The sequence below is a fragment of the Mytilus galloprovincialis genome, chromosome 10 (assembly GCF_965363235.1).
Source record: "Mytilus galloprovincialis chromosome 10, xbMytGall1.hap1.1, whole genome shotgun sequence".
In the NCBI taxonomy this organism is placed as follows: domain Eukaryota; kingdom Metazoa; phylum Mollusca; class Bivalvia; order Mytilida; family Mytilidae; genus Mytilus; species Mytilus galloprovincialis.
This window is the reverse complement of record NC_134847.1, coordinates 9,067,931-9,140,019: the sequence shown is the minus strand read 5'-3', so window position 1 is coordinate 9,140,019 and position 72,089 is coordinate 9,067,931. Positions and strand designations below refer to the sequence as shown.

At 32.0% G+C, this 72,089-nt stretch overlaps 2 protein-coding genes and 2 long non-coding RNA genes across 6 annotated transcripts; 3 read left to right on the top strand and 1 right to left on the bottom strand.

Moving 5' to 3' along the window:
* Window positions 1-13,143: 13,143 nt before the first annotated feature.
* On the top strand, window positions 13,144-14,174 carry LOC143048957 (uncharacterized). The gene is made up of 2 exons (XR_012969961.1): window positions 13,144-13,274; window positions 13,639-14,174. It is a non-coding gene; the product is annotated as an uncharacterized LOC143048957 (long non-coding RNA).
* Window positions 14,175-23,124: 8,950 nt separating this feature from the next.
* LOC143048956 (uncharacterized) lies at window positions 23,125-28,241 on the top strand. The gene is made up of 2 exons (XR_012969960.1): window positions 23,125-23,202; window positions 27,850-28,241. It is a non-coding gene; the product is annotated as an uncharacterized LOC143048956 (long non-coding RNA).
* A 9,019-nt stretch (window positions 28,242-37,260) lies between these two features.
* Window positions 37,261-42,076, bottom strand: LOC143049783 (putative inhibitor of apoptosis). Of its 3 annotated transcripts, XR_012970313.1 has the most exons (7): window positions 42,046-42,076; window positions 40,946-41,654; window positions 39,636-39,826; window positions 39,018-39,186; window positions 38,440-38,682; window positions 37,696-38,139; window positions 37,261-37,662 (listed from the first exon to the last, which is right to left on the bottom strand). XR_012970313.1 is itself a non-coding variant. In XM_076223514.1 (6 exons), exons 1-6 carry the CDS (start codon window positions 42,046-42,048, stop codon window positions 37,952-37,954), a joined length of 1,503 nt encoding a protein of 500 aa, XP_076079629.1. In that variant the 5' UTR covers window positions 42,049-42,076; the 3' UTR covers window positions 37,261-37,951. The 3 variants fall into 3 exon arrangements, 2 of the variants coding, with proteins under 2 accessions (XP_076079629.1, XP_076079630.1); XM_076223514.1 differs by having other exon boundaries at window positions 37,261-38,139; XM_076223515.1 differs by having other exon boundaries at window positions 37,261-38,139; window positions 39,018-39,183.
* Window positions 42,077-58,137: 16,061 nt separating this feature from the next.
* On the top strand, window positions 58,138-71,126 carry LOC143049775 (uncharacterized). The gene is made up of 3 exons (XM_076223505.1): window positions 58,138-59,038; window positions 68,420-68,560; window positions 69,197-71,126. The coding sequence occupies exons 1-3, from the start codon at window positions 58,807-58,809 to the stop codon at window positions 69,583-69,585; spliced, it is 762 nt and encodes a 253-aa protein (XP_076079620.1). The 5' UTR covers window positions 58,138-58,806; the 3' UTR covers window positions 69,586-71,126.
* The last annotated feature ends 963 nt before the right edge of the window (window positions 71,127-72,089 follow it).

Below are 72,089 nucleotides of genomic sequence, written 5' to 3'. Positions count from 1 at the left end.
TCCGCGGAGGTAGGTGTAGTTGTTCCGTCGCTTCTCTTACGTTTTGGGTCCATTGGTGTGTGTAGTTCCTGTACGCACGGTTTCGGAGAATGAAAGAAATCGTCATATAATCCGAAATATAATGACCCTTGCGGCCAAATAGTTTCACCCAGGTCCAATAGTTGGAAATTTTTGACCGGTTCAATAGTTTAAAGATTGTAATTTGCAAAATAATGAAAATATTGTGTTATTATTTTTATAGAAAATGATAACTGTGGTATGATAATTGATCCCATCTTTCAACATTGAACTATTGAAGAACCTCGCGCTTTGTGTTAGAAGTTATGTAACATATTTGGAAATGGTATTCTTAGTTTAATGAAATATTCACATTATTAATTTAATATGATAGAATACAGATATGATTATGTTCGGTTGATTGCAATTCAAAAGTCACATTATGGATATTTTGTAGCATCTTGAAATACAATTATAACACTATATAGAAAATCACATGGAAATAGTCAAATACCGTTTTTGTCCGTCAAAAAGTAAGGAAACTTTCAATTTAACTTGCATTGCAAATGTAGATATGTATGAGCTCTTTTGCAAATGCGCTTGGTTAACTTACATAAAACTACGCAAAACGTTCCTTAAACTTGTAATTTTGAAATTCAACAATAAAATCACATTCAAAATAATCACAATTAAATTATCTATAACAGGTGATGTGTCTATAAAATCTTTACCTTGGTATCTTTATAAGGTTTGTTCCTTGTAATTCCGTCAATGTTGGTTTTCTATGAGTATTCTTTATATAAAATAATCGTTACCTTCCGGCAACTCATGCAACTAATACGATGCAGTTTCTGTCATCTTTTTACTTTACACGTTTATACTTTTTTGCCTCGATATAACGAAGGGTCACCTATGGTTTATAAGTGGTGATCATCACTGCACAACACCTTAAATATCATTCAAAGAATTGTTGTATAATCAATACCATTTGTGGAAGATGGGTTAATAGTTATCAAAGGTACCAGGATTATAATTTAATACGCCAGACGTGCGTTTCATCTACATTAGACTCATCAGTGACGTTCAGATCAAAATAGTTATAAAGCCAAACAAGTACAGAGTTGAAGAACATTGAAGACCCAAAATTCCAAAAAGTTGTGCCAAATCAGGCTAAGGTAATATATTCCTGTGATAAGAAAATCCTTAGTTTTTCGAATATTTCAAAGTTTTGTAACAGGAAATTTATAAAATGACCATATAGTTGATATTCATGTCAACACCCAAATATGGTGCACTATCCAAGTACCATTTGTTAACCGGAATCCGGTTATTCATGGTAAATTCATTCACCATATTTTTAGGAATTGTTTTGGGTGCATGTAGTAATCCATGTGTACGGTCTATATATTCGTTCCTAAATATTTTCCCACAGTTTGTTGAAGTTGCTATGTGATCAAAAAATGGTCCTGGTGAACCTTTTCTGGTTGTATTGCATAGTTGGCCACAGTCTATACGAATGGCATCGAAAGGGTCTAACGGTTTCCTAGGGTCCGGAATATATCGCATGGAGGTATTTCGTTTGTTATTATACATATTTATGAGAAATTTTTTTGAATTGGCTTTTGGCTGCACAGAGTATTTAGGGATGACAGTACATGAAATAACAATAACAAATATCAAAACACCAAACGGTTTCCTGTGCTTCATATACTCCATGTTCTACAAAAGACAATAAATGAATTAGCAAACAATGTAACCAGTAGCTATTGTGTCATTGTATCAGAAAATAAGTAGAAAGCATCTTTTCAATCCAGTATGAAATCAATGTACTGTTTTTATGGTTTTGTGACACCGGCTTGTCTCAAAACAAAATATAGTATGTACCACTGAAGAGAGACGAAATACACACCCCCCCCCCCCAAAAAAAAAAAAATCGTTCAAACTCATCAGTCGAAAATTAGTAAACAACATGGTAAAAAAAAAGAAAATAACCAAAAAACAAACAACAGTATACAAAACACAACTTAGAAAACATAAGACAGAGCAAAACGGAACCAGCTAAAACCCGGAATCGATTTCATGTGCATTGTACGGGTAAGCAGAGCTCCACATGTAGCACTCCAATCTCCGGCGCAGAGTCCATATCCGTTCCATGCATGCTCCGCAATACTGTACTTAATATGAGTGTAGTGTTACAAAGTATTGAACGGAACGGATATGTGATCTCTGCGCCGGAGATTGGTAGCACCCGTGATGTTCTTAAAAGTACAAACCTGGTGACGAATGAAATTCAGTAGGTCACATTCAGTGAAAATGAGAACAGAATTGTGGTTATGAAGATCGGAACATATCCGTCTTCATCATTGAAATAGATATTTTATTACGATCAACTTACTCGTGATGGCGCCCGTAAAATGTTTAAGGTATTATTAACTTGACCACATTGAAGTCGTGATTTAGTAGCTTGCTTGTACGTAGCAATTGTCTATGAAGGAAATAATGGCATGGAAAGAAAGCCCTGGAATATCGTATTAACTGTGAGACTAATGCTCCGTATACCGAAGCTACAGGAATGATGTTACATAGAAAAGGAAAATTCACAAATGGTGTTATCTTTTTTTATATTTAATATAGAAACACAAGTTGGTGTTTTCTTTTTGTTTTTTAACATTGTTATGTGATTCACCGAGGTTGTGTTTGCCTTTTGGGTTTGTCATCTTAATCGTTGTATGATTGTCATAATTTGAAACAGTTCCATTTGTTACAAATGTGTGACTGTCATAAATTTATAACTTCAAAATCGAAATATTTTTTGTTAACAATTACCAAACCGTTTATATAGGATAAAGAACTCATATTTGAATGGGCCAATTTCGTTGCATTTTTTTCAAAATCTTTGATTTAAGTGATCATTACATTTAGGGGAATCTTCCCTTCTTTCCAATGTTGAACGATTACCAAAATATGATGTCATATTACGCGAAGTATTTGGCAAATCAAATTCTTATAGCTCAGAACTAGTATTGATGTTACTGGGGGAATTTATGATTAAGGACCTACGGAACAACACCTTTTTCTAGTTTATCCTGGATAATGACGACCACGAAGACTTAAAGATGAACTTTAATAGTACAGGGATACAGGCAATCCCCTATTCCTAGTGAATGACGTTCTAATGGCGTGCATAATGTCGATCTTTTCCGGTGAAGGACATAACCCGAAAGTAGTCTATTAGTATCAATATTATAGAGAAAAAAGACTTATCGTCAAATTACTTAACCCAAACTCTGAATCCCCAATCTCGAATATGTTAAATGAACACATCGTATTTATTTATTAAACACATAAATTAAGTTTGTAGATTATTTACTACTTAAAAGCTAATTTGTCTTATTATGGACACATAGAAGAAGTTATTTATTGATACTGACGATATAAATATCAGTTTTTTCATAAGACAACAAAATATAATAGATTAGCAAAAGTAACATTCGGAAAAACACCACATGTATTTTAATATTATTTACCTTGAATTCATTTACTTCCAATAAAGTTTTGAAAACGTGTCTTCACAAACCGATTTAAAAAACAAACCACCTAAGGATATAGCGAGTACAAAATAACATTCAAAAGTACTAATATAGGTTTTCCGATTTGCTACGTATCAAGTACGGTTGGTACGTATCTCAACGGTTAGTGCTGTTTTGGAGATATAAACAAATGCATACGATCATTTTATAACTAATGACATTGTATTCTTTGAATACTGTATACTGTTATCTAAAACTTTCTTAAACAGTTTGTACTTCTAACTTCTAATAGTAAAATGTCGCATACGTATGTATTACTATTTTTGTGAAAATGCAGGAAAATATATGGAAGGTATAAATAACGATTTAGAACTACTTACAATATTAAATTATTTTAATGAATGCAAAAATGTGATACTGATTATGTAATTATAAAAGTTTGTGGCTTATACGTTTTGTTGTTTGTTTGTTGATCTCCACCTGCTCGCCTGTTCCCTTTTATCCTTATTTTAATCACACTCCCTATATAAATATCACAGCTTACAAAAAAAAGTAAAATCACAAAATACTGAACTCAGAGGAAAATCAAATCGAAAAGTACATAATCACATGGCAAAATCAAATAACAAAACACATAAAAAACGAATGGACAAGAACTGTCATATTCCTGATTTGGTACAGGCATTTTCAAATGTAGAAAATGGTGGATTAAACCTGGTTTTAAAGCGCTAAACCTCTCACTTTGTTGACAGTCTCATCAAGTTCCGTTATGATGCGTGAACAGACATAAGAAACATAGTCAAAATATGGGTACAGCAGTCATCATCGTGTAACAATTTTAAAAGGAACAATTTCACAGAACACAAAACCATCTATCTACATTCATTGTTTCGCGTGTCTGATGTCAGAAAATTGTATGCGTCACATATTTTTGTCGATCAATGTTTATTCAAACAATTTTAAAATTTCACATGGGCAATGTCAGCATACAGGGTTTAAAAATCAAAAGTATGTAAGGATCGATGTCAGAAATATAGACCGAGATTTAAAATAGTCCAAAAGTTCTATAGAATTTATAAGAATTCACAAATAGTTCATTCCACTACCATGACTACGCGTTTGAATAATTTTGACGTTTGTGGTTCAACGTATTTTCCAATTCATGATAGAAATGTATCATAATGACATAATATAGAACAATAACATACTGACAGGATCTTTTAAAGTACAGTGTCACGTTATAAGAACCAAAGAAACAAAAAAAGTCGCATATACAAAACACACCAAAAAAATGAGAGATAATACGAACACATTGACGGGATGTGAAGTACCGAACCACGTTAAATGGATATCACATAAAACAATTGAACAGTAAAAGAAATATTAATAATAGAACGGTAATTATAGAACAAACACAAATGAAAGAACAATATAACACGTTTTTAAGATGATAAACAACATCAGTACGCAGAATATATACATCAAGACCATCATGTATTATTTGTGAAGTTGAAACGATATATTTATCAACAAGGTCTTGGTACCCTCCGATGAACTTTTCAAATACACATATATCAAAAATTGATATCAATTACTGTCATTTTTACCTGGAAAGAAAGTTTCATCTGTGGAATCCTTGTAACAAACAGATGTTGCCTTTATCGTTATAATTATTACATTTTCAATGAGGTCAATTTTGAATGTTCAAATAGCTTTTATTCTGTCATGTTTTCATAAATCCTACCTAAAAAAGCCTAACTATTCAATCTATACTGCTATATCAATATAACTATTAAATATAAGATAAACAATATGAATGTGCTTCATATTTATCTTCTTAATACCTGTGCAATTTCAAGAAAAATAAATCTTAATTACAAACCGTTCGTGCAACGGTTACTTGCAGCAGTTGGTTGAGAGCATAATCGAGTACACACAATATGGTTTGATATGAATAGTGAAAATATCTATGTGAAATTTGTACCAAGTTGTAAATAAAAATCATTCAAATACTTTAGGTAATGATTTATAAAACATACGTTGACCATTATGGTATATATGCCTTATTTTAAAAAGTTCAATGACGGCTCCCAGTTCGTACTTAGGTTGGTACGGTAGCAAATCGGAAAACCTCTATTGTGGGACAACACATGCTTCTAACATACTGAAGTAAAACTTAATAATGTTGATCAATTTATATTATCTAGTTGCTCGTATGTATATGTATACTATTACAAACAAGGATTATGAAACAAGCAACACAATGTTTCAAATAAGACGTGTCAGAAAAGGAAATTTAAGTCTGCGCTATTGTTAAACAAAAATAGCGATACTTAATTGAATTGTAGACTCTCTCAAATGAAAAATATCCTTGCATAATAAGGTTTATCTTTGTGGTGCTTAGAAACACAAGTTCAGGGATTGCAGCCCAACAACAGGTTGTCTGATTCATCTGAAAATATTTTTACCCCATGCCAGATTTGCTCTAAATGCTTTGGTTTCAGAGATATGAGCCAAAATCTGCATTTTACCACTAAGAACTATTTTTAACCATGTCGGCTATCTTGGTTAGCAGGCGGGGTCATCATACATATTTTAAAAACTAGGTTCCCTAATGATGATTGTGACGAAGTCTCGGTAGTTTCAGAGGATAATGGAGGAGAAGATTTTTGTTTTTAAAATATGAACTCAATATAGCTACAACAGCTGAGAAAATATTAGCACTTCAAATATGATTTTTTGACGAAACTGTGGATCAAGTTCAGTGTTTTAAACATATTATAGTAGTACAGTTTCGAAAAGATAAGTGAGTGAACATCTTTCTTAAATCTTACGAGTGATAAAAACTCCCCGAATCTATATGCTATTTAACGTTTGATTATATGCTTTTCAAATAACAAAAACAGTTCCCATGATAACCAAATGTGCTCTTCTTTGGCTGATTTTTTATTTATTCGTATGAGGCAAACATCAAACATAAGTACCGATCTTATTATATCTGCATATATGCATATTGGATTTCAGGTAGTTGTGTTTGTAGCCCGGATTTGTTTTCTTGTCATTTGTTCATGACTTATGAACAGCGGTATACTACTCTTGCCTTTATTTTATTATCCATAGCAATTGTGTTCAATGTTCTAATTACCGGACGTTATATAATGTTAAGTGTATATTTCATTATTTGTTGAATGGTATTCATTCATTGTTGGATAGTTGTCTCATTGGCAATTAATTATATATCTTTATTTTCATAACTGCTAATTATCCGATGGATAACATCTGTTGAAGAGTCGTCACTGGTTCAGACCTACTTATAATAAAATTGTTTCTGTGACTGGATCGTACAAAAATTTGTAGGATCCTTTACGATAGATAATTCAGCTGATATGTAACAATTAACTCATCATAGATACCAGGATTAAATTTTGTATTTACGCCAGACGCTCGTTTCTTCTACAGAGGATTCATTCCATCTTTATGCCTTATATATCATTTACTGTGTTAGGACGCTAGATTAACCCTGACGAGTAAAGGTAACACCCGGGCACCGAAAGCTTTATTTTTGTAGAGCCTAAATGGTCAAGTTGTCTAGCGCGTTGGATACAGTGCAAGGCATTTGTCAATCTCCGGCGCAGAGCTCACATCCGTTCCGTACTTACTTCGTATCACTACAATTAATATGTATTATGTATTAGCTCTCCAAGGAAGTAAGAAGATGAGGTATTATTGCACAATTTGTCTGAATAAATCAAATGACGTAGAAAGTAAAACTGTAGGTCACCTTAATGTCATAAACATTGAAAAAACCCAATATTGAATATTGAGCAATTAAAAAAGCCCATGAATTAAAATGAAATACAATTCGAACGGAAATACCAACGGTAAGATTTGTGTACAAAACAGCTGCAAAACAATGAACGAAAACAATATAAAACACAGCAACATACCACTACATTACAGGCTAAAAAACGACGCAACAAATAGTTGCGGGCTTGACAATGTTTGCGATTGTCATAATCGACTCTGGTTTCACCTCAAAACGAGAAAGGCAGTACTTATTACACGGCCGACACTCGGTTAACCGAGAGATTGGTCGGTTAATCTATATTGAGTATGCGGTTATATGGGCGATTGGTCTGTTAATCGGGTTGGTTATACGTCTGTTAAGTGGCATATTGTAAGAACCAAATCAAAAAAAGAAAAGTGTCTGACAAAATGATATCTATCATAGAACATTTTCCACCTGTAAAAACATTTCATAGTCTGTGCAGTTTTCAGTAAAACTAAAAGGCGTCGCTCAAGTATGTAGTATTTATGCTTATACGCATAGGCATAGCAATTTTTGTAATAAAAGAAGAAACAAACAATTTTAGATATCATCTAAAGGACACAAAATAGTACTTTGGTTCTAAAAAATAAATTGACATTAGTAAATATTTCAGAATTGTAATATAACGTGAATAATACCATGTTTTAGTGAAAATTATTGGAATAAAGTCTGTTAATGGGTTGGACAATTGAAATTGTGTCAGTTAAGAGTTATTTAGCCACGACAATAGTTTTGCTACCTTTCCCGTTGAAAAAGTTAAAAATGAGATCTTCTTGAGTAAAAAAAATGACAATACGGTGCAACAGTATCCTTCTAGTAAAAGCATTTTTATTTTGACTGTCTTTGCATTTTATTGAAGGGTGTGTCACTTCAATATTATAAGTTACATGGTTCGATACTGACCCCTTACGGATCCATAGAGGGTTAGTAAAATCCATAGGGGGTGAGGCCGGAGGCATAAGTGCAGAGGAGAACTGCATGTAAACTTCTAGATTTAATATTGCTGTTCGAACAGGGTCAATATGGAGAAAAAAACCAGGGCCAATACAGAAAAAAGCATGAAACAAACTTTATTGGCCCTGTATTGATTACGTTTTTTTTAAAACAGGGCCAATACAGAAAAAAGCGGAAAAAAGCCGTATTGGCCCTGTGTTGATAACGGTTTTTAATTTTCTTTTATTAACCAACATAGTACATTAATGCCAAAAATGACTGTTTATTATAAACCCTAACTGGGCTTAAAACAGAGAAACTGGGCATTAATACAGGGCCATTTAAGAAAAACAGGGCCATTACAGAAAAACTGGGCAATTACAGAAAAAAGAGGGCCATTACAGAAAAACAGGGCCATTACAGAAAAAAGAGGGCCATTACAGAAAAACAGGACCATTACAGAAAAACAAATTTATCAAATATAATAACTTTAACATGGCCGCCGATTTTCAAATATAGGGATCACTGTTTATCCTGTTTTTCAACACATAACTTCTGTCAACATAATATCTTGGATATTTGGTATATTATAAGCTTTATGATGATGAAGTACAAGCATTTTTTTTCCAAACTAAACTGTCATTAAAAGAGTAGAGTACATCATTCAAGTTGGCAGCAACACATACACTTTTTTTCAGTTGGTTAATAAATGTATTAAGAAATTGGTGTTTTTATAATGGCCCTGTTATATGTCCTAGGTCCGTAATAATGGCCTCAGCGTTACCTCGGGCCATAACAGACTTCCTAGACCATTATTACAGACCTTGGACATATAACAGGGCCATTATAAAACACCATTTCATTAATACTATAACAATCATTTAATAAAAGTGTTATGAACTGGCTGTTTCTGTATTAGCACTGGTGCTAATAAAGAAACAGCCAGTTAATAACACTATATTATTCTTAAACAATTATATTTTTTTCTCTCTTTTTTTTAGCAATGCATCACTCTCTACTGTACTTATCTATTATTCTATATTCTGCGTCTCCATCCAGATTCTCGTGTATACCATGAGGGTCCGGATTGGGGGTGTTGTTTATTTCTGTATTCTTTAAATTGTTATGTCACTTTTCTCTACATTTTATTTATCTTACTCATTTTTCTTTCTCTATTCTTTATATTTTAGCATCCCAATATATTTTACTTACTGATGTTTAGTTACATTACGACGTTTATCTCTGATTTATAAAATGCACTGGTTACCAATGTAGATGACAAATTGGTGTCATTCATGACAATTAAACAGAATCCACATGATATATGCGACCATTTTTAGATGAAATCAATATTACTTTCATATTACACTTTTTGAAACCATTTTTATCAATTTTCAATTTCCATTGTCTAATTTGTTCATTGTTCATGTGTTGTTTCCGTATATTTTATGTTTCATTGCTCATGTTTGGTTTCCGTATATTTTAGCCGCTCGTCTTGAGCCTACCAATTTGTTCCGATAACACCCCATATTGCAATAAAATTATACTTGTATTACCATTCGTAACTTTTAACAGACCGGGTTTTATACATCCGACCCATTAACAGACCAAGTTTTAAAAAAATATTGATTTATGTCACCAAAATACAGATTTTCGTGTAGATTTTTCACACAATGATATCAATATGGTTAACAAACATAATGCCGGTCTTTTTTCGATGTTCAAAATATTGTATGCAAGTAAACTCAACCAACGTGTAATTTTGTGTACATTTTGTGTGTGTAAAATGTGTATAAATTTATTGATGAGTAACCCGCCTTTTCATTTTATAGATCGTGCAACCGAACTAGAAAAGTAATAATTACACCACTGGGTTCAGTACATTGAATTGTTTTGTTAGACATGAATTACTTTTATGATAAACATATAGTTAAAAAGTTATACAATGAAACATGCTGAACTTTCAATGATTTTCTCGATAACACCTGATTAACAGACTTTAGCCAACCCGGTTAACAGACCAACCGCCGATATAGCCGCATACTCAATATAGATTAACCGACCAATCTCTCGGTTAGCCGAGGGTCGGTCGTGTATTAAAGTAAGGGCCAATACTGGTGACGACTAAGTTTTGCATATTTTGAATGTGTTTTAATTTTACGATTGTATTATTATTTATGTAAGCAAAATGGGATGTTTGGTCCAGTCCTTACACATTTGTGCCAGTACAAGTTCATGCTATCTGAAACATACAAATATATGTTGTTCTATGTTAGTATCAAATCGTTCGCATGGTGCCTACAGATAATGATGTTCCGTGTGGTCGTTTGTACTGTATAATATTTATAACTCGTTTTATGTATTATTAATGCATTTGTCACAATTAATCATAGTGTTTAATATTAACATTATATATGTATGAACTGTCAAAAATAAGTATGGGAACATGTCGCTACGTATATGTTGTGTCCCTTTACATGAAAACATTAGCAAACAAAAAAAGTATATTATATTTCAGGGATTTACAACATCATCCCCAGGTTTAAAAAATCATACAAGTATAAAGGAGATTAATCTAGTAAAAACATGACTTAAAAATAGCATAGTTTATGAAAAATCCCTGAAGGGAAGGTATGCAAAATTGAAAAAAAATATTAGTTGATTGACAATACCACAACTTTCCATCAAAGACAAAATGACATAGAGTTCAATTAAAAATGGCTGCTAAAACGCATTCGTGTTACTTTATATTGTGATTTCTTTCAAACTAGTCCTTAAAAAAATTGTTTAAATGATAAATGATAATTCCAAATCTGACGGTATCAAATTTAGCTTACCCAGCATGACGGGCCCATCACTTTGGTTCTGTTGTTCCTTCGTCTGCCTATTGTTGTCCATCGTTAGTGAATTCTTCTATAACATTAGATTACCTTGGCACAAAAACGTAGGTGTCAATCTTTAGTTTTTGGCTAATATATCAAAATATTTAACAGTTTAAAGAAATAAGGGAAACATTGGTCAATAAACTTTGTTTAATACGAACATGCTGTTTTGGGCTTGCTGAAGTCCGTTTACGGGTTGGCATTTTCTTGCTGTGTTGTGGACATATTGGTAGCCTTCGGCTGCTTTTTACTAATCGGTCGGGTTTTTGTCTCTTTGACATATTCTTCATTTTCATTCTCAATTTTAGATAGATTTTAAAAAGATTTGTCGATCTCTTTTAAATTTTTTTTTTTTAAAATGTTTTGGCAGTTATTGGATATTGTTTTTAAAAATCTAGGGACTAGGTTTAAAGTGTAAATCACTAAAAAAAATACTCAACATGGCAAGATCTATCTACCCTAAAACAAATTGAATATCTAGAGACCCTATGTAGATGTTCGTGCTTAAAAAGTAAGTTTTTCAATGATTTATAGTATTATCTTTAAAATGTTATGAGCTAGGTTAAAAATGTAAATTGGAATAATGATTTGCACGAGATGTATGTACCTATAAAAAGAAAACTCCCAATTACTGGTTTTGAGGTAATTGCTCTTGAAATGTATATTTGTACTGCTCATCGTGTATTGGCAGTTATCTTGAATATAATAAAAGTAAGGGGAAGTTACAAATTAAAAAAATGATCAGCACAACAAGATGTATCTACTCTATTTATTTTAGTTTTAGTCTTTAGTTTTGTATGTTGTATGTTGTGTCTTGTGAATTATTATTTCTCTATTTGTCTTTGTCTTTTTTATCCTAATTCTTGATCATATAGTTTAAATCCCGTTAAGTATCTTTCGTTCCTCTTCTTGTCAATCTATTTGGGAGTTTTTGCGACTGAAATATCAGAGTGTTTCTATTTTCGTAGCTTTTGACTTAAGCGGTAAAGCTAGGTTAAAAATGAATTTTACAAAAATGTTCTACATTGCAAGATCTATCTACACTGAAAATTTATGAAAATCAAATGACTTTCATTAGGATTGTTTTGTCTGAGATGTCAATTTTTAATATAATTTTTGCAGTTTGTGTTGTTTTTCTTGTCTTTCTGAAACTTGATAGAATTATTCAGTGATTCTTTCTGTAATTGTTTTTATATCCTATTACAAATTATTCACGCGATTTCCATCTTTAAACATAGATGATTTAGATTTTTTTCATCACTTTTATGTTTTACTTGCCCATCAAACAAGTATATTACAGCTTTACTTCACCGATGTTGACTGTCACTTATGGCAATCAGAACCAGTGGTTCATGCTGTTTGTCATTTTCGTGTGTCAGTGGTTTTGCGATAACGAATATTACATCCAAGCTTCTTTGTTCTACAATCTGAGCAGGATCACCCTTACCAGATCACCGTAGCCTGAATTTCTTTGTTTTGAATGCTTTTCTTTGTTTTTTTGGCGGGAATTCCTAATCCACAATAAAACTTTTTTTTACAGAAAAGACTAACTATCTCAAGACCATTTGCCAATCAACCCAAGACTAAAACCCAAATACCAGGGCGATTGAATACATACCCATTCGGACTTGGAGTGTCACTGTAAGATCACCATCTGGCCTCCGGTCAACGGAATAATTTACACTGTCACACTGCGTCCTCATGAGATAACTTTTATGTAATTTACCTTAATATGCTTTTCAGTATGGACAAATGGATATTTTTAGAAATTTGGATTTTTTCTCACTGGTTTTCCCAACATTTGGATCAATTGGAAACAGAACACTCACAACAGGTATCGGAACCAATAATAAACACTTTTAAAATGTCATTTAAAGGACTAAGAACAGAAAAAAAATAAACTTCAACTTCAATTTAATAAATCAATATGTTAACAGGAAATCCAACTTTTTGTTAATATTTAATTCTCTTTCAGTAAGAAAACTTACATTGGTTATAAAAATAGAAAATGATAAGACTGTAGATATAAATAGGATGATTAAGGACGTTTCACAAGCTACTCGGACTGCAAAGTGTGGCCAGGTTCGATAAATATAAGTAACGGTGAGTTCATAAGAGTTTTTATAATGTTGTTTCTAATTGCTGATCCTCGTATTAATATTAACTTATTTTTACTTTCTCGAGAAAAAAAAAGGCCTTAACTGTTTGAATTATCAACGTTGACTTAATTGTCAGATTTGTCCATTTTTGTACGCGTCTTTGTTAAACTAATTTTAATGTTGAATAAACACAACAAACTAGTTAGTAAATGATGACGGATTAAATTATAACGACGGACCACGAAAGACACGATCTGGCTACAGTAGATTTCATATACCGTATATTAGATCAGATGATTAGGTTAGCTAATAAAATCTCGATTATCTTTTTTTTTGTGTACTCTGTGACTTTTTTTATATCTTTTCAGATCTCTTGAAATTACTTGACTAACAACACTTTTACCAAAACGATGAGTGGTGCAGTAGCAATAGCCGCTGGAACTGAGGTAGCAAAAATAGGAACTGCCTATACCGCCATTGGATATTTTTTTGGAGGTTTCGTAACTGGTGTTACGGTTGGCATTGCACTTGGAGTGGCACTTGCACATCGGGTAGTCCGACAAACATTAAAGGAGATAAGGGATGACATACGGGAGACCCTCCAGCCACAGACCCACCAGCCACGCCCAGCATAACTATTCAAGACACTATGTGAATGTTATGTAGTACTTTGTAACGCTATACATGTGTTCAGTTTTATCAATTTAATTTAAATAGTTATAATGAACAGGTTATCTGATTCTAGTTACGCTTATTAAACTTTTGTTAACTGAATCTTTTTTTAATATATGTTTACCATTTCAATAATACTTTCATTAAGATAACTGACTGAATGTGCATGTAATTCATATTTTATGTTGTTATGTGTAAGGGTTAGTTTAAACAAAAAAGTATCTACTTATAATAGGTTTGTCATTACACAACACACATCTCAAGACATTCAAAATGCAATCTAAAGCAATATACAAAAAATATATATTCAAAGGACAGGTAAAAAAGTATATTTGTGGCGTATTTCTGAAAAAATTATAATAGAACATTTCCTTGACATTTATTTGGTATATATGAAAAAAAACTTATTAATTCATTGACAGTTTTATAATAATATAGCCAGTGTACTTTTTAACCTTTCAAATCAAATTTAAGACACAGTAACATATTGATTATTCTGGTTTTGAATGCGTATATAGACAGATACATGAAATTTTCAAGAACATGGTGTTATCGCTGGGTGATCAGTCGTTAGAACAATATGTCTGTCAACTGCATGAAAAAGCTTATATATTGAAACAGCATGACCACGAGTTAGAAAAGAAATGTATAAACAGATTGCTGGAACAATTGTCTTTTTTGTGAACCTGTCGATTCACAATATGCCTTATGCAAAAATGTAGGAAGCCTGTGCTATAAATATAGATATCATGGAGACTCTATAGATGCTTTTTAAACGTGCACCGCAGAAATTAAAAAAAAATGAGTTATGATTCCAACCACAGCAAGGTTATTTGAGATTTTAAGAATCAGGTTGCCATTCTCACTGACTTAGTTCTGGGTAAGCACGGAGACGTTCAGAATGAGCCACACCGATCTGATATTCATGAAATAAAGGACAAAATAGAACAGTTGAGTGTTTTAATAATTGATATGAATAAAAGCAACAATAGTTTATCAATGTTCAACATGTTCAATAGTCATAAATCTTTAAGCGAAAAAAAATCCGGGTTTCAAACTAAATAGAATGAATCACATTAACATTAAGAGGACAGCAACGGAACAACAGAAAAACTGAACTCCAAAAGAAAAAATACATATAACATAACGGTAGATAACAGCAGTCATATTCCTTACTTGATACAGGATAAGAATAGTGAGTTCAACCTGGTTTTATAGCTAGTCAAACCTCCCGCTCATCCACACGAATGACAGACAGGGCGATACCAAGCAAAGAAAAACAAATCTGAAAGTAGAAAAACAAATTATTCAAATACGTCTCATTTTGACATGTTCAAAGATCTTGTAACTTTAACGGTTTTTGGTCTACTTAAATCTTCCAAACAATGCCAACTTTGTTATCAGAATTGCATCATTCCCCATTATGTACAAAACTGGAGAGTTATGCACAGGGACACAGTACCAGCCTGGTGGTTGGCCACAATATTCCGGGTTAACTCAGTATACTAGTATTAGTGCCGATTTTGATGAAAATGCAACAAAGGATAAATTGCTGCACATTACTGTTTTATTCGGCGAACGTAGAATTAGTTGTTACAGAGAGCTCTGTCAATGTCATTTCTAAATCTTTTTATGATTCGATATCTGATCGTCATAAACTTAATGTTGGACAATTAAGCGAAAAGGATATTCGATTAGCAAACAACAATAAAACCTGCATTACCGGAATCCAAACTTCAAGCCACAATAATTCATCCGAAAAATGAAATTATCAAATCATATATGATTACAAAATAATATCATCCTTTGATTCTCGTCACTGAATTAGTACAAGGAAATATAACTGTTTTAGATTTTAGTGGTTTTAGTTGTAGTCATTAAATTGTTTCTGTTAAAACAGTTACATTTTTTAAGAGGGTAGACCTTGAGCCACTTATAAAATATTTGACCTAAGAGAAGTTGTCATATAACGTTGCAGTAGGATATGCAAGACATTTTCCATTTGCCAATTGTCAATTTTTACTTGTTATTCCTGTTAATCGTAAAGTTCCGATAAAATTATTGAATGCCATCAATATGAAAATAACGATTCCAAAATGCAAACATATTTTAGAATTTTTAACAATTTCGAATGCATGAGTACGCCTATGTTTGAATGCAAGTGCATTTGTGGTTTAAGAAGAAAACAGAATACTTTAAATATGTGATCCCAAACTTAATACAGGAAGTGATGTAATCTTTTGCTGAAGTAGTACCAAATTATAAAACGTCGACATATTTGTCTTCTAGATTTTTCAGATGGGCATATCCGCCGAATCGTAACGATTTACCGCTTTCAACACATGTTTTGCAATGTTCACCTTTTAAGGGAAAAACGATGGCGGTATAGAAAGCACTAAACACATATAAGCAATTGAATGAGAAGATGTTGTGTGGTTTAACATTTAGAACTTTTCTGTGCTTTTTAGAAAACGTACTGATAATCTCTGAAACCTTCGAAAAGCATTTAGACCATATCAAAGGAAATCGATTTCGATACACAGGACTACAACTAGGACAAAAAAGATACCATTTTGCAAGCGTGACATGAGATTTATAAACATGGAATAAGACCCCCAAAAGATCGAGTGAAGGCTATTGTCGATATACTGGCAACCCATAATAACAAAACAGCTTAGGCACACAGTTGGATTATTTTACTGGTTCAAAAAGTTTATACCAAATGTCAGTAGAATAATCAGTCCAGTGGCCAAAATCCGGGAGAAAATGCAAGAGTTCAATGGAAAATTGTACAATATACAGCATTTTTTAAATCTTAAAAATCATATTGGTAAAACTGACAAGCTCCGCTTGAATCATTTCGAATTATCGTTTATATGGATGTTGATACTTCATCAAAAGCAGTGGGTACATGCTTTATCAAATGTACCCTATTAAAAGAAAAATCAAATTTCATATTTTATCAAATCTTTATCACGGTGCCAGAAGTCGTATGAACCTACGCATTTAGAGTTGTTGGGAATGGTAACTAGCATACATCCTGTGGGGACTATTTATACATAATATATCGTGGAGTGCGACCATCAAGCTCTCTCACCATTGTTCGTGTAGCAATTCAAAGTAGCTATTTATAAGTATTGGCTTGCCATTCTCCAGCAATTTACATTTAAAATTACATATCAGCCTGCTGAACAATTGCAAATAAACGATGAACTCTCAAGATGTGAAAATCCCTAAAATATTCCAATCGAAAGCCAAGCAGAGGACAATCTGTTGTCCGTCTTGATAATATCACATGCACGTTGTCGTAAAGGGTATAGCCATGGCAGCCAACATACATTTTGATTCATATATTGTAAACTGACGAGCCTAACCCACGAAATGATCAATAAGATGCAAATTCGAACGAGTCGGACTCTTATGTACACAATCGCCTAAAAATTAAAAAAAATATTACACATTATCAGAACATGCAGAACATTGAACAACTTGTTGATAATTTGAGGGATTTTGCAGTTGGAGTAAATACCTCCAACATCAAAAAAGTTACAACGGAAATATTGTAATCTAACAATAAATATTGCATATTAAGAAGATGATGCGTCCCGTCAAACTTTGAACGACAAAATTATTTTATTTCTACCTGTGCGACGTCAAACGTGCGATTTTATTTCCAAGTTAATATTAATCTAACCTTGTGTCTGTCAGGGTACGGATTTGGTTCCAGTACCCTAATATTTTAATCCTTTATGGGTGGATTCAATATGTATAAATAAAATCGTATAATAAACAAGCAAAATGAGGTTGTTAAATTTGATGTTTGCCTTTTTGTGCTTCTTTGTTACATTTGTTTGTTTTGTAGTAATTACATTGATAACATAATGCTGACTGCTGTCCCCTTTATTTTTACATTTTTACCTACTAGTATTTGTTTTGTTCACGCATCGTTGCCAATATACGGGAATTTGATCCAACTGTCATATAAGTAAAAGGTTTATCTAGCTATTAAACCAGGTTCAATCCACCATTTTCTACATAAGAAAATGTCAGTGCCAAGTCAGGTATATGACAGTTGTTAACCATTCGTTTGATATGTATGAACTTTTGATTTTGTTATTTGATTAGGGACTTTCCTTTTTTTGAAAGATTGGATCTTGTTCTAAATCTTTCCTCGGCACTGAGCTCCCTAGCAACAAGCACAGGTTAGCTACCAAATCTATGAAATGTATACACACTAAAATATAGTTCCCTATAATTCTCGGGTCTGTGCACATATGCACATATAAACTGTGAAAAATTTTGGTACATTTTTGGAGCAGTTTATTTCGAAATGTTTATCTTTAAGGTATAATGGTGTGTAGGCTTTTTAACATGTTTATTAGGTGATTGAGTAGTGATACTAGCATGATTGACAACTGTCATGATCACCAAATACATCAGAGACCAGGTGGGTACTTACAAACAATGTCCCACCTCCTTAAATGCAAATCATATTGACCACATAACTAATCATTGTAATGGATTCGAAAAAAGGAATCTCGCCGGTTTTTTTTTACTATGATAGTGTGTTTTTATTTAAGTTGACGATACGTGTTGTATCACCATAGAAAATCAAAATCGGAAAATAAAACAAAGATCAGACCTAACCAACTTATTTCGAAAATCCTAATAATTGCTCATGACTCTCCTTTCGGTACACAAATTGGAATTCAGAATACTCGATACTTTTTAATAGTGCATTTTTATCTTGCAACAGTGACGTTAAGATAGCAATTTAAAAATGAAAGAGAAAAGTAGCGTATCCTACGCCTAGTGAACCATTTCAAGTATGGCAAATTGACATTTTTGGAACACTTGTTCTTGATATAATGCCAGTACATACGTGCTTAAAGCAGTTGGTGCTTTTTTTGCTGTGTCTACACGAAATAAACAATTTTTCCTGAAATTTTATTCCTAGTCCAAAGGTAAGCAAATTCATGATCAAAATATTCTTTTTTTTTTTAAATTATCTACGAATAACGACCAAATTTGTCCGCTTTCGCCTTCTTTCGTTGTTGATTTCAAAGACATTTCGAATGGTGTAAAAACCTATGTTGGAAATGTAAATGTCCATTTGATCTTTATTCGAAAGCATGTACAATTGAATACCATTGTCGCTCAACCGAAAATGGTAGAGAGTGGCAAATATGATTGTAACCTGCATTTAACATGTTTAAGATAATAGAATGAGCCAAACAAATAAAAGGCGACAGTTCTTAGTTAGAACAAGAGTGCACACTCGCCTTCTTTACTTATTATTGATATTATGTTGATGGTCCTAAATATACACGCTTTATTACAACTGTCAGATAAACTCAACATTAACCAAGAAAACTAAACATTGATCAATGAACCATGAAAATGAGGTCAAGATCAAATGAACCATGTCAGTCTGACATGTAGAGCTAATAATTATTCCATACAACAAATATAGTTGACTTATTGCTTATAAATTGATAAAAACAGACCAAAACAGAAATACTTAACACTTTGCAATGATCTGTGTTAATTAGGTCAAGGTGAAATAAAATCTGTGCGACTGACATATAGATCATGAAATATTCCATACACCAGACAAAGTTGACCTATTGCATATAGTATTAGAAAAATATATCAAAACTCAAAAACTTTGACCACAGAACAATGAAAAGGTGGTTAAGCTCACATGTCACCTGCCAGCTAGACATGTACACCTTACAATCATTCCATACACCAAATATAGTAGACCTTTTGCATATAGTATAAGAAAAAAAGACCAAAACACAAAAATTTAACTATAACCATTGAACCATGACAATGAGATCAAGGTCTGATGACACCTGCCAGCTGACATGTACACCTTACAGTCCTTAGTTCCATGCACCGAATATACTAGACATATTGCTTATAGTGTCTGATATATGGACTTGTCCACCAAAACTTAACCTCGTTCACTGATCCAGGAAAATGCGGTCGAGGTCAAGTGAAAACTGTATGCCGGCATGAGGACCCTGCAAGGTACGCACATACCAAAACTAGTTATCCTATTACTTATGATAAGAGAGAATTTAACATTTTAAAAAATCTAAATTTTTTTCAAGTAATTTAATACTGAACCATGAAAATGAGGTCAGGACATTGAACATGTGACTGACGGAAAGTTCGTAACATGAGGCATCAATATACAAAGTATGAAGCATTCAGGTCTTTCACCTTCTTAAATATAATGCTTTTGAAAAGTAAACTAACGCCACCGCCGACGTAGCCGCCGCGGCCGGATCACTATCCCTATGTCGAGCTTTCTGCAACAAAAGTTACAGGCTCGACAAAAACTCTGAACACACATTTTAGTTCGACCTTCTGTATTTCACTTTTTTCCAAGATATTCTTAAATAAACAGGATTTACAAACGCGCGTCTGGCGTATAAAATTATAATCCTGGTACTTTTGATAACTATTTACACCACTGGGTCGATGCCACTGCTGGTGGACGTTTCGTCCCCGAGGGTATCACCAGCCCAGTAGTCAGCACTTCGGTGTTGACATGAATATCAATTATATGGTCCTTTTTACAAATTTTCTGTTTACAAAACTTTCAATTTTTCGAAAAACTAAGGTTTTTCTTACCCCAGGAGTAGATAACCTTAGCCGTATTTGGCACAACTTTTTGGAATTTTGGATCCTCAATGCTCTTCAACTTTGCATTTATTTGGCTTTTTAACTATTTTGATCTGAGCGTCACTGATGAGTCTTATGTAGACGAAACGCGCGTCTGGCGTATAAAATTATAATCCTGGTACTTTTGATAACTATTTACAACATGTTCTCATTTCTTGTGATATTGTTATGTATCTTACAAACTTTGAATTTGATTATTATGTGATTATTTACCTAAAACTTGACGATAAATTACATTTTTGTATTGCACAACGTACCGTGAATTAATAGTAATGTGACCTTATTTATAGATGGGTTTTTTTAAGCAAACAAATAAGCACAGTAAAAATATATAATATAGTTTGGTGTGAATGACCGACTGAAAAGATACATACATGCTAAACATATGAGTGTTGGTTGGACGCCAATGTATGTAACAAACCACACAACAATCAATTATTCTCTAATGAGTAGTTCTTATGCTTCGGTATTGATTGTATGCCTCATCTACGATAGTACAGTGCGTTATACATCGTGTATAAATTACGTCGGCGGTGGCGTTAGCTTACTTCTCAAAAGCATTATATTTTAGAAGGTGAAAGACCTGAATGATTCATACTTTGTATATTGATGCCTCATGCATTGTGTTTAAATGCAATATCAGTATTTAGTTCTATTTTAATCTTTAATCAATCCTAATTCTATCTTACTTTTGAGATATAGTTTTTCATATGTGACGTAATTTTTCTGCTGTTTCAGAAATTTCATATGTTCAAATTTTTAATGCCTTTTCACCATCGTATGTCACGTAATTTTTAATGCCCTTTCACCGTCGTATGTGACGTCATTTTCATAATTTACTGCGTTGAGGCCTGGACTGAGTCGGGTGTGTCTATTCTGTGTTGGTCATTCATTATGTATTCGTGTTTGTTTTATGTAACGAGTTAATACTTCAGTTTCATTATGTATATCTGTTATATTCATTTGATAAAATTTACTGTTTGCAATAGCATTAATTGTTCTAAATAATTAGGATGTTCTTATCCCAAGCATACAAACTTATCCGTATTTGACACAACCTTTTTCAACTTTTGATCTTCAGTGCTGTACAACTTTGTACTTTTTTTCGCTTTCGATCTTTTATATCTGGGCGTCACTGGTGAGTCTTGTATGGACGAGGCGCGTTTTTGGCGTAATAAATTTTAAACCTGATGCTTTTTGTTATTCATTAATCATGTGTTTCTTTGTCTAATACGTTTTCCTATTTATTTGTATTGTAGTCCTGTAATATTATGTTGTCATTTCTATGTTATATTTAACATTGCCATTTAAGTGCGAGGTTTGGCATGCCACAAAACCAGGTTCAACCCACCATTTTTTCCTTTAAAAATGTCCTGTACCAAATCAGGAATATGGCCATTGTTATATTATAGTTCGTTTCTGTGTGTGTTACAATTTAACGTTGCGTCGTTTGTTTTCTCTTATTTTTTAGTGTAAATTGACATTGCGATAAGACGTGTCACGGTACTTGTCTATCCCAAATTCATGTATTTGGTTTTGATGTTATTTTTGTTATTCTCGTGGGATTTTGTCTGATGCTTGGTCCGTTTCTGTGTGTGTTAGTTACATTGTAGTGTTGTGTCGTTGTTCTCCTCTTATATTTATGCGTTTCCGTCAGTTTTAGTTTGTTACCCCGATTTTGTTTTTTGTCCATGGATTTATGAGTTTGAACAGCGGTATACTACTGTTGCCTTTATTGATGACCAAATTAATATATCAAGAAAAAGATAACTCCAGTTGCTTTGGTAAAGATATTTTATTAAATAAACAAATAGGTCATCAATTTAGTCTTTTTGAAAATTAATTTCATTTCGTCTACCTACTGGAAATGATTGTAAGCAGATTCCAAAGGAAGTTTTATCGCAATGCAAGTTTTTGGTTATATGCTTATCAGTTTTTTCAGGTTTTCTTTTTGTTTGCTAACTTGAATCTTGTCGGTTTCCTTTCTAATTGATAATTTGGTTATTTCTTTTTTTTTATTATGACCCCAAAAGCGCCCTGTCATTTCTTCCTCATTTTATGCAACGTGAGAAGTGCAATAATTAAAATGGAATATTTATATAAATTAAAAAAAATTGGTTACTTAGGTTCAACAGCCGATCATCGACTACCGGTTCAAATATCCAATCTTCATCCAGGGCCCCAAGGTATAAATGTCCATTATCATCAGGCGTTAATTTCTAACGTTAGCGTCAAGTGAGCCTAGATAACTATCGTTTAGTTCCTTTTCTTTAGCAACCGTCATATTTAATAGTTATCAAAGTATCAGGATTATAATTTGATACGCCTGAGGCACTTTTTGTCTACATAAGACTCATCAGTGACGCTCAGATCAAAATAGTTATATAAAGTCAAACAAGTATTACTAAACCAAAAATATTCACCTTCATTTGTCGTGTAGTTCCCCAATTCTACCCTCAACAAGCTTATCAGCTAAATTTTGGTAAGTCTCATCGATTTTTAATCATTCGTCACTACATGTATGTCTTTTGTATTGGTAGACGGTTAATATTGAAGCAGGAATCGTAAGTAACAAATATCTAATAATTTGTTGTATGTTTGTACATTTTTAAAGACAAATAAGGTTACATTTTGTATAGGAGTATTATTCACTTTGAAGGTAATAACATTGGGCCATCAGTGGAAGATGATATCCGATAAAGCAAGAAGAAAGTAGATATAGGAAAATGTGTGATGAGTGCCAAGGAGAGAACTCTCAATCCAAGTAATAATTTATAAAAGTAAACCATTACAGGTCAGGTACGGCCTTCAACACGGAGCATGGGCTCACACCGAACAGCAAACTATAAAGGGTCCGAAACATTACTTGTGTAAAATATTTGCAGCAGGATTAAACGTTTTAATGGTACCAAACTTCTCCCTTTTCTGAAACATTAGTATAACATGACAACATATAAAACACATTTTAAAATATCAATTGGAAGGCTTAACTCAATGAAAAAATTAACACACAATGAACGAATAAACTTTATCTTTGATACCTGAATGCAAATACATAGTAAAAAATTATAAGGATAAATAATTAAGGTCAAGAGTAAAAAAACATGTTTAAACAAAGTTAAGTATTTAGATACAAAACAAAGGTAACAAAGAAACAGGCCGGTAACAACCGTTGCCGGATAGTCAGGTCAAGGTCCGAGGCGATAGCCGATGACCTTGGCCTGACTACAAGTGCAGGAAAACTATACGGCAGGTTGTTTCCGGTCTGTTTTTTGTTACTTTTGTTTTGTATCTGACTTGTACGACGTTTCAAGAAAATAGTAGCACAATTTGCAGGACTGAACATTTAATGGTCATAAAGCAGAAACTGTAAGTTATAGTTTAAACATTTTTTTACATATCCTTTTGGCCGAGATTATTTCCTAGAACAAAAAGTAAGAAACTCATAATTTGATTAAAAAAAGAACCTTTTCAAGTAGAAGATGAGTTTTGTACATATTTGAGACTTTTAAAATGCAAGTGAGTCATAAAAAAGTAATATATCAAAAAAAGATTTCAGTGAAAAGTTCGAAATTTATGGGGGAAACGAAAAGGAGGGAAAGGGGGGGGGGCTAAATTATTTTAATTAAACAGGCTTGATCTTTATTTTTATGAAAAAATGCAGAATGTACCATTCCCCCCCTTATTCCACCTGTAAAAAAATCGTAAAAATCGCACGTTTGCTATCAAATACATGAATGTAATATTCAGTGGCGGATTCAGGGAAAGGCGGGAGAGGGGGTCCAGGAGATTGGACAATTAATGTATTTGAATGGTGAAATACAGTTTGATCCCCACCCTTTTGTCCGAGGTACGAAACCCCCTTTTTAAAATGGCCCATGAATTATATGATTTCAACTTATATATACATTCAATAACAATATAAATGTTTCAAAACAATGAATTGATGTGATTTTCTTCACGATTACGGCATGTACGGATTAGCTGCCTATTTGGACATGCATTATACGAGGGACCAATCGTGCATTGGTGAGTTGATAGGGATTTTATCTTTTGATAAGATTTGATTTTTATTTACATATTTCTTGTCTATTATATTGAAATATAAACGTCGGTATCATAATTTCTTTACTTTTAACATTGTCCAAAATACTATTCATGTCTATATATTGAAGAAAATACATCGATCACCCCGCTTTTTTTTTAAAGTTAAATGGCTTATCCCTTAGTGTACTGGTATGAATAGTATTTTACTGAAATTGTTAAAAAAAATTGATGCAAACGTACATATATTTTTTTTAAAGACAGGAAATATGTCGGTGAACCAAAAAAGTTGAAATCTAATCGAAATTTAAAGTGCCCATGAACTCACTGGTCATGCACGAGTGGTTCTATTCATTAAAAGTGTCTGTGTAACAAATAAATATAGTCCGTGAATCATATAAAAAGAGTCCGTGTAACACCCGTTAATGTACTGTTTCTACAGCTCTGCGGGGGGCAAAGTCGTGCAAAGTATAATACCACTGTGAAATGTTAAACAATATTTAGAAAATTATCACTTTTGAAAAAACCTGACTCACATTTTACACAGGTAAATGAAATAATTTTGTTGTTAAGAAGCATGTTTTTTCGATAGCGGACCCAACAATGTTTTTTAGATGGATTGGGGCGAATCGGAGGTTTTTTTTATTAATTTTGGTTATTTGCTTAATAACCAAAGACTCATTCAATAGTTATTGTTAGAAAAAAACTTGGCAATATTTTGATGTCCGAATGTTATTTTAAGTGTCATTTGGTTAACTTATATCACACTATGTTTATATTAATATTGAATAAATAGGTAAAACAAAGTCACTACTGGTGGCACGGTAGTATTTCCAAGCTCATAGAGGTAATGATAATCTTTTAAGAATTTTTATCAATTTTCTAACATTCTCCAAAACTCTACACACACAATTAACTAAAGTAAATTCATCATTATATACAGAAATTGATTTGAATATGTATCATGACCGTTAACATTTTTCTATCTCTATTAACTGAAGGCTACAAGTGGTTTTATATCTTTTATCATGCAGTGAATAAAAAATGTAACAAAATCTCAATAATTCATATTCTTCTAAACCTAATTAATCATTCCTTAATTAGTTTGGGAAAGTACTGTAGTAGATAATAATTACATTATAAGTATGTTTCATTGTAAACTTTTTTCTTTCTATATCGAAAAATTTACACTTCATTACATAATGCAATACATTCTAAGATCTTTTAAGTCACATGGATTGTTCGTCCGACTATTCTTTTATCTCCCTGATTTTGTTTCCTTTTACCACTTTCTATTGGTAATATGTGGTTAATTTCATAAGTTTCATAAGTTTCATAAATGATATCGAATATGTTCCTTATGTCGTAACTGCAATCCCCTTCCCTTTCATGAATGTGAACTACCGAATAAGACTATTAACCGGATTTGATATTTCATAAGCAAAACTACGGGTGCCACATGTGGAACAGGATCTTTTTACCTTTCCGGAGCACCTGAGATCACCCCTAGTTTATGGTGGGGTTCGTATTGTTTATTCTTTAGTTTCTATGTTGTGTCATGTGTACTATTGTTTGTCTGTTTGTCTTTTTCATTTTTAGCCATGGCGTTGTCAGTTTATTGTCGATTTATGAGTATCTTTCGTCCCTCTTTTAAGATAAACCAGTTTCATTAAGAAAAGATTTAATACATTTCATCCAATACAATTAGTTCCATGAGATAATCAAAACATTTAATTGTATCTTAATGTTGATGATTTCCTGGGTTTGCTAAATTCTACTTTACTCAGTAAGAAATCATGCAACTTTGGTATCTGACCTAATATGACAACGTTCTAATTCTTCATATATATTACAACTCAACTCGATTTGTATACATGTATTAAGTGGTACTAGTTGTATGTACTTAGAAACAAGTACATAAACACAACTAACAAGCATCAAGTTGTCTAGAACAAACGTTTACACAAACAAGAAAACCAAATTGTCATAAAGATACTGACACAATATAGTTTTAAAGATACTTTCTACACGCAATACTAGCCTACAGACAAATATTGTGGCTCAACAAACGACCTTTTTAAGTGTCCCTATTTTCTTCAAAATGTAGAATACTACTTTGTGAGTTGTATGTATGTTAAAGGGGCACTAGCTGTCAAATTTATGGTCACCGATTTGACTCAAATTCTCATATTTTATTTATAACAATGTAACACATTTATCCAAACTATCAAAAGTCTAAATTAAACAGTTTAAAGAGCATGGGGTAGATAATATATAGGTTCGTTTCGTGTGTATTTTAGTCCAGACGCCATCTAATTAACTATCGATTTGACCTCAGATGACCATATAAGCGATGTAAACATAAAAAAAGATATGAATAGATTAAACCAACACGTGGAATTGGATTTGTATAGGTCTATTTGATTTTATTTTATAGATTAAAAATATATGTTTCTCATTGTTTTCAACCATATAAGAATTATTTTATGTGCATCAATTAGTAATCAAATGATTTACCGTAGTTTCACTTTCATTGTTGACATTCTTTTTCTTTAAATAACCAGTACACGTACAATGCATGCGTTGTCAATCTCTAACTAGGGGTTAAATTGAAGTTCACATGAATACGGATTTAAAGAGGTCGACTCATTCACTTGCAAGTGAAGAACTAATTATCAATGTTTCTTCGCGTAATTTGACAAAATTGAACCTTTTTGGCTGCAAAAAGCGAATTGTTATTTTACTATTTGACTTTCATTATTGATTGAACAGAAAAAAATCAAACTTTAGATTTTTTATATATCTCGTAGCTAGTGCCCCTTTAAATGAACTCAATGATACTGAAATATGTTTTTGTTTATTCTATAAATTATGTTTTAATATGCCTGTCCCTTAACTGAAATGCAACTATTTCATGCAGATTTGCGGCAGACTTTAAAGTAGACTAAGTCGTCGCCAAATTCAAAAGCAAAATGAAAAAAGAACCAATTGTTACAACAAAAAAGCACAGTTACTGGAAAAAACTGGCCATTTACATGACGAGTTTGAGGTTTATTCCGATCCAAGTTTGAATCCAAGCACAGTAATGGTTTAATTTACTATTGAATGTTATTCTATTAAATTTAATATATAAGTATTTAGTTTAAATATTTAATTGAAAATTGCAGATCTTTTGAAAAATGTCGCCAATTACAAGAATCTTCATGGAGTTTCTTAAATTTGTTGCCACTGGAGCTGCTGGAACAGCATTATATCATTTTGGTATTTTTTCATTTGGAATGGTGATCGGTTTTATTATCGGGGTTGCGCTTTCTATTCCGGCAGTAAGAAAATCATTAAGAGACATTAAAACAGATTTGTTTGGATAAGTTAAACAGAAATGGAAGAACGATAGACAATTAAAAACTAGTCTGCATTTAAAAATATAGAAATATTATATAATAAGAAAAATAAAGCGAATTATTCATATTCAAGTTGTAATGGACAATTATTTAAAATCTTACATTATCTATGTTATATAAACTTAATCAATTATTCAATAAATTAGAATCAAATTATATATCTATATGGAACTATGTATCATTTATTTTATCAACACCTCCTCTTAAGAACGATGTTTTTTTCTTTTGAGAATTAACTCAAATGATACCAAGTTTCAATGAAATCTGCTTTAAGGTTTAAAGTAATGGACCTGTTGAAATGTGTAAGTCATCATTTATCCTGATTGTTGCAAACCAAATTAAATTTTTCCACAGAATCATCTCTTATTGGTCAATTTATTTGTTTGTCAGCCAGTTAGGATTCTCCTTCGTCACAATCATTTCCCCATTATTTAAAAAGTTCAAGGAAGGGCAGCCTGAACATTTTGGAGATTGAATACTTATAATCATAGATTACACACACACACACACACACAAATTAGTTTTTTTCTTCAAAATATGCATTTTTTAGATCCACTTTTATGAGTCTGTCTTCAAGAAATTTTGGTAAAACATTATTGTTTTAAATTGCCTACTCTGCTGTTAGAAGGGTATTTCACTAGACCCATGTGTTTCATTCATAAGGACTGCAAATTTATAATATTATAAAATCAACCTGTAGCCTAAATATATTTTAAAATAAAATTGAGAATGGAAATGGGGAATGTGTCAAAGAGACAACAACCCGCCCAAATAAAAAACAACAGCAGAGGGTCACCAACAGGTCTTCAATGTAGCGAGAAATTCCCGCACCCGGAGGCGTCCTTCAGCTGGCCCCTAAACAAATATATACTAGTTCAGTGATAATGAACGCCATACTAATTTCCAAATTGTACACAAGAAACTAAAATTAAAATAATACAAGACTAACAAAGGCCAGAGGCTCCTGACTTGGGACAGGCGCAAAAATGCGGCGGGGTATGATTCTAAAGCAAGATGATGTATCAAATATACATTTTCAAAACAGAATAGTCAACGCAAACACGCCCGAACATTCAAAGTGCTATCATCTTTCTTTCGATGAAATCATTGCCCTTTTATTTTTTTCCCCGAAAAAAAACTTTCACCTGGAAATGCAAATTAATGGTTTACAAATAGCAATCTTTCTGTGAAATTATTTTCGGTAGAATTTATAATAAGCTTATGTACAAAAGCGATCTAGGTGTATCTGCACCTACCTCAATAAACTGATTTATGAAAATTAAATTGATGCAATTGTTCTCTGCGCAGTTTATTCAATGGGACCTATAAAATTCAAGAGAAAAAAAGTAAAATCACATAAATACTGAGCTCCGAGGAAAATTCAATCGTAAAGTCCCTAATGAAATGGCAAAATCAAATGACAAAACACATCAAACGAAAGGACAACAACTGTCATATTACTGACTTTGTACAGGCATTTTCAAATTTAGAAAATGGTGGATTGAACCTGGTTTTATAGCTAGCTAAACCTCTCACTTAAATGACAGTCGCATCAAATTCCGCCACTCATTGGTAAGTATATGCTTTTTCTAAAAAGAAAATTGGAAATTTCAAAAAGAATTCTGGTCAGAAGTAAACTTTTCATGACTAATTTATGATTTATATTGAACTGATAGAATATATATTTTTGATAAATTAGAATAAATACAACATAACATGCAACTTTACGACAAAAGAGATGATTTCAGCTTTCCATTTGTGAACTTTCGATTTCTAAGTAGCAACATTCCAGCAGCACCTGCATACGGTGTATATATCTCCCAATTGATAGATATTCCCGTGCTTGCATTTCCTTGATGGAGGGTTGTTGTTCACAAGGAAGCTATTAAATCAAGAGTTCCAAATGGTGAAGTTGAAATCATCTCTTCGTAGATTTTACGGACGCCATCACGAGTTGGTTGACCGTTCACAAATGACATCAAATATGTTCCTTATGTCCTAACTACACTCCCCTTCCCTTTCATGAATGTGACCTACCGAATTAGACTATTTACCGGATTTGTTATCTCAAAAGCAACAGGACGGGTGCCACATCCTGCTCCTTACCCTTCCGGAGCACCTGAGATCACCCCTAGTTTTTGGTGGGGTTCGTGTTGTTTATTCTTTAGTTTTCTATGTTGTGTCATGTGTACTATTGTTTGTCTGTTTGTCTTTTTCATTTTAGCCATGGCGTTGTCAGTTTATTTTCGATTTATGAGTTTGACTGTCCCTTTAGTATCTTTTGTCCCTCTTTTACAGCTTGAAATTTACTCAAAACTATTATATTCCAACAATGTTGTCGATTTTACCAACTAGAAGTTCCCTAATTTTTATATGAATGAAGATAGCACCTGTCCTTTTAGTTTATCTAACAACTAATTATCGAATAAAGCCGTATGATTGAAAGGACGTACATACACATGTTTATGTGTCTATTCTGTCACAATGGTCGTTCAGTGCTTCAAAACATCTTACCCGAATTTGTATTGCCAATATTTGTAGAGAACAGTGGCAAATGTACAGGTTACCTGTGTTTAAGTTTATTAATAAAAAGGTGACAAACAAACAAAAGGCGAACAGGTTTTAGGAGAAAACCCCTTACACACGTAAATAATCTAATTCGGTATGTCACATTCATGAAAAGGGAAGGTTATTGTAGTTACTACGTAAGAAACATATCCGATATCATCTGTGGAACGGTTATTTCATAATTGTCAACCAACTCGTAATGGCGTCCGTAAAGTTTACGAAGGGGTGATTTCAAATTTACCATTAACTGTTTTTCATAGATATTCCTACATTTACAGAACTTACACCATGCATTCTTTTAATGCAAAACAAATGTCACATAGTGTGGTGTGAATAACCGACAGAAAAGATAAATACCTACAAAATACATAAATAATTAGGCCGTTAGTTTTCTCGTTTGAATTGTTTTACATTGTCATTTCGGGGTCTTTTATAGCTGACTATGCGGTATGGGCTTTGCTCATTGTTGAAGGCCAGACTGTAACCTATAGTTGTAAATTTCTGTGTCATTTTGGTCTCTTGTGGAGAGTTGTCTCATTTGCAATCATACTACATCTTGTTTTTTTTTTATAAAAACATTTGAATAAAAGGGTTGCGGTTACCCGTCAATGTTCAACAAACACACAACAATCAATCACATTCTAACGAATAGTGATTGATCTTCAATACTAGTGTTATGCTTCACCTACGATAGCTGAGGGCATAATTCATGGTTTATAGTCCAGCTTCAATTGTAGATGGTGTTATGCTGTAGGGTCTGCTCTTGTTGTACAGTTGGTTAAAATTTCGTTTTTAAGGAGCGGGCATTGAATGTCGACACGCATACTTATTATGATTCAGTTGTCTTTAAATTAACTTTTTGTTTGTGATTCCGTGTCAGTTTATTTTTATCAGGTCGAGACCACAATATTTCGGACTTCAGAATATATTTGCAATGTAATTTCCTAAAAATACAAAATATTAACATGTCCCTGGGGGATTAACCAATTCTCACAATGAACCACAATACTATCGTCTAAAGACACGTATAACTTAGATGAAAAAGGTCATTTAGCTTGACATTGCACAAGGTCATGTTTTTCTCTGACTGTTAATGACGACTTTACAATAAATCCATTGGATGTTAGATGTGTACTGATTGATATTTAAGTCTTTGATACATGATGTTTTGGCATTACAAGAACAAGCAGACACTCCGTACCAATTACTTACACCACTTGGTCGGAGCAATATGAAAGGGAAAGGGAATGATGATCCAACGTACTCTGCAAGAATATGTTATCATGGGTATTGCAGTCCGCAATATGTACCACGTCCACGATAGCCAGACGATAATACACAACAGCAGTCATGATTTTTTGGATTAGTTGCTAACATTGAAACCTATAGCATTATCTCAACATGCTCAAACATTAAATTGTCTGTTTTTTTATGTTTTTTTTCACTTACAGCTTTATAGAGGGGGGCAAGGGGGTCCCAATAACAGCAAAACAGCAAATTGATTTGGCTCATAACAGATAACAAGGAATTAAAATGGACAAAAACAGATAACAGTAAATGAAATATTAAAATAATTCGGTCTTTGACAAATCAGTATTTCTTATTACGGATATAATCCTTTGTAATGCATTCCATTTTCTATGATTATGTTTTTAGTATTAATTTATGTATCTAGAATGTGTTTTACTCAATATATTATAATATTTTTTATACGCTCGTTTACGGAACGTATTATGGTATACTGTTGTCCGTCTGTTGTCAACATGTCGGACATTACCTCAAAAACTCTTTAACCAATTTGCATTAAACTTTGGAAACTTGTTTATATCTATTGACGTGAGCCCCCTTTTTTTTCTTTTTTTTTTATAAATTTTAGATTTTAAGTTTCTGGGTTATGGGTTTTTATTCAATAAAATCGGTGGGTTTTTTTTCTTCAGTTTTCTGATAATATCTCAAAAATGCCTTCACAAAGCAAGGAATTTTGGTGAATTGTTTATATCTATATGAGGTCACTTTCAATTTTTATAAATTTTAGATTTTACGTTTCCGAGTTAACGGGTTTTATTAATTAAAAATGACGGATTTTCCAGTTTTCAGACATTAACACAAAAATGTTTTCAGCAGTTCTCATGAAACTTTGCTGAAATGTTTATATCTATTGTTGTAAACTCCCTTTCGATTTTTATTAATTTTAGATTTTATGTTATTGAGTTAAGGGATTTTATTCATTAGAAAAAGGTGGTATTTTCTAGCTTTCAAAAATAACTCAAAAATGCTTTCAGCAGTTCTCATGAAACGTTGGTGTATTGTTTATATATATTGACTGAAGCTTCCTTTGTTGCTAATAAAGGAAATGACCTAAAAGAGTTTGAATATTATAACTTTTTCTAAATGACCATTTAATGAGGTGTGTAAATTTTTCTTAATAAGACTATTAGGCAAAGTGGTATATAGGGTAGAAAATCAAAAGCACCAATTATAAGCATGTAATTTATTAAGTACTTCGAACGAATTTTGACACTCCAAAAGCAATTTATTCCACTATTTTCAAAGGCCTCATTTGAACAATTTGGTACTTTTGATAACTATTTTATCAGGTTTTTTATTGTATCAAGTGTACTAGTAAGTAGAATACATAGTTCAGTAGGGACACAATGGCTTGAAACGAAATAAATCTTTGTTGGTAATGAGTTATGTGCAGCTTCGGACCCAAGTACATGGTTGGAGTTTCATTGTACAATGCATTTGGTTCTGCTTTGAAAAGAATCACAGAGCTGAGTCTATGTAGCATATTATATAAAAGGTTAAGTGGTTGTTAGGACCTAGTCCTTAATTGAGATCCTTGTCAGATATTCCTGGCCATATGTTTTCCTTTTTGTCATATTAAGAATTGTTTTAATTTAATATGTTCGTAGGGGAAACAAGGAACATTATTCTCATACAAAAAATTAAGATAATTCTAAATACACATTCATACAAAAAATGGAATTTATTACAAAGGATAATCATAAGATATACTTGAATTGTCCTGGACCTTTACTTCTGTGATGGGTATATGTTAGTGGAATCCTTGATTCTCTGAATACGGGACAAACATATCAGTAGTGGTAGACCCCTATGATCCAATGTCCAATGATCTTCAATTTATACCGAATATTGACTGTCAAATAAAATGCTAACATTCCAATTTTCAATAACAGTTAACAGCAAATACATTATCACAATAACAGATAACAAAAAAACTAAAAGCCCAATAACAGCTAACAAAGAATAAGACAATAACAGCTAACAGCAAATATATTTTCAAAATAACAGATAACAAAGAATTAAATTGCCCCATAACAGCATAACAGTTAAACCCCTTGCCCCCCCCCCACTCTTTATAATGTAGTTCTGTTAAAATGTCGGTCACCTCAAGTAGAAAGTTGACCTATCACACTATTTCACCGAATTTCAGTTCATAGATTACGTCCCCATATGTCATAGATTTTAAAAATAAACTATAAAATCCCGAATATCTAAATCTAAATTGATTTGTTTTTAAAGTGGTATTTTATATGCTATATTTGGAGTTTTTCACAGCAATAACCGCCGCTATTATTAGAACATTTAACAGTTTTAACGATCTCAATTGATTTCACCTGTAAATGTTTGCTTAGTAAGTTCTATGTTAACAATAAAACGAGGTTAAGGTTATATCGTTCTGAACGAATTATAATTTTCAGATATGCTTTGAAAACTGAATAACAAAAGGGACGTAACGTTAGTATAAAGCTTAATTAAGAAGGTTCGAAATTAACACAAAGGTTTTATTAACTCGCGGATATAGTTGGGGTGGTATATTCAACAATTATTATTTCTATGATATCCAAATATTTAGAATAGTAATACAATGTAATAATAAAAAAAATCTAAAAGGAAAATGCTAAATTATTTGGTCTTAATTGTTACAAATCCGTATATTTACACCAACATGTCGTTAAAGGGGATAAGATAGATAAGATATCATGCGTTCTTCATGCATGCTTTATATTTTTTAGATTCGAGCGTCACTGATGAGTCTTTTGTAGATGAAACGCGCGTCTGGCGTATATACAAAATTTAGTCCTGGTATCTATGATGAGTTTATTCAATAATATATATATATATATGATGAAATAGCTCTCTTGGTGTAAATAAACACATCTATTCGGGCTAACGCCCTCAAAATATATCTAATACATACACAAACACATCAATCTACAATACATCACATCGACATGATAAATAAATGATACTCTTTTGTATTGTTCATTTCTTTTCATGAAGTATACATGGTATATTCTTTGAATTTACATCATTTGACTTTATCAACGTCTGTCATGCATAATTTTGATCTCGGCACAAATGTAAAAGGGTCACTGCCCTAGATGATGCCGGTATTAATTGAGGAACCATCTGTTAGACAGGATTAAGACTCTTGAATGGTCGACTCGGTACTATATAAACATTTTGAAAAAAAATTATATTGATTCAAAAGAGGGACGAAAGATACCAAAGGAACAGTCAAACTCATAAATCTAAAACAAACTGACAACGCCATGGCTAAAAATGAAAAAGACAAACAGAGAAACAATAGTCCACATGACACAACATAGAAAACTAAAGAATAAACACGAACCCCACAAAAAACTAGGGGTGATCTCAGGTGCTCCGGAAGGGTAAGCAGATCCTGCTCCACATGTGGCACCCGTCGTGTTGCTTATGTGATTACAAATCCGGTAAATAGTCTAATTCGGTAGGTCACATTCATGAAAGGGAAGGGGGTTGTAGTTACGACGTAAGGAACATATCCGATATCATTTGTGAAACGGTTATTCCATAACGGTCAACCAACTCGTGATGGCGTCCGTAAAATTTACGAAGGGATGATTTCAACTTCACCATTTGGAACTCTTAGTTTAATAGCTTCCTTGTGAGCAGTAACCTTATTTCACTTTTAGTTTGTTCTAATAATAGTTCAATTAACTTCTTTATACCCTGCTTGCGCACATGTTATACTTTAATACTTTATTGAAAGCATTTAACGCCCATATGAGCCAAAATAAATATATATAAATAGCTGGTGGGATTTTTTATGATAAATATAACTATGGAATTTGTAAATAGCTATTTTTAGATTAACCAGTAAATTTTCTATAAAATATAACATGCAGTTCAATATATTATCACACTGGTATATTTAATAACCTATGATCGATGTGATCGATATAATAGATTTCAAAGACCAATTTTGAGATCATGAATTTGCTTATTTCGGACACTCTGTTCCTATTTAATATGATTTAGCTTTGTGTCCTTTGTCGGACGAGAAACAAGGTTAACAATGGTTAATCGAGAAAAAAAATCGTCATATTAATACGCCAAACATGTATTTATTAGTGAGAATTCATGTGTGAATTATGGATATTATTTACATACATCTAGTAAAAAAGAACCTGTCCATGGTTATCTAGAAGGGTATGAATAAATAGATTTAAACGTTAAGATTTAAAAATCAACACGAGTCAACAAATTTATGATTCTGTGAAAGTTTTAGCTTGGCATGACGTGCCAACTTTATTAGACATTTTTATTTCTTTCTTGCTTTTTACCTAAATCACGCATCGAGCTGTTGGCATGATACGGGTTATGTTCTACCCATATATTTTATGATGATATGATATTAAACCCTAGTCCTGGCTGGAGGGAGTGCACTTGGTTTTCATATGATGAAGACATAGTATTTCAAACAGTTTAATAGAGGTATGAAGCTGGCATGTTAGTAACTGCTAGTAGTCCTTGTTAATGTATATCATATCATCATTATTTTGCTAAGTTTCTTCTGTAATCTATTCTGACATCGGACTCTTAAACTGAGGTTTAATGTGCGTATTCTGTGTGTTTGTTTACATTGCATTAGTTATATTTCCTTTCACGGATTTGGCTATACTTTTTGGACCTTTTGGATTATAGCTCTTCATCTTTTATATAAGCTTTGGATTTCAAATATTTTGGCCACGAGCATCACTGAAGAGACATCTATTGTCGAAATGCGCATCTGGTGCAAGAAAATTGGTACCGTTAATTTTATTATATTAGAGCATAAGGTAGGGTTGAGATCTCATAAAACATGTTTAACATTCGTTGCATTTTTGAACCTGTCCCAAGTGAGAGGTTAGTAGGAAATGTGTAAGTCTTGCATGTTTTTTTTTTAAATTTTGGTTCATTTATATGTTTTGGAGTTTAGTGTGACGTTAATTTTCGTTTTACTAGTTCACATTTTTTATAAGGTCTAGCTGGAGCCGGACTCCTGAGTGCTGAATTTTCTCGGTGTATTTTAAACGACCCATTGGCGGCTCTTGACTGTTTTCCTCTTTGGATGGGTTGTTGTCTCTACAGTTTCCTTTGTCAATTTTATTGTTTTATATTTTTCGTTGTTTCGTGTGTTGTCCACTTGACCGAATTTACATATTTATTGAAAATACTGCAACTCTTAATTCTGCTGATTAATTTTAAAAATACAGTTACCATACAAATGTGAAATCTGCGTATGATGTAGCAAACAAAATAAAAATAAGATGGCTAAAATACTTTTAAAATTTGTATTTTCTGTAATCAACAAATAATATACTTTCTACATTGTAGATACATTTTTTTCTACATTGTAGATACATTGTTATAAGTACATGACTTGTTTTTTTTCTGTATTCAACATATAATATTAGTTCTACACAGTAGATACACTTTCTTGCTACACATAGTGCAATACTGTTTTAATTTGTTTGAAATAAATTTTCAAAAATCATTTTAAAAGTTTCATTAGATCTTTACTATACATAATGGAAACTGTTTTGAATCTTATTTTTTTTTCTTTTTATGGAAACGTATCTATGTATACCTATTATATCTACTTTTGATGACTATATATGACCAGTATAACAGTGACCAGAAGCAAAACAAAATCAATGCCGAAGTATGCCAATCTACCTCCTTCTGTTCTATTCCACCTCATGCCAAATCTACATTCTATTCGATTCCACCTCATGTCAAATCTTTATTCTATTCGATTCCACCTCATGTCAAATCCTCCTCTAGTGTTCAACAAGACCGCTGTCATTTACACTCCAATCAATGACGTCACCTCTGTTTTGTCTGGAGTAACCGAAGCGTCTGTATATTGTCTTGAGTAACTGCGACGCCTCTTTTCTGTCTGGAGTAGCCCAAGCAAGATTTAATTATTTAGAGAGGCTTTGGGATGCCTCTATGTGTTGATACATTATCAGGATAGATAAGTTTTCACAGATCCACGTACATGTGTCCTACATATTGGACATCGCTTCATGGCCGGAGCACATTGACCACACGTCGCCAGATGACCACATGGAAGGAAAACTATGCTGACATCTTCTTCCAAACAGACTTTACACAGAAGTAAATCTTTGTTGTTAACATCCCCGCTTGTAGAACCTTTAAAAGAAAATCAAATAAGTTCAAGTATACATCAACTACCTTGCATTGAGGCATAATGGGGAGTTGGTCAATAATAGGCCAAAAGTTGTAAGCATACAATTTAAAAGTTCCATTTCTATCTTGTTTTAACTTAGAATCGACCTTATTACCCAGATTGATTGATTACCTTCTTGCTTAGCGCCTAATATGAATTAGTTTATTTACTGATTACTGGGCAGTTTATTATTTTTTTCTATTAAAAGGGATTAAAATGTGATTATGAATAAAACTGTACTGCGTGAGCTAAACCATGCTTACCTTTGCATTCGCCTGTTGTTGTTTCGTACTGAACACATGGGATTTGGTTGTCTGCTGAGCTGGGTACTGGTTTTGGTACATCTGATGACGTTTCAGAATTTTGAATACTTTGGTTTGTTTTTTCTGTAGCTGACATATTTGCACTTGCTCCTTCAATTGGTTGTGCATGGGTAGTATTTGATGAACGTTCTTCTATTTCAAGTACCTTTTCCATAAGTTGTACTGCAGAAATGGCGGTTGTTTCTAAAAATAAATATAATAATCTGTTAGTCCAATTCGATTTGGGGTTAAACTTTGATAATAAAGTAAACGTTTGCGGGCCATTTTATTAATACACTTATAAAACAAAAACAAAAGAGTATATCAATCGAACAGTGTAAATATGTGAATCAAAGAAAATATAACAGATACATCAAAAACGAGAGTTGCGTAAATTAAATCAAGAACACCCCAAAAAGTTGTAAATATCCTATTTCGACCAAAATCAAAAGTTCAATCATATGATCCGGAAAGGTAAATATTCCTTTTCTTTAGTGAAACCTTTCGTATCGTTTAAGTAGTTAAGGCTTTTTACTTACTGTGTTGATGTACGGCCTCTTTGTAAGCTGGTCTTATAATTTCCATTGTGTAACCCATTTCTTTCACACTTCTTACAGATATAAGTCCTTCAATGTCAGTTTCTGTTTCGTGTGTATTATAATTGCTACAGGTAGCGCCGACGCCGAGTGCATCACCGGTATTTTCCTGCTAAAACAAATAAATATAAATCTATAAGTATAAAGTTTCAATTGAAGTATTATTCGTTTATACATTGTTATTCTTCTGTTTGTTTATGTTTTGGTATGTTGTTTCATTGTAATGCACGAGATTTTTAAATAGAAAATTCAACAATGGTTTCATCAGTATTTATTCAACTATAGTTTATCCAAATCTATGGCTTTATCCAACATACATGTACGATCTTTTTCCTTGGAATGCAACATTCCTGTCCTTCATGTACACCAATTTGCAAACAATTTCTATATTTTGATTTTTGTTTTGGTTAAATTGTTTTTATTCTGAAAGTGGATGAAATATTTGCCACTGCATGCTAAGCTAAGAACGATCAACCTATCTTTTTGATATGACCACGTTTCTAATATAATAAAAAAAACGGGTAGACAAAACCTGACTTTACATGTAAATAAAGTTTATACCTGATGATTTGATTCTTCCGTCAGTTCACCAACCATACTTTGGACGAGTTGGATAAATTCGTCACCTTTATTTTGACGTAAGTATGTACATTGTGGGAACCAATGGGCGTGTTCGACCCATGCGTTATCTTCTGCCTCCCAGCTTGTCAAACCACCGCCACAGTGATAGCATCGGACTAGATCGTTGATACCTAAAATAATTATTGCATAATTAGATAACTATAATCATTGACAATGATAAAATATAGTTTATAAGTATGTATGTATGTTCTTATAGATACACCAGAACTATAGTAAAAGATAGTTCACAAATATTTGTGTATTTTCTTGTAGATACATCAGAAAAGACAGGAACAAGTGACATTTGAATTTGTTATCCTAATATAATATCGAAAATATTGATGAAATCAGTGCAACTTTGAACCAAAAAATTAAAAACAATGATTACTATTTATTGAGCAAGCGCAAACACATTTCATCAATTTGAACTAAAATTGAATCATTATTCCTCAAATTAATAAATTTTGTTCTTATTGTCAACAGAAATATAAATCATAGGGCACCATCCGTCTGTTTATATTTTTTTACTTTGAGGGAAGGGGACTTGAAACAAAAAATCAAAACATTTATTTTTTTTAATGAATTAATTGTCTTCCTATTTTTTCTCTTCTATTAACAAAATTTAAAACCAATCAATGTATTTACTAAATGTATTTACTAAAAAATCAACCCTCTTTTTTCAACTGGTTGATGCCTTTTAATAGCTTCAAATTCCAATTACATATAAACACGGACAGTTCTTCAATGCCCATTGAAATAAGATAAGTTCATCATATTTTCATAAAATACCCTTTAAATCAAATATGTAGGCCAGGACTTTTTAAATATAGAAACCTATGTAACACCCAGGTTTCGGTTCCGGATTTAGTGCAAATCAACTATTATAATCAATATTTCCGTGAACAACCTACATATTTAAATTTTTAATCAGAACTTTTCATAAGGATATGAATCACAAACAATTAAGGACTTTTATTGGCAAAATGAACTATTGAATAAGTAGACTAGTATGTTTAGTCACGAATTTAGTGAAAAGAAACCAAAAAAAAAAAAAAAACACAAACATTATTCCATGCAATAAACCCGGAAAATCGTAGATAATTTTAATTTTCTCAACTCCAAACATGCAAAACTAAAAACACTTTATAAACAAGATTTAATTCGAAAATTACCAGTAATGAAACATTTTAAAATTTATACACGAATGCAATGAAATAATATCTTAGATATAGACATGGAAAAGCATGTACCTGTGTAGAAAAATCCCGCTTTTGCTAAGTTTTCAGGGGACTGTGGATAATGAGATGGCCAGTTGTTGAAGGTCTTTAATCTCTCGGACATTATGGTGTTGTTTGGATATCTCGGGTTAGTGTACGGTATCATGGATGATGAAGAAGGCAGGCTGTTTGGTGAAGGTGACATATGTACGAAATTACCACTCTCTGTGGAACTGTTGCTGTATAAACCATCAATACGATCGTAAGACCCATAACCTGAACTGAAAGCTGACATGCTTTCGGTGTTGTGTTGGTGATTTGTCTCCTCATTTTTAGTTGACAGGTCTTTGGTTGAAGGTTTTGGTTCCAATTTGAGTAAAATGTTTCCAGGGTTGGCTGATCTATCACATTTGTCTGACGTCGGTGCCTCGAACTCTTCCACATCTTCGCTACATTTTGAACCAGATTTCATAACGTCATAGCTGTCCGGCTTACGCAGACTTAGTATTAGTGGACAAGAAGGAGATTTTCGTGCATGAACCAAAAGTGGAGCTTCTATTCCGTTCCAATTGCCTTCTTTAAGACCGCAAGCTGAACACGTAACAATGTCGCCTTTTCCTCCATAACTAAATCCTGCAGACGACAAGCGAGAAGCGAAGACAGGACATGATCCAGGGAAATTGGAATATGTGCTGTAACGCAAGAGATTTTCGGAGAGTACGTTAGAAGATGCCATGGTAACCTAAAAAAAAGATACAAATAAATAATTAAAATTCATCATAGAAAAAGATGAGACAACACCTGTACATATAATGTAGTTCATAACCCAAATTTGGGTTATGAACTACATTATATGTATTTACGATTATTGCATCAGAGAAAGTAAGTAAGTAAGTAAACGTGTAAGTGATTGTTATAATAATTAAGGTCCAGACATTGGACTATTATCATTGAATAATCCATTTTCAAAAGAATTCCTCACATACCTTAATCAAGAATGAAATAAAATAGCACAACCATAATACATTATATAAATATGAGCCAAAAATTCAGAAAAACTTGTATTTATCCATTTTACTAAATATACATTATTAGAATTTCCCAACAAACTATAAAAATAATTCATTTCTTACCATTCTGGTTAAGGTTTACTATTCTGATATGACTACTAGTGAACTATAATCGTTTGGTGTGTGCTTTTTGTATTTATATTAAACATTTGGAAATTTTTCAAATCTATAAATAAACTCGGTCAAGGTCAAGGATAAGTCTTTATTTAGACAAATTATTCTGAAGACTGAAAAGTTACTGTTATAACATTTGTATAACGATAACGGATAATTTTCGAAGCCTCAGTTTCATAAATTTGATTGCATAAACAAAATTTAAAAGAATATTGGGGAAACTAGAACAAAATTAAGCGTAATTCAAGTCTGCAATTAATGTGTAATGACAACATATTTATAGTTCTGTAGTTTATATTGAATCAATCGTTATTTACCTTATTCAATACATGAAATATGATAAGTGTACATAAATACGTTAAAAATAGAAATGAATACGAAAGGGTGACAATGGATGTCTCAGCTACTCGTCTTTAGTGCAGCCACCCTATTCCCCTTTAACTGAGCTTTGTAATATACAAACAAAAAGTAAGAATATATAGATTTTTAAGAATGCCTCTAGATCTCGAAGCGACAAAATTGCAAATAAAGAACTTTTTTGTTCGTTTTTACATATAGTAGACTTTTGATAAATACATAACAGGTGTCAAATTCAATAGTATTATTATGAATTTATTTCAAAATCTTGTCATCCGAATTATGAGTTATTGCGTAAAGTAAACAGTATTTTTTTTAGACATTTTTTTCAGCAAGAAACAAAAAACCCATAGATTTGATGTTTTTATTAACAAGCACAACTCTTTAAAATAAGGAAGATCAAATTACCGATTTCGATATTGAAACCGTAAACAGAAAATCCATTCATGTTTTGCGATGAATGAAAACTTTTCCATTCATATTTTTACCTCGCTAAAAATAGTCATGATAGTGGGAAAACCATAAATCTAAATATAACTTTTTCAAGTTCGACCCTTGTTTTGCCAAATTTTATTATATATTTTTAAGCTGTTTTTATTTGCAGTACGTTAATCTTTTCGTACAAATTAATATCGTACTTCCAAGTTTTCAAATTTAGAAAAAAGCAACGTTGCAACTGATTACTTTATAGTACAGCCCGAAGAATGCCCTCAGTTTTGAGGGAATCTCAAATTACACAAATGATTACCTTCACAGTTTGAAGTTCTTGTAATTTATATATCACTCTTCCCAATAAACTGACCACAGATGTTACACATAGATTATCTGATAAGAAAGTCAACATTTTGGCATTTCTGTCTTTTCTTGAAGAATAAATATTTCTACTACATGTAACATTATCTATTTATTCTTCATAAGCAGTGGCGGATCCAGAGGGGGGGTTCCGGGGGTCCGCACCCCCCCTTTATTTTGGCCGATCAATGCATTTGAATCGGGACATATGTTTTGCACCCCCCCTGCACCCCCCCTTTGCCCTGGGCTAGCACCCCCCGTTTCGAAAATTCCTGCATCCGCCACTGATAAGATTTTGACAATCAAATCAGTTTTTTTTATCAATCATGTTTAAATACAGTTAAAGGAATATAAAATAAAATTATGATTTTTTTTTATTAATTTTCATTTTTTTCAAATGTTGAATAGATTGATAATTGTTGTCATTTTGAAGATTATTCTTGATAAAAAACAAAAATTCTTTGTAATTTTCACATTTTTTTGATAAATTTGATATAATGATAAAACAAAATCACTTATTTTCTATAAAACATATTCATGAAGCAAAGACAATTAGGGATAAGTACACCCCTCCCCCTTTTTATACACCTGGTTAAAGTGTGTCTTATGGTATATATTTGTTCGTCCTTCTTTAGCATGTCAGACATTAACATTATATGTATCTAGTATTTAGAGAAAAACTCAAAAACACTTTCAGTAGTTCTTGTGAAACTTTGATGAATTGTTTATACATGTATCTATTTATTTAAGCTCCCTTTCGCTTTTTATAAATTTTATATTTCACATTTCTGAATTACTAGTATGGGATTTTAATCATGAAACGGAGAGACAATAACCTTGAAGTGCATTGACCATTTAAAACTTTGTTGATTGATTTATATCTATTAAGATAGCCCCCTTTTTTCATAAATTTCTAGTATGACATTGAGAAGTTTTTGAACGGTATTCTTGAACACTGTTAGGCGTATCATACGCTCTAGCTCATGGTGTAGCTGTCTATTTTTTTTATGCCCCACATACAATAGGAGAGGAGATTTATGTTGTCTGGTTGTAGTGTCCGTTCGTCCGTTTGTTTGTCCGTCCTTATGTCTGTCCAGCTATACATGTAGGTTAAAGTTTTTGGTCAAGGTAGTTTTTGATGAAGTTGGAATCCAATCAAGTTGAAACTTAATACACATGTTCCCTATGATATGCTCTTTCTAATTTTAATGCCAAATAAGAATCTTTACCCCAATTTCAATGAACATAGAAAATGATAGTGCAAGAGCGGCATCCGTGTACTGTGGACAGCATATTGCCCTTCTATTCAGTGGGAATAGAAAGGTATGTGTGTCCACTCCACATTTGCCCATGAACAGAATTAGGTAAATTTTAGCCTTAAAATGAAGAATATATGGATTGGTCCTGAACCTGAATTATTTCAATTTAGTTGTTTGAGTACACAAACTTCCTTAGAGATGCCTTCTCCGGTCATGCTTCAGTGATTCCCTATTTAATCAATCAAATTTCTCCCAGAATAAGGGGCGGGGGTGTGTCTAAATCCGCCTCTGGAGTATCACCATAAGTGAAATCGAATTCAAACCATTCTTAGTATTACAAGAAAGGAAACATAAAGGTTAGGGATTCCACCAGATGATGATATGTGACTGTAACCGAAACACCTCCTTTAGTATTAGAAACACAGACCAGTTTTTTTTAATTTATATTCTAAATATACACACACAATAAATATACTACAAGCTTGCAAGTGGGAATTCAAAAATAAATCAAAATAAATGCTAAAAAATGTATTCCATAAAAATAATATTTATCATAGCATTTCCAATTTAGCTGCAGGAATCCTAAAGAAAAATTAAATTTATTTATTATTCAAATGCATTTTTAAGGCAAAAATTTTTCATTCAAAATACCTTTACTGAGAATATTTTGTAGCCAAGAATATAAAATGTATTTAGTGCAGACAGAGACATATAATACAAATTGTATTATATGTCTCTGGTGCAGAGGATATGGAAATTAAATAATCTTGACCAGCTAACCATCTGTGTTCATTTGATAACATCAGTGGACACCAACTGTGATAGAAGCACTTAACCTAATCATTTAATTGGTTGCATAAACAATAAATTACATGGTTTCAATGTTGAATATCAGGGAAAATCTGGGCTGTTCTCTAAAGTATGATGCATCTGAGGTTGCCATATCCGAGAGTTAAAGTCTCTTAATTTTTCAATCTAAATATCAATATTTTGTCCTTTTTGAATTATTCGAATCTTTGCATAATTTTGCAAATAACAAGTTTCATGAAGGAACTATGCATGTATTTAAGAGCGTTTAACTCATACAAATATAGCAGCTAGGAAGGTAAAGCTTGATTCATGGCTGTATACTGTAACAGTTACATGTTTGGTTAAAAGATGAAAATGCTTTCGTGCTTTTTGTACTGATGCTAACTGGAGCACATGTTAGTCATTTTTGTTTTGTTAAAGACGTGTGTAAGTTGTTTGTGCATTGGATCTGATATACTGCTCACTATTCAATACAATGTCTGTTATTTTTTTTAATTTTTAATTTTTTTTTAATTTTTTTTTTTAACAATTTTCACTATTAATCGAGCACTTTAGAGCCGTACTGACATGATTAACTGATTGTGAATTTATAAATGTACCGTGGCTGGAGGCCTGTTTTTGTACAATAAACTTGATTTGATTTGATTTGATTAACTAATTGTAAACTTTTCATTTAGAATGACATTCAAAACAGTGTGGCTGTGGCCATTGATTGACACATTGAATTCATCCATTGACTGGGACAATTTACGTGAACGTTTGTCTGTAACGACCACTGTTCACGACGTACCTACGATAGACATTTAAACTGTGGGATCACCAAAGGTTTCTTAACGCCTTTAATTATAAAATAATTCCACAAATTAATCAGGAATAACCTTTATGTGTTGATTTATATAATTGATATAAATCAAAACATCGTGTTATTTCTGAATATTTTTCGAATTACTTTATTAAGGTGTTGAGAACCTTTGGTGACCCCATAGTTTAAGTGTCTTTAAAAAGTACATGGTGAGCAGTGGTCGTTACATACAAACGTTCACGTAAATTGTCCCAGTCAATGGATGAATTTAATGTGTCAATCAATGGCCACAGCCACACTGTTTTGAATTTCATTCTATAAAGACTTGAATTTCAGAATACTTAGCATCGTACATGTATGTACCTATACTGTACTGTTTTCTTTTTGCCATTTTTTTTTATTTGTAAACAGTTTTGGCATTTGTAATGTATGCAATATATAGCCTTATTAGAATATTTTGCATCGTGATTTTTCATAAATTAAATTATTTGTAGGTTTACGCATACAGTATAAATAAAAAACAGAGGTCAATGTCATAAATTTTTTTAAATGTTTTCAAGCAGCTGAGCAAATATAGATAAATTGCATTTAAAATACCAATAAAGCATATTGACCCTAGTACCCCCTCCAAAGTTCGGTTCAAGCGACATAGACATACCGCGAGTTCACCCGGTCATTGAAGCGATAGATTTATTTTGATTTTTTTTTTTAATCTCTTCGCAATAAACATCTAGCTAAACTACAAGGGGTATCTGTAAAAAAGCAATAAACATTACAACTGCCCAAAACTTCAAGCCAAGCAGGAAGAAAGAACCACAAACACACAAAACATACAACTCGTCTAAACATCAACCCAACAATGTTAGATGAAAGCAAACATTTTGTTCTTCCCTCGCCGGGATTCGAACCCATGCTACTGAGAGATCGTGACACCAAATCGCCTGCACTGTAACCGGCGCGCTAGACCACACGACCACCTGGGCTTCATAAAAATGAAGCTTTCGGTGGCCAGGTGTTACCTTTCCACGTCAGTTTTAATCTAGCGTCGTACTACAGTACATGATATATAAGGCATGAAGATGTTATTTTTACAGATCAGCTAAATTGTCTATAGTAAAGGATCCTATACAAATTAATGTCAGATACAGTCACAGAAATAATTATATTTATAAGTACGTCTGAACCAGTGACAACTCTACAACAGATTTGTTGTAGAGTTGTCACTTGTTCAGACGTACTTATATATATATATATTGATGTTATTTTAAACATAGAAATTATTTTTCAGTCCTACATTGTATATAGTTAATCTTGGAACTGACACTTATGTCCGGTTTTTTAAGGATTTTTATTTGGAACCAAATACGGAGTAAGGACATTCATATGAATAATTTTAAATTGCAAATAAACACCCTAATAATAATATTTTTATTGAATTTTGAAAGGTTTTGGGAACTCTCAATATATAAAAATCCTACCAGCAAACCATTCAAAACCTACACAAAAGAGAACATTTGGCCGTATAGAAACTCTTTGAGCGTTTTAAAAATTTCAATTACTAGCGGAAATCGAACGGATATGGTTTTTCTAATCGTTAATGTTTATCTCTACATAAAGATTGTATCCTGACAGAAAATAGCGGGCAATGTATGTTTCTTTTAATTGTCTACTACGGTTTATGACTTTCGAAAAACAGTCATGATTTTTATTCTGTTAAACTTTCATGCCTTCGCAAAACTTTTACGGCCAAAAAACAGAGATTTTATTTCGTGAAGATTATTTTTCGGCTTTAATTACTATACCAATAAAAAGTATACTTTGAAAGTTGGAGTTGGTACACCAAATTGTATTAAGATTACAGGGTTATCTATAAAAAAAATACGGATAAATGAAAATGTCTTGCAAGGTTGTCAGTTAGCATTATTTGACGACGTCACAAGCAATATATGCTACATTCGCGGGTTCCTAAAATTTCAGTCTTAGCAACCTCAAATAGGTTAACTTTCTTGGCAAAATTTCATTAAATTTACATCAAAGGATCAGCTGTTTCATGGACGAGTTCTAAAATTAATGCAGATCAATTATTTGTACAGGAATTGTTTCCCATTGTATTGTAAGCAATCTCAAGTCTACATTTCTTGTAAGAATTAAAAAAGAATAAAATCATATTCCTTTTTTTTGACCATGCAGATTTATATATGATTACATGTTTGCATCGGCGATAGAAATTTTGTAAGCTGTTTAACTTTTTCTCTATGAATACTAAATATCAAACATCTGGCTAAACATGCAACCAGCGGGTATCTGAAATTTTTTAATTACGTCTAGCCACAATACAAGTCAATTACTCAAAACTTAGTAGGAAGAAAGAACCACAAACACACAAAACATAATAAATTATATATTGATGCCATATTCAACATAGATATTAATTTTGTTCTATAAATTAATCTAGGAACTGACACATAAATCCATTCAAATGAATAAGTTTGAATTGCAAATATACGCCCTCAATAATAACACTTTTATTGAATTTTGAAAGGTTTTGGGAACTCTCAGGCTGTAAAAATTCTATCAGCAAACCATGCAAACCTACACAAAATAAAACATTTGGTCGTACATTGTACATAAATTCTGTGAGCGTTTTAAAGTTCCAATTTCTAGCGGATAACAAACGGATATGGTGTTTCTAAAAAAAAAAGCGGGCAATGTATGATTTTTTAGATTATCTCCCACGGTTTATGACATAAGAAAAACAGTCCTGATTTTGCATTCGAATAACAGGATTTTTATTTGTTTTATTATTATATATATATATATATATATATATATAAAAAAAAAGAAGATGTGGTGTGATTGCCAATGAGACAACTGTCCACAAGAGACCAAAATGACACAGACATTAACATATGTTTAAAATTGAGAATGGAAATGGGGAATGTGTCAAGACAACAACCCGACCAAATAAAAAACAACAGCAGAGGGTCACCAACAGGTCTTCAATGTAGCGAGAAATTCCCGCACCCGGAGGCGTCCCTCAGCTGGCCCATTTATTTAATTTATTGTTTTATTTCAGTCCTCTATTCTGCGGTTTTCATTATGAAAATAAGAACAAGACGTAACATGATAATTTCAGTTAGTAATAAAAAGTAGTTTTTCATTTCCCATTTAACAAATGCTTGTTGTAAGGTATAAATAAGTCAATTTAAGGATTTTGAATAATTGTCAACCTATATTTGTACAAAAAAGTATATTAAGTTGTGTGAAAAACAGTGATGGACTGAAGTATAAATAAAATTAATATCGGAAAATATATAATGTTTTCTTATATATAGAAACTAGATTAGTCATGTTTAAATTTATCGTTAGCTAAGTAAAGTTTTCCAATGTTCTTTCAAAACATTTAACACCATAAATAATCAAACTTTATGTGTTTTAAAGGTTTTGCCAATCATTGATAAATTAGATTTACTTTCCTTTTACAGCACTTTCGATATGAGAATTCTGGTGCATGTAAATCAAAAGTTGTTTGTTAAGAAACAAGATTCATGTATAAGGGAGCTACCATTTGATTTTTATGGGGGGGCTAGGATGAACAATTTTGTCCTGCATTTTTTTTTAGTTGTAATCTCTGTCCTGCCTTTTTATTTTTCACTCTATTCGGTCCTGCCTTTTTTTTATTAGTTTATCCTGACTTTTTTTACCTAAATTGTCATCCTGCCTTTTTTTTTTCAAAGTGTCTCATCCTGCCTTTTTTTTTACTCAAAACTCCTGTCCTGCCTATTTTTTTCAAATTTCATCCTAGCCCCCCCATAAAAATCAAATGGTAGCTCCCTAACTATAAACAATATACAATTGAAACATCGCATGCACATATATTATAAGTTATCATGCTTTGACCCAACTAACATGATTATTTAGACGGTGTCGAAAATTGTTGAACGGTGATGGCGAACTCATCAGTGACGCTCAAATCAAAATATTTCAAATTAAGTGCAAAGTTGGTCGTATTCTTTTAAAAGTAAGAACTAAAAACGACCGATCCAAGTTATCTAATATATTATTAACTATTTGAGATAAAGTTTCAATGATAGTACAACACCACGGAAAAGTAACCCAAATGACATAATTTTATATAAGAAGACAACGGTCTTCGTGAAGGTACAGCTTTTTGTTATACAATGTTTCAGTTTTGAATCAGAAGCCTGAAATTTTTGAAGGCACCAAACAAAAGCAATCAAAGAACAACAAATTCTCCAGATAAAGAAAAAATGCAAAAAAAAATATGTTAAACAGCAATTTTCAGCATCAGACAAAATATGACGAAGCTTTGTTCATAAACAATTCTTATTTGGCGTTCCTTCACTTGCAAACAGGTGTTCTCACGACAATTGAAAACCGTGTTTATCCAATTTAAGATTATTATTTTTCGACAACGGAGAGCACTCGGGAAGAACAAATTGTGATTCTCTTTGCTGTTGCATAACTGTTTATTGAAAGAGAGAAAGATTAAATTGATATTTCAATTTTAAATATTAATGATTTGAAATAAAATTACTACGATTAGTCTTTTTAACGCGTTTCTATTCTGTTTACTCGCAGTTTTATTTTCCCCTACACAGGCAAATTTCCCTCACATCAATTTCACTTGAAATTTAATTCATGTGAATCTCACGTGAAATTCACGTGAACTTCACCTGAAACGAGCTTATACATGAAACTCACGTGAAATCAGTTTTTGTGAGTTTCATGTGAATCTCATGTGAAACTCATGTGAAAAACAGTGATGTACTGAAGTATAAATAAATATTGGAAAATATATAATGTTTTCTTATATATAGAAACTAGATTAGTCATGTTTAAATTTATCGTTAGCTAAGTAGAGTTTTCCAATGTTCTTTCAAAACATTTAACACCATAAATAGTCATACCTTAATGTGTTTTAATGGTTTTGCCAATCATTGATAAATTAGATTTACTTTCCTAAAAAATTACAGCACTTTCGATATGAAAATTCTGGTGCATGTAAATCAAAAGTTGTTTGTTTTGAAACAAGATCCATGTATAACTATAAACAATATGCAAATGAAACATCGCATGTACATATATTATAAGTTATCATGCTTTGACCCAACTAACATGATTATTTAGACGGTGTCGAAAATTGTTAAACGGTGATGGCGAACTCATCAGTGACGCTCAAATCAAAATATTTCAAATAAAGTGCAAAGTTGGTCGTTTAAATTAAAAAAATAAAAAGAAGTCGTGAAACAAATGATAGATTTTGGAATATGAAATAATGCATGTATATAGGCTTTCACTGATTAATGCACATATTTTATCATACAGTATCCATGGTATCTGTAACACTGGATTATCTACACAAATTGTTTAATTTATTTTTGTTTAAATGATTTTGCAAAAGGATATTACGAGGTTTGTCTGATCATAGATGTAATACATCTATGGTCTGATCTTATCTTTCCTTTGAGGAATTACTCAGAAAGTTTTCTGATGTCCTCATCAAATTTTGATCGGCCACCTACACAATAAACAATGGAAATATTCAACAGGCGAGTATACACTGGTAAAATACTATTTTCTGTGCATCACAATCAGTATAAATTGAAGCTGTTTTTTTTTATTTGGTTGAAATATATATACACATGTACATATATATATATATATATATAATATAAACATGAGGGGCTTTATAACAAAAAAATCTATAAATAAAATCACAGGAAATTCGTTGTTACATTAAAAGAACGCATTGACATACTTAATATTTTTAAATGAATTTTATTTTTAGAAACTGGAAAATTACAATTTTACTTTGCTTTGTAAAATAATAGTACACACAAAACTGAATTTATGCATTTTATTTTATAATTTTTAACATTCACAGAAAGTACCACTTGCAATAATAACAAGGGGGGAACTGTTCATAATCTATTTTGAACATTCGTATTAGTTTAGCTGTTTTCAGTTTAAAAAAAAACAAATTGGAGAAAGTTGTCTTATTGGCAATTATACCATGTATACCACATCTTCTTATTTTTATAGTTCAAAAGTTTGAAATTAGTTGTTTTATATATGTTTCAGATAGAAAAAAAAACTGTTTTGATGAGAAAAACAACTTTTCTTTCGATCTAAAACAATTTTGTTTTGATTTCTTGAAATCAAATTTTGTTCCGTCTTCATTGATACCAGTGTATACGTTCTATTTTGTCCTACAACAAAATAATGGTGATTTTACCAATGTGAACTTTCTATTTTGATATATAATAATTCTAGAAACACCTTCATTATTTATATCTTTCAGCTAAATTGATATATTGTCTTAAATATAAGGTATTTCTCGATCGTAATTTACAATTAGGCCAGGCCTTTATATAAAGTAGCTACTGAAGCAAGGATTCTAATAGAAAAGCTGTAATTATCTCCTTGAAAGTGAATTGGCAATCACGTCTTCATAGAATTGCATTTCACAGATGATAAGGCTTTTGTGCCATTTTTCAAACCAGTCCAGTCCCCTTTCTTTGTCCACAACATGTCACGTATAAATACTCGCTAGCAAAGCTCGGCCCTATAATAATTGATATTTCTCACCTTTTTACTAGTCGAGCATTTAATTTTCGCCATGGCTGTTCTTTGCATTCTACTAACACGTCCACAATCCCTTCCTTGCATGGGTTTTATCTTTACTCTGATTTCCCCCCATTTATATACCTATAATGGCCTATAATCAAAGTATCAAAGTTCACATGATATTAAAATATATTTAGTGATGAAGACACGGTCATACATTTGTAAAAGATAAGAAACTAAATATATCACTGTTTTACTAAATATGCCAAATATAATACTACACAAGTATGTTTATACTTCGTTCAAAATTTACCTGTTTGCAATTGCAAAGCAGGATACAAACCAATGTTTCTTTGACATCGTATACAGCATCACATTCTGCACAGTTTCAACGCCATAGACCACTCAGACATTTAGGCTGCTTATATGTGACAATTTTTCGACGAATATAAAAAAAATCAGATCTTCTGAAGCAAACTTTAATTCTACATTTAATTGGAATTGAAATCATGCTTCTATGTCATCTTGCAAAACCCAACCGTTTTGTTCAGAGAGCTATGCTACCAATAAGTAAACTGGACTACATAATAAATCATCATTAAGTCAGGTTGTCTCAAAGTTAATTTAGATATAAAGACACACCAAGGGAAGTCTATGTTATTCCTAAAGAATGATACATGTAATACCTACCATGCAGTTGAATAACTTTGATGTGTACACATTTTATGTGTCTAAATATGTAACAAATAACGACAAAAGTCTATTATTTTTGTGTAGCATTATAGTTCTAGGCGACCCGATATTTGTATTGTGGTTTGTTATTTGTTTTTATGAAGACTTTTATATACTAGTACTAGTATATGTATGGCCTTGTTGGCGAGTTGTAGACAAATTTGCCACCACAAACTTGCAGATCTGATATATATAAACATATTGAAGGCCACCGTGGAGTTTGGCTAAATTTCAAGTGAGTATATTTATACCGCCAAATGTTATTTTTAAAATTGATCATGAGATAACATAAAATCTAAATATATTTTGCTTTATAAGTGTTACATGCACATTGATCACCACCATGTACTACTCTAATTGATAACTTGTGATTATAAAAACAGTCATGAAGTCAACAAGTGCATTGTAATAAATGAATCTAAAGAGTCTCCTTATACAAATGATGGTTTAAAAAATAACCAGTATTTTCATAACAAGTAAGATTGAAGCATACTCAGGACGAGGGCTTTCTGGAATTGCCCGTATGACATCCTATTACCGGCTATATATTTACTGCAGATGTATACATGAGGTCAAAATATGCACATATGTACAGTATCTTTAAAAGTCTCCGCGATGAAGAACGTAAAACAAGAAAAAGAAGAAAACGTATGGCCTGATTATGTACGAATCAATAAACGAACAATAAATATGATATAGAGCAACAAACGACAACCACTGATTGACAAGCTACGTAGACTAACTTGGGACAGGCACATAAACAGTATGTTTGCAGACGCCGACCTCCCCCTTTCACTTTGGACTGTGGTGTTACAACTTAACACACATTATAAGAACAAACTGTAAAAACACTACTTACAAATAGATTTCAATCTGTGAGTACGGTTTGTGAACTTGGAATGCTCATGCATATGGTAAACATTTTGCGAGTTTTTGCATTATCATTTGATTTCAAAAATAATACCAAATTTATATATGTTAAATCTCAAACTATTATATATAAGGGTAGCAAAATTAAAGAAAATTTGTTGTATGCTTTATAGATGATACATTGATGTTTGGATGTACTTACATGTAAATGGATATTGCATGTGTTTGATCGCGAAGTTAAATAGATGTAAAGATAGAGTTTTTAAACTTCCCTGGAGTGTAGCTTTTTTGACAGAAAACAAATTATACTTTTTAGTAGTTATATACTAATTAAACTCCAGTCTTTATAAATTTATTCTTCGTGACTCTTCCTAAAGATCCTGAGTACTTCATAAAGTTTTGAATTTGAATGTAATTTTTATGTTTTGACGTCAGAAAAATAGAAAAGTGTTTACATGTACAATGTATATTGTTTTTATAGTTTCTACTTTATGCATTTAAATACTGATTTCGTTATGATTGAAAACTTAAAGGAATGGCACATCAGATCACCATTGAAACCCTTTTGATCTTTTTTCTTATTTCGATTTAAAAAAAAAATTGTTCAATGTTTTGTCCGTTGACTATTTGCGTTTATTATCGATGCATGGTGTCCTTTTCTTCGACTTGTGTATTTAATTTTGATTGTCTCCCTTTGTAGCTTCTTGTAAATTAAAAAGTTGGTATCATAAATGTATTATCAAATGTAAAAGAAAATATCTGTATCCATATTACTGTCTACAACAGTGTGCTGAAAAAAAGTTATCCCAAGTCAGGAAGCTTGTAATATCTGAATATATTTTTCGTTATTTGGAGAATTGGTCCGTTTTTAGTAGGATTTAATTTTTCCGGTAAATTTATTTACAACTTTTATAATATCTGGAAAGCTTTACATTTTATATAGACACCTGGCCTGCTCATTGTTGAAGACTATAATTTGCCATTTATATTACATTGTTTATTTGGCTATTTTTGTCTTTTAGTAGCTGTCTCGTGGACATGTATCTCAAATCTCCCTTTATTCGTATATGTAGTTAAGACCAGACGTGACTGTGGGTTTATACACGATCCCTCACAGTCACTGTTATGTTCGTCATAAACAAACAAATAAATGTCTTGTGTATACTATAGTTTGTTTGTTTGTCTGTCTTTTTTTCCTTTTTAGCCATGGCGTTGTCAGTTTATTTTCGAACTATGAGTTTGAATGTCCCTCTGGTGTCTTTTGCCCCTCATTTATAGTGAGACTTTCGGACTATTATTCATAACCAAAATTTTAGACTGTTTTTTAATGCAGCATCGTCGACAACTAGACAATAACTCAAACCGGTGTAAGGGGATGTATTGAACTTAGATACACGTATGCGAGAGGGTCGTAACAAGTTGGTCTCCTCATTTGGATTTGCAGTATACAATTTTGTAGCAATGTAAGAGATGTTCCTTTGCTTTTCTTTTATATGCGCGTAGTGATTGTGTGTCATGAATAGGTGTATCATAATATCCTTTCTTTCCCTGTATATTTTTAATATTAAATAACAATTTTCATAAACTAAATAATTATGTGACCTGGATAAATAATTTGATACAATACAATATGGAGATATGAGGAAAGTTAGTGTGCTTCATGTATCTATAGTTTGTACTCTGTTTAAATGCGTTATTATTGTCATTTTCCAAATTTTCCAATTTGGTTTGTATAACCTTTCGGACTCTCAGTTATTTGACACTCTTCAAGGTTTTTAATACAATTTAGGGCTGTGACGCATATTTTGCAACATTTTTAAAGGATTAAAAAAAAAATGTTGACATTTTAACATTTGCACGTATTATTATTTCCATCCTTATTGCTGAGCAGCTAATTACCAATAATGGCCTTGTAGTAATTTGGAAGTGGACGGTTATGCAATAATATTTACTGTCTTTTTGCTTCCAATCAATTTACCAGTCGCCGATCGTTTTGTTTGTGAAGGTTAATACGATCTCATATTCTATGTGACGTCAATTCCTTACCTTTAATCAAATAAAAAACATTTCTGTAATAAAAAAAATATTACTAGTTCACAAAAGGTCATCTTTAAACATTTCCAAGAGTTTTCTATCATTATATCAAAACAAGGTTGCAGGCACCTCGTCCTAACTTGATATATATTTAAAAACCAACAACTCATAACGGATTCATATCACTTTAAAAAAATACTGCCATACAATTTTTAAAAAAAGGGGGGGGGGGGGCTTGAGGACTTTTTTTTTAGAAAGTTTTAAAAAGAGAGGGGGGCAATACATTTTTTCAAATAAACCAAAACGAGCTTTGAGGAATTTGAAAACTAATGTTTATGTAAGGATCTCTGTCCATTTGATATTTATTTATTTGATTGATTATTCCAGACTGGTACTTTGACCTAATTATTACTTCTGACTATCTTGATCTGATTCAATTACCATCTTGATGTCACTTTCTCTTTCTCCGTATTTGTAAATGTTTAGAATAAAACTCCTTATGTTTGATGACCGGACGAGAGCACACTTCTTGTACATGCAATCGCAAAAGTCGATAGCATTATTTTTTTTCCATAGAATGTCAACTTGATTTTATTTTATGAAACCGTCAAACCTAGTACATATTATTATTCTATATAAGGTTATTATTCTATATAAGGAAAAGGTGGTTCTCGGTGTTATTTTGATATGTTAAAACAAACAGATGGACTTTATTTGACTGAAACGTGTTTTTTTCTCAAATAGAACATAATATATGATATATCGTAAACGAAAGTTCCTCTTGAAATGGAATTACAGTGGCGAGATTCATTCCGTATCTTAATATAAAATAATGAGCCGTGGTATGATTCAGTGCTATCCAACAAAAGTTCTAAATTAACGCGAGTAATCAAAAGACGGGCGGTATAAAGCAGATAAAACTTTTACATTGGCGTTGTTTGTTATTTCTGTCTTCAATGTTATACGTCTATGCCCTTGTTGCACCACTGTCCTAGGTTAAGGATAGGATTTAGCGCCATCCAACTAGTATGCCTCTGCAACATTCTGTCTTATCCTGCATCCGAGTCAGAAACCTGTAATTCAGTGGTTGTCGTTTGTTGCTGTTTTTTTTTGTTCTTTATTTCGTACATAAATAAGGGCATTTTTTATTCGTTTGAATTCATTTACATTTGTCATTTCGGGGCTTTTTATAGCTGACTCTGCGGTATTGACTAATTGTTGAAGGTAGTACGATGACCTAAAGTTTTTTAATTTCTGTGTCATTTGGTCTGTTGAGGAGAGTTGTCTCGTTGTCAATCATACCACATCTACTTTTTATATATAATAACAAAAGTCTATTTAAGGGAATTATTACTTGATATCGCATTTATTATATGATTTACTAAGACAGAAGAAAGAACCAACTGATTATTATGAATTGGTATCGTATAGACTTACGCTGAATGCGGCTGGTCAATTTTATAACCTTTCAACATTATCAGTAAAACAGAAAAAAATATTCGGTCAATCTTGAATACACAGAAAAAAATACATAGAAGTTTGGTTCTTAAAAACTACATGTTCTTTATTGTATACTTGATTCGTCCTGAATATGCATGAAATATTTGTCACTGGACTTATGCATTTATTTGATAATCAACCTACTTTTCATGATAAATAAGTTTAAAGCTCAATCGAGACCTTTTCTAAATCAAAGAAAGGTTTATGCTGTCAACCCCCCTTGAATCCGCCTCTGATAAGTTTTTTTTTAAGATAGTACAGAAAATAATTATGTGGTTCAGGGATCTGTTATTATAGATTTTGATGTAAAGAAGATATTTTTGTTATTTTCAACAATTATTATTAAGAACTGTTTTTTTTTTCAATTTTGAAATGAGTATAGAATGACTTGTCTCTTTTGAAATGTGTAAGTGAATCATACATGTCTAAAGAGTCTGCACGTGACGTCACGTAAGGAAAACATAACCACAATATTTTGCCATAATTTAAAAAATAAAAACAAAACTATTGAAGTTAAAACGTTTTTTATACGTAATTTATATTAACAAAGAATTGTCTAATTATTAAAACACTCAACGGTTCCACGAGACTGTTTGCACAGTAGGAAAACAAGGTACTTATAGAAGTAAGATGAAACCACGAACCACAAAGAACCTTTTGTTCTATGACCATGTACCAATAACTTATCCAAGGTTAATATTGAAAGTATTCTCCTTTGTCAATATTGTACCCGGTAATTCTTAAGTTAGTACGTAAATTTAAAGTTTACATCGAAAAACAGATAACTTATTTAAATACCCGGAGTTCATAACAATTTTCAGTATTAATTGACTTGGTATTGGAAACAGTTTTATTTATCAAAAGAAAGTAACTAAAAGCATTAAGCAAAATTAATCGTAGACGGATATTTCATACAAAAAGTTAAACTAGTTGATTGATCTGCAATCTATTCCAATTACAAATATGCAAGATAACGATGTCGAACGTTATTTGAAGGAGAGTTCGAAAAGTTATAAAGAAGCTAAAGTAAAGAATTATGCGAGGAGGAGCTCGCTACAGAAACGAACACTTGGTATTGAGACAGAGAAAAGAATAGCAGCTGCCAGCTTTAGCAGAGAAGAAAAACAACTGAGAGAACAACTGAAACAGATGAAAATAGAAAAAAAGAAATATTCAATCATCAACGACTTGAGAGGTATTTATATAATTATCATCCTGTTATACAAAATATGTTCTTTCTTTCTTTCCCTTTTCTTTTTTCCTTTTTTGATTTTTAAATTCTTAGATTCCATGGAAAATAGTGTTAATGATTTTAACGAAAAGTGGTTAAAACAATGAAGCCATCGGCATAATCTGGATCATTGTAGACGGTTACAATGGGAGACATAGGGTTGCAGTTTTGACTTGCAGTATACAAAAGAGCATATTAGGTTTGGTCAGAAGTATAAGCATCACAAAACGTCTGACACATAAAGGTTTCTACGACAACACGCTTGTTTGTCATACTGCAATGCAAGAACTTTGCCAGTATTTGTTTTTTTTCAAAAATGGGGGGGGGGGACTGATATGTGAGAATTTGTTTTACCCAGTTCAGAGCTTGACATGGTGTCTGGATACCTGTCTGTATTGTAGACTGTATATTGATTTATAAATGTCTATTTGAATTTTGTTTGGTTGATCTGAAATCCCGAGCACCACAAAAGGTTGCCTACATACTTCTTTGGCGAATTCTTGCTTTGGAAACCTAGTTTTCTTCATGAAGATGGAAGTGTTTAAAGACCATGACTTGCTATACAGCCCTCGCACGGTCGGGCTAGTTTTCTTGAGATAACTATTATATGTATAGGCTGCTGCATCATTCACTATATCATATATGTTCGTTTTCAGACTAAAATCTTGAATAAACTTTGAAAACTAAAGTTTTTATTAGCTTCTGCACCCTTTACTGCACCTATCCTGATATTGAAGCTTTGGTCCTGTGTTTTGCCATATTTTATGATAAGTCGCAAACAAGGATAGCAAACACGGATTGTTCCTACTTACATTTTCTGAAATATGCGTTGCAATATGTGTAAATAGTCAAGTTCCGATTGGCATATAACTTTGATCGTGAAGACATCGAGGATTTATTAGTTAATTTGACATGTATTTAAGATCAATTTGAATTTTATTTTTCATTTATATCTAACCCTAACTTGTAAATTTTACCCAAATAAGTAAACAAAAGGCGACAACTATACCGACGTTTGTAAATAAAATACGCTATAAATCTTGAGATATAAATTTTCACAAATACTTATTAAGTAAATTTATTTTCAGTACAATCCTACAGTTGAATGATACTTGTACTTTATTTTCTTATTTTCTACAAACTCTTGTAACTGTCATAAATCATTCAGCACATATACATGTATGGATTATAATCTTGTTCAGGAGTGTCAGGAATAGTTGTTTGGGGTGGGTTTGGCATTTGTTTCAGGTTCTAACAAAAAGAAATAATGACTTACTTAGTTTACACGTTTGATTGCTTTACATTTGTTATTTCGAGGCCTTTTATAGCTGACTATGCGGTATGGGCTTTGCTCAATAGTGAAGGCCGTATAGTGACCTATAGTTGTGAATTTCTGTGTCATTTGATCTCTTGTGGACAGTTGTCTCATTGTGTCAATCATACCACATCTTCTTTTTTTTGCATTTACTACATAAAGATGTCGTTCGATTACAGAGCCTCAGTCATAACTGAAACATTTTGCACGCGTACATTAATCTTTTTATTGTATTTCATATTTTCGGTGTTATGTAAAGAACTAATAATTACATGTATTATTTAAGAAAAGAAGTTATGCATGTGTAATTTATTTTGCAACTGACAGATTCGTGTTAAATACTTTACTACTTTTCCGTGTAGGCTACTTAAAATAATTTTAATGTTTGAGAATACATTTATGTAATGATTCAAACTTCTGACATACAGACAGTGGTGGCTAAGAAACGCCAGCCCATGTACACTATTTGCCTCTGTTGTCATCTAAAACAGTTTTTATGTTTATTGCCACATACTTCAAAGTTTTTTTTTCAAGCTTGATATCTTTGATTACTTTTATTAGAACAAACCAGCATTGAAGGTTGGTGTTTCTAAACGTTTTTTTTTATGTTTTGATGTTCAAATGGCCAAAACTAGTATGATTTTTGTCAAATTTATCCATGTTGACTATGCCAATCAATCTATTTTGTTGTTGTTTGAGTTGCACAAAGTTCCACCAATGTAGTCAGTTTTAAGAAAACTCATGACCATCGTATTAAAATGTTTGAATACAGTTAAAACATTCTAAAGTAAACGTAAACTTGCAATAAAATTAACGTTTGACAACATTGAATTAATTTGTTAATCTTATATACAGTTGTTTAACCGTTTTAATTAATAAATGGTAAACTAACAAAGACTACTCAGAAAAATTGGCAACGGATTCGCTAGTTACCTGCTAATAATATTGAAAAAACGGAGATCTACACAGAAACTATAATTTTCAATAAACGGTTATTTCCTTCCTTTCCAAAACTATTGAATATACAATTGATCATCAATACATTGGATTTTGTGTTTGATTCATAAAAATAAGGCACGCAGTGACTGCTTATCTGTTCTCTGCATTTATAAACCTAAAACTGGATTACCAATTTCTTGTTTCTTGTCATTTTCCGAGTTTCCCTAATTAATCAAACACACACTCAAACAAAATAAATAAATGAAGGCTTTTAATATTTATTATTTGATTTGAACTATTTCAACATAGTATGCTGTAAAGAAACAATAAATTCATGCTTTGAAAAGTTTCCTCTTTTTTTTTGTACCACACGTGTTTAGGGCAACAATTACTATCTACACGTGGAAGGATAACTTCAGGAATAATTTGGATTGGATCAAATTATTATTCCAGCTAAACGTACTAATAGAAGGCGAAGCTCTAAAGATATTTATCGGCGCTCACACGCTTGGTATATGGTTGCACACTTTTAATTTTGGTGACTGTTTCTTTTTTTCTTTTCTGTGTTTTGATGTAAAGTTGGGTTTTCATTATTTATTTTCTTACATTCTTTTTTCTCTCTTGTTCCTTTTTTAAAATTGTTTTTCAAACATGTTTACTTCTTTTCAATTGACTCTTTGATTTTCTTGTATCAGTTGGTACTTTTTTTCCTCTCTAATCATGATTTTTGTGGCAATAATCTTTGATGTACACGTAATATTGGCCTTACATACGTCATATTTTGTTGTTCAAGATTAAACAAATACAGATGACAAATTCACAACAAAGTTTCCTTGTCCATAGATTCTAATAGAAAAGTTTTTATCAATACAATTATTGCTTTCAAAGATTTTCATTTCTGAAGGAGGCTATGGAGATTCTCACTTGACGAAAAAATGTTTCAATCATATCTTTAGATAAATTATCTTATACCACTATGGACAATCAAATGCAGTCAAAATTACACATTTCTGAAATGAAATCAAGGGGTTTTATCTCTTGCATACTCATAAATTTTATCAAAATATGTTTACTAATATGACATGTGTAAATAAAAATAATCTCATAAATTTCTCAAAATCAATTCTAATTGGCACTTATACTTTTGAGGGTTATTTTTCAGTTTCGAAATCAAAAGTATTAACATTTAATGAAAATTTTCGGATACAGTTTTAAATTTAATTGGCGGAAAACAAATATTAGTTAAACTGTAAGTGAAATTGAGTTACGTTTAATTTGGGTCATTTGTTGTGGAACTAAAATTGATTTTGTATAGTCTTGCATAATTAAATGAGTCTAGTAAATGCAAATAATCATTTCCTTTTTCACTATTGACTATTTAATTGGAATGTCTGCTATCAAAGGTCATCAAAGAATGAACTGGGGCTAGGTTTTTGACTTGTCATATTTGTTTCGTAATAAATTGAGCACACACTTATAATATACATTTTGCTTATTCTTTAGTTTTCTATGTTGTGTCATGTGTACTATTGTTTGTCTGTTTGTCTTTGTCATTTTTAGCCATGGCGTTGTCAGTTTATTTTCGATTTACGAGCTTGACTGTCCCTCTGCATGTATCTTTCGTCCGCCCTTTACATAGAACTTTGTAGAGACTTTAATTTAAAATTGTATATTACAAATTATTTGTAAAGAAAAAGACAGTAGTAGATAAATTGTATAAACGAATTGATTGACCATCCTTTCTGACCCTCTTTGTCTTTTCGATTATATTTTATCTTTTATTTATCTTTTAATGTGACCCGTACTTAACAAATGACACGAGATATATTCATGAAGTGAAGTATCAATTTCAAGACGATTATAATCTTCTTGTAAAGACACAAACGTTCATTGTATCCTTATCTTTTACAAGTATAATTGATTCTTCGATCCTTAGTATACAGATTTTGAGGTACAAGTTTTAAACAATAGATAAATTTCCTCTAAAAAAAACTTGCCAGAAGAGAGTTGTGAAAAAGGGGGACATATGCAAGGAGAATGTGAAGATACTGTAAAGAATTTTCCACGCAGTTTGTAAATCATAACAAAAGATAAATGTACACGTTGCTTTTTTAGTAATTTGCACGAAAAACGGAATTGCAAAGATTACGCACGAAAATAACCCTAAACCTTTACTGGTGCTTATTAAGAACTTTGAATTAAATGTGACTGTGCTAGCGCTTTTTCATTACATCAGCTGGAATGTTTTAGATTCAGGGCCGACTAAACCAAAGTAATTAGACTGTATCTTTCTGAGAATTTCCGATATAATTGATCAAAACACATGGAGAAAAACGTTACTACGTCTTTTTTTTTAAACATTTTAAAGATGGTATGTCGAGAAAAGATGCAATTTTCGACCATGTTTATCAATCCAACAAATTAAAAACACACTTATGTAGAACACATGTTCCTGATGTTGTATTTTTTTAAACAAAAATTAGCTTCAATTTATCTTTTGAAACAAACAAATAATAGGTATGTCTTCAGGAAAGAAAAACGTCTAGTTAATGTACATATTTTGACCTTATTTATCTGTAAAAGTAACACATGAAGTTAAATTTTTTAAATTTTATATTAGAATTGACTAGATTGGAAACTATATGTGAATGAAAGCCGTGCAGGTGAAATTATTTATCATCACTAAAAACAAAGGGGAAAATTTATTTGAAAGGACAAGGTGATCGGCCTCTTTTTAAATTTACATTTAAGTGGATAATGTGTGTTGTAGAACAATTTTCTTATTTGTGACTTAACAAATGGATTGACCCCTTTTTGAAAGTTCTGAATCCATCGCCGTAACATATAATTCTTAAATTTGATAAAAACAAATATGTAAACTTTAGTTCAATTCACAATTGCTGCATTGTCACAAAAAAAATGTGAACTTCCCTAATCAATGAAACAGGACAATGACATTTTCATTTGTAAATACTATAAACTATAAATTGTCATGAATCAATTTAAACGTGTCCTAATTTAGTAAGACTAAGATTTACAGGGTTATATTCATTGAACACGGATTTTAGAAAGCTGATAATGATTAGTTTTTATCAATTTAAAATGTTTCATGATTATTGTCTATTCATGTTGAAGTATTTCTTCCTTATTTGAAGAGGAAAATCAATGTTATTAGATAATTGATAATAGGGTTTTGACTGGATTGTATATATAGTTAACATCACAAGATATAACTTGGTCTTCCCCTTGCTGTACATTCACCGGTTCATTTATATAGTAATATTGAATGACTTCTTCTAATCCCCTGTTTTGTTTTAATTTTGGGATTTTTAGTCACATGTTGGTGTTTCGGTTTTACTGAATCAAATGTGTTTTTTATAATAATATCTTTATTTGTCATATAAGTAACATTATACTTGTGACATAAACAAAAGTAACAACAACAATAAAATAACTGAGTTGAACACACACATATTTATATATACAGTCCGCCAAAAGTTAAGCACCACCGAAATATAACTGGCAATATTTTTTTAACTATTGCGAAAAAAATATTAATGTTTGGTGTTATGAATTACCTTCAACATACACTAAGAAAATCAATTACGACCAAAAAGATGGAACTCCGATAAAGCAGTCAAGCAACCTCTTATCAAATGTCATCTGCGCGTTTACAAATACACAGTTTCTCCAGGTGGTCGTGTAAGTGTTCGTACATTGGTCAGTCGACTTCTCAGAGGCAACTGAAGAGCAAGTCTTGGTGTATAGAGACCTGTACTTACAGGAAGGCACTCCACCGTCAGGTTTTAATGGGATAATGACTATCTATGCTTGAACATAAGAAGCTGACAAAACACTCATTGTTCAGATGGTAGTCAGTTTCTTTTACTGCCAGTAGACGCCAAAATACGAATTTCGCGGGGAAACAAAACGGCCTATGACCAAAAACAATGTTTGCACAAGGACTGCATTCAGTGCTGGTGGTGTTCCAGTACGGGGTTGCTTCTTATACCGTTATAAGCTGGGTATGCATGTTCTGCAGGGTAGCATAAACGGACAGACAAACAGAGATTTGTAGCCTTAAAACATTTTAGTCCCTCATTTTAATAATCCCCCACTTGCGTCTACATTGCCAAGACTCTTGTACATGGACGACAACGCTAGAACACACAGAGCAAGGATTTTAAAGGAGTCCAAAGAGCAAAAAGCCATTTTCACTATTTTTTAGCCTTCCATGTCCCCATACATAAACCCTATCAAACATGTCTGAGATAACATTGGCGGAAATCTCAATCACAGAGATCCACCTTCACAATATTTTGTCGATTTAAAAGTGGTATTTGTTGTTTAATGCAACAGATTTCCTAAACTAAAGCTTGAAGGCTTATTCCGAGAATGAAACGTCGTGTTTTGAAACTCTACCGGAAGTGAGGTTGTTATGCATGCTGTTGACTCAAATGTTGTCATTAAAATTGCCAAACATACCAAAGCTTATGTGTAGAAAGTTTTAATAATATTGGGTGATCATTTTTTGTAGAAAAATAAAATCAAAGTGAAACTTAAATTCTGTTTCTGAATTCAGTAATTTACACTATTTCTATGAATGGAAAACCTACATGCATAGAACCTTCATAAGTGACTAAAATTACATTTCTGGTTTGTTTATGGTATACATTAGCAAAATTGCTATATGATTGTTTTATTTTTTTCGTGGAATAATTGATTTTTTAAATTTGAAAAAAAATCTGTGCAATAAAAACAGGTGGTGCTTAACTTTTGGCGGACTATATATACAAGTAAATCTAACTAAGGGTCCCCTGTCCTCGGCCCTTAAGACTGTTTTATAAAGGAACCTGTTTTTTTTCACTTGGTTTATATTTTATAAAACGCCTGATTTAGTTATTCTTATTTGTATGTTATAGTTATTGACCAAGCAAGTCGGTATATAGAATTTAATCTGCACAGCTCAGGTGACCCTTATTAACTCGAACGACGTAGGAGTTCGGGTTAAAGGGTCATCCTGAGCGCGTGCAGATTAAATTCTATATACCGATTTGATTGGCCAATAACTGTTTTAACACATGACGTCATTAATTTACGTGAACGTTTTATATGTGGACGATATTCCGCAATCCACGGATCCTAGGAAAGTTTATTGTAGGGTAAAGAAAGGGGAAATACGACTTTCATTGGTAAGATTAAAATTGATAACTTTTTTTAGGTTTAGACTTATTGTAAAATTGCAATTTAATGGTAGATTTTTTTTTAATGTTTCTATTAAATCTATTCCCATTTTTTTAACAGAGAAAGATAAACCGAGGAAGAATTAAATGTTATATTTTAAATTTTAAATGTTTAATAAACAGAAAATACTTTTCTCTTTTCAATCTTTTACTCCCCCTCCTCCTTCCTTCCACAATAAATTAATCATCATGCCTCTGTGTTCTATATGTACCATGCAAAGTTGCATTTGTCATCCATCTTTATAATTATTCAGTTTGGGTTATTTTGGGAGAAAAATGAAGAAAAAGGCGTCCGGATATTGTTTCTGTCATCAGACTGACTTTTAAGTCATACCTGGACAAGACTTCCGATTTAAAATTTAAAAAAATAGGGGTTGAAGGGTTGTTTTCGTGCAAAGTGTTTTGTTCATTTTTATTTCACGTGCAGTAATGAACAGGGTTCGTTATTCACCGTCACTTCGTTAAATCGATAAAAAGATCAACGTGCAAGAAATTTTAAATTGTGAAATGGCAATTTTGATTCGCGTTCTTTCGTCCCCCTTTTCAGTTCCCCTCTTAAACATAATGCATAATTATTCGGATACAGGACAATTATTTTCGTTCGTTAGTCTTCATGTATACTTTAATTATAATCCTATAATATATAGAAACTCTGTATATAATATAGCAGTGATCGCCGTGGAGAAGAAACTTGGAACCAAATACACTTTATGTATTTTATGTATGTTCATAGTATACAGAAACTCGAAAATCATGAAATTTAACAGAAAGCAATAAAATAACGGACTTTGGAAAAAAGGGAGAGGGCTTAAAATAATTGTCCGGTCCCCAAGTGCCTATAATGACTCAGTTTGATACATTTTCTAACATTCTCCACACATAAAATATTTTACAAAAATTCATCCTAGTACAACAGTTTACATACTTTCAACCACGCTCTAAATACCCGCGGGTGTGTTCTAGTTTAATTGATATTTTATACACAAAGAAAACAAGAAATTCAAAAGTTTATACATGCATTAACTTTCAATGAAAAGAAAAGAGACAAGAGAACAATAAAATAAAATAGAAAACACATAGTAGTTAACCTATATTGTATATGTGTATATTGTTTTTGAAAAGGATACTCAAAGTTTGTTTCTTAACAAAGAATTCAAACTTTAAGCTTAATTCAAACTTTAAGCTTCTCACACAGGAAAACAAACAAAGAAGCTTATGCAAATGATAAAAAGTCAACAAGTCGAATGGTTTCTGATTTTGGAAGCATTTGAGCAAACTATGACTGCCTCATTAAATATTAAGTGTAAACAATAGTTTTGTAAGTTTAAACATTAACACGTTTTAAAAGCTTATAAGTAACTTCAGCAAATATACAAAAAGTCATGCTACTAAATACATATAAGATTTACATGTCAGAATTATTATAGTAATATACATTTGTGTTAGTTCATAATTCTACAAAGTGTAATATTTTGTTCGTTAAATAAAATATAATGAATCGCGATGTTTTAATATCTCTAGAAATTTCGTGGAAACATTGCCTAATGTGTACCGTCTCCAAATATTAACCATTTTCGAACCGATAAAAGTACAAAAAGTTTAAATTTACCACTATTACATAAAAACATCATAATGTTTGACAATTTGTAAACAGATTGAGTGGCTGCTGCTTTGAGTTTCTGCATTCAGATTAAAAAATGATGTCGGTTTTTATAGTTGAATGGTGTTCATTAAGAACTGATTAAATAATTCCTCGAAAGAATCATCCTTCCATTCAGAAATTTCCCTTTTACGAATATTAATATTATTGTTGTACCGATATTTATCATCACACATTTATTTTGTCAGACAGAGAACACAGTCACAGTGTACCAGAAGAACCACATGTTCATGAAATCAGGATACCTACAGAACCTTATCCAATCACAATTAGACCTTTAGGTAGCCCAAAGACTCCTAGGAAGAATGGCAGAAGCTTTGAGGAAGAAGGTATTAATCTGTCTTTTTTATAGAGCATCATTTTTGAGGATGATTATAGTAGAATCAAGTGTATTGTATGATCTAACCACCCCCCAACTTTAATCGAAGTACGACATAAAAGACAGAATAGTCAAAATCTTGCAAAGAAGTAGAAATTTTGTTTTAATAGGTATAGGAGAACTCTCCATCCCAATAACAATTAAGCATATATGCATCACATTACTTGCAATTTACATTGAAATGCACATTGAATTTTAGAATGATCATTTAGAATTATCTTGTTATTCCTTAATTCATGAAATCTCCTTTACCATTTAGAACGAAAATTTAAGATATAGGTTTCGAAGATTCCAGATCAGTCGAATTAATGAAAAACAGAGTGCCAAAGAGTATGCGGAAGATACAAAAGGCATATTAAAACTCATATATAAAAAACGACTTACAGACAAACACAGTACACAACATCGACAACTAAATCAAATAACTGTCAAAAATGCGCTTCGGCTATAATACAACAAAACTAGATTTGATTGTAAAGAGATTAACAAAAACCTCAGTGCACTCTTAGTCACCAAGAAAATAAAATCCCATTAGGCGCAGTAAATGTAGCGTTTCAACATTAAGTATATTTTCTTGGTTCTACAGGAATGAGATATGCCAGAAACAGAGGAAGAAGAGTATCGAGAGAATTTGAAGACTTACATATAAATACAAAAACTGGTCAGTTAAACAACCAACCAATGAATATGGCTAAAAAGGTTATGAAAGATAAACTCTCTGGTGGCATGACTCGTAGTTTGACCTCATTACCTCCTACCTCACCAAGTACTCCACGAAAACGAGGCTTATCCCGAAAACACAGTCAGAATAGTGACAGTTCTTCTCCATCTCACAGTGTGTCTTCCATGGACAATATTCATTGGGTAGGAGAACAACTGGAAGCTACAAAATCAATACGCCGGAACCGAAAGACAGTCGAAGAACAGGAACTCATTACAGAATACAACCGACTATCAAAGCATTCTCCATCTTGATTAAGAAATCTGCTGACTATAACACAATAAAGAAAAAAGATAAAGATGGGGGCATATATAACTATCAAACGGATGGTAAAAAGATTATCATGACTGTCTTTTAAAAGTGTGGTGGTATTAAATTGCTACAGAAATTATTCTGAGATCTATGCGCATATAATAAAAGTGACCGCTAGTCTAAGAATTTAATGAAGGTTTCAGTCATATTTTTACGTATGATATATGAACATAAAAAGTACCATTTTGGCAACTTGGATTCATATTCAGTCCACTGCACTATAATAGTTCAAAAGCAGAGTCGGAGGTTAAGCGATATTTTTTCTAGTATACAACTGAGCGAAAAATCAAAAAGGATATAATTAATATATCCAAAGTTGTTAACAAGAACTATCTTTAAAAAAGATATCCGACGTCATTTAAATTTGAGTATATGTTTAAAACTATCATTTCGATAACCTTCAGAAGCACAATGACTTCAATTTTAAATCTCCATCTGAATGTAACTACAAGAAATTCTGTTTACATCACCAAAACCCCGCGGAAATCTTACATGCGTAGGTGCGTTCTAAAAGTCATGTACGTTCGTACAACAAAGTTTACATTAAAAATTATAAAATTGTCCCTAATAAACAGCTGTCATGGTTGCAAAGAGCTATTGGAGAAACAATTATTTTAATAAAAATATAAATCTTTGTAAGATCTAGTTCAAATATTTATAGTTTTTCACTTGCTTTCCATCACGATATAATTAACGAGACGTTTTTTCAAACACAACCAAATCACCCACCATGACAGCATTTTGTCCAATCACAGAAAGGATTTTTCGAGCATGCGTATTCTGTTGCCATAATTAAGCGACCTTAAGTTCAAAGGGCACAAACCGAAACTATACCGACTACGTCGAAAAAACAACAACAATTGAACTCAAAGCATGTCATAACTGACTCAACTCGTTTTGTATTTTTGTCTAAATTAAAATCATGTATCAATCCTCTTATTTTGCATGGGGATAATACTGAATATGAAAGATTTCTAAATATTGTAAATTAATGCTCGATACAACATAAATAGCGTATTTTTTCGCTTTTATTGGCGATTTTTATTCAAAAGTGATTCATGACTGCCAATGTAATGATAGTTGTATGCAAAGCTTGGAGAATTATATTATTGAGCTATTAAAAACCCCCACATGTATTGAAAGAATTCAAGATAGGTGGTAGAGATAGAAGTAAAAAATATAGATTAAATTATTTTAATGTTTCCCGGTGCTATAACACTTGTACGATAATAATTTATGTATTATATATATTGACAATTTAACGACAAATTACAAAGTACATTAACCTTAAAAGATTGAAATCTTTATCGTAAAGAAATTGTAATTCATAAAACTGTCAAAATAGTATGTTTATACAATAACAACATACTCAGCATGTAAATGCATTGTAAGTGAAGTACCATTGATAATATTACTTCAAGAGTTTACTTAAAATATACATTATTGATTTTGTACTTAATAAATAAATGACACGTTCTTTGAATACTATCCTTTCTTTATATTGGCCATTATCAACGCATTCTGTTTTGAAATCATTTATGAATATATTCGAAACCAGTTGAACTCCAATAAATGTTATGTAACAATGATTAGTTGTGGGTTCTAGTAATGTGATATCAGAGCAGCTCAAATAATGTTTGGTTGGTACATGTAGTTTAATTTCCCGTTTGAATTGTGTAACATTGTTCATTTCGGGGCCTTTTATAGCCTATGTGGTATGGGCTATGCTTCATTGTTGAAGGCCGTACGGTGACAATTAGCTGTTAATTTTTGGTTCAGTTAGTCTCTTGTGGAGAATTGTCTCAATGGCAATCATACCACATCTTCTTTTTTTATATACAAAATATATTTTTAAGAAATATAATTGTTTCATGTCATTATAAATACGGCCTTTTTATCATGAATTAGCATAACACTATAGTAATTTTAATATCTTCAAAGCAAGCGTAAGAGAAGTGCATAAAATTGACAAATGTAATGCCTACACGTAATAATTGAGCATAGAGAATAACACCATTGAGTGACTGTTAATATGTAACTTCAATGTATGCAAGCTTTTAGGCGCGTAGCTACGTGTACGTCAAAACGTACCAACGAGACAACTTTCCATCCAAGTAATTTGTAGTAGTAAACTATTATAGTCAAAGTACAGTCTTCAATACGGAGCTTTAATTGGCTCACACCGAACAGCAAGCTATAAAGGGCACAAAAATGACTAGTGTAAAACTATTCACACGGGAATTGTTTCAAATCTCCTTTTAAACGTATTTTTAAAGTAACTCGTTTGTACATATATTTTTTTCTAAAACAAACGACCATTATAGATTCCAAAGTAACACAATGAAATCAACATAAAAAACTCACATCATACATCAAAAGAGGGGCGAAAAATACAAAAAGGGATATTCAAACTCATCAGTTGAAAACAAACTGTGAAACAATCAAC

Excerpts from the sequence above, each read along its gene's own strand:
- LOC143049783 (XM_076223514.1), bottom strand. Across the intron at positions 39,187-39,635 it reads CGGAAGAATCAAATCATCAG|CAGGAAAATACCGGTGATGC; the intron begins GTATAAACTTTA and ends TATTTGTTTTAG. Across the intron at positions 38,683-39,017 it reads AGAGGCCGTACATCAACACA|AAACAACCGCCATTTCTGCA; the intron begins GTAAGTAAAAAG and ends ATTTATTTTTAG.
- LOC143049775 (XM_076223505.1), top strand. The coding sequence starts at position 58,807 with ATGCAAGATAACGATGTCGAACGTTATTTGAAGGAGAGTTCGAAAAGT. Across the intron at positions 59,039-68,419 it reads AATCATCAACGACTTGAGAG|ACAGAGAACACAGTCACAGT; the intron begins GTATTTATATAA and ends TTATTTTGTCAG. Across the intron at positions 68,561-69,196 it reads CAGAAGCTTTGAGGAAGAAG|GAATGAGATATGCCAGAAAC; the intron begins GTATTAATCTGT and ends TTGGTTCTACAG.